Genomic DNA, 72089 nt, shown 5'->3' on the forward strand with positions numbered 1-72089 from the left:
AAACATATGATCGATGACAACTTTCAGCGGATCAAGTCCTATCTTTATATATGCACCAATATAAATTCTCTTTCGGTTCGCTTCTGATGGCTAAATGAACGCAAATGAACGTTGACACTAGCTGTCAAATTTTATGAATTAAAAATTACCTTTACTTGACCACATTGAATGAACCACCTTTAAAAATTTATTTCCAATGACATTCCTTCAAAAATATGAGACATCACCTTTTCTAGAAGAATGTCGTCTGCGAGATATGGAAGAATGTCGTCTGCTACGGATGAAGGGCAGACGACAGTGTTTGAATGATATATTCCCACGTCTGGTGAAGATCAGAACTGAAAACATTTGAAGGACCATCTCGTCTGCAATAGCTACTGCTTGAAGACCCTCGTTCAGACGCATCCAGACGCCCTAACTTCCTCTGATAGGGAGAATGATGCATAGTTGACATTCACAATACCTCACTTCTGCCAAATAAGAAAGTATTTTTGTACAAGCAGCGTTATTTGTAATGTTTAATATTTGCCGAGAAACCTTTGTCAATGATTGAAGCGTCTCTGTATTGTAACATGGAGTTGGACGTTTTCCTTACACAGCTACAAAAAGGTTTTTTGATATAAAGCACACAGCCGAGAGCATATGTGTACGCCGCCAGGCTACTATTATCACAAGCAAGTGTTGAAAGTGTCTGTGACCAGTGTCCTTTGCTGCAAAAGAAAATTTAGAACTCTGCTGCAATACTCAAGCTAATTAAATTTCCATGATGAAGAAAGTTTCATTTTTCATTTTTTGGGAGTAATACATTTGACAAATCCTCAGATTATGGAGCAGAAAGATTTCGCGGTGTGGTTTAGGAGTCCTTGAACTGAAAGATTCTTTGTAGATGACACGTCAAATTTCACCAGTTGAATAGCTATCCAGTGTTATCATTTCCTTACAAAACCGAGTCTTTTGGCCCGTTTGCTGCTTCATGTGTCTAACTTGTTCACACCCCTCTTCAAGTTCCCTGCCCCCAATTAGTAAGGGCCCGAGCATCCCCTTCAGCCGTCAGACTCTTATTACTTTCTGAGAAGGGCAATAAATAGGTTAAAGTGTGTAAACATACGGAACAAACTAATGTAGACATTCACTAATCTGTTGCTGGTAAAGAACTTGCTTGTAAGGATAGGGACCTCGGGTCTATAGGAAATCCTTTATAGATGTGCTTTGCATGTATACACTGTTCTGCAATTTCACAAAAGTAAATAAAATAAACGTGCTAATTTTGACTTGCCGTTGGCAATAGCGTGACAATTGGATGTGGCAAACATTAATTTTGTCAAATTGGATTGACAGAATATTTTCTATAAGTAATGACACAACAGTCATAAAAGAGAGCTTGATAGGAACGCACTTGTTCAGACGATGCCAGGATGTTCTGAGTGCAATTGCTTGATTATTAACAAAAAGTATTGATAACTTTCAGGATAATTGTAAGGAACGATAATTCGTGTAAATTAATATATTATTTTGTAAATATGGAACTATGTATTTTCAAAATTGCTTGTACCTTATCACTATTTTACAAACTATTTCAGTAACATAAAATAATGGAATAGAAGTTGAAAATACTTTCAAAATCCATATTACTCTGGTCACGTTTAAAAATTCCAACGATATATATAATCATAGGGTATGACTTGGGTATCAAAATGACCCATTAGGTTAAAGATGAAAGTTGATTTTGTACAATGAAAACAGACAAGGCTTTGGACTTATAGAGCACAAGTAGAATGCAATGAAAAACACATGCGTTATGTTTGTTTTCAATTACATGTTTTATGTAAAAATATAAGGAAATGTGAGCCTCAAAACTCTTCGCGAATCCATATGAAATCTCTGCTAATATGATGATGGGTGATTGTCAGCCTAAATGCAATGTGGTACAGGAATATAGGCATTATGAAACGTGAATGGTTCACAACAAGCAGGATATATTGAAGCAAGTTCAAACCTTTCATTTAACCCATTCAGTATCTATATCATCAGTTTGAGAATATTTAAAAAATATTAGCGTCACATAATATTCCACATGAAAATGACTGAGATGAATTTAGATAAGTTTGTGAGCTAACTTTTATGTGTGATTACAGATGTATGACTTTATAACCTTCTGTTCATTCATTTACAAAACTAATATTGCGATGTAAATATTAAACCATTCCATAGCCTGCTGGTGGTTTAAGAGCAATTCTTCAATCACAAATATTCATAGATTTGTCATCAGGTCATGTGTTTAGTTAAAGCCATAAAATGGATCTTGATATGTATAGCAGATGAACAGAATGTTATCATTACAAACGCAAGCAATATCCAAATATGAACTTAACAATCCAATTCTATTTCTCATGTAAATAACCAAGTATCGGTTACCTCAATCGATTACCTGTTTTCGTTTCCACGCACCTGTGACACATATATGAAGGCAATATCTTAGAGCTAGACATACGCTGTTCTGCAGGGATAACAATTGATTTCTCGGGATATTTCCTCTCCTTTCCGATTGTTTATTATCAAAGTTCGAAGCAATTCCAGTGAATTGTTAATGAAAATGGGTTAAGTACACTGTATGTTTTACCAAGGCTTCGGGATGTGTTTGGATAGGTCTGTCAAGTGAAATGCCATTCATTTTGATAGTTCGCTCAGTGACAATGTATTGATATTTACGTTAGTGTGTATTAACCTTTTTCACATATCTATAAAGACTTCCATCAGCCTTACTGGATTTTGCCAAACAAATTGAAGACATATCTTAGCTATATTCATTCTTACAGCGTTAATTTCATAAAAACAAGGTAGGCAATGTGTTACAATAGTATTTATTGATATTACCATCAATATAATCCGTCGTGATGTAATTTCGCACATTATTCGTTTCATGTCTATAAATAATAATTTTGGCATTTTCGAAGTAGTATATCACGAGCACCCGGAAGAACGTGTTGCGGAATATTTGATCATAGAAAGGAAACTGTCGGATGTTGGAGATACGGTATTCTGATAAAAGGACAAGTGTAAGTGTTCCGGTTTGTTTGAAAATTGTTGATATTAACCTTCACATGAACCAGGAAGTGGGAAGCGAGTTTACAAACCTACACCCAAATACGTGTAAAACAAACGATATACATGGAACAGGCTTGTTTCAATATGCAGACATATATACTTAAGCTGCGAAATGTGTCATGATGAAGCCATATTATCTCAGTCCCTGGGCAGCTGCAGATCGTTCTGTGCTAGTTTGAATTTCTGCAAATACTCTTCATTCTGATTGATAGTGAATATATGGGCTGATTTTTTAATACCACCAACTCCGCTACCCTTTTTCGGTCTTTCTCTCTCTCTCCCTCACACATTTGTATATTATTCGTAAAGATAAAAGATAAAGTTTTGTTTAAAACCGACTTCACATATCATTCACGTCAATATCAATATCAGTGTAATCATACTGTCTTGATTTGTGTTGTGAGTGCTAATAAGCTGGTATCCCCCGCCGTGATATAGCCGGCGTAAATCCATATTTCTCTTTCTTTCTCTCTGTCTCTCTCTGTCTGTCTCTCGCTCTGTCTGTCTGTCTGTCTCTCTCTCTCTCACTCACACACACATATCTATTTTTTTCATTTACATAGAACATAAAGTTTAATTTAATTCAACTTCACATATCATTCATGTCACGTCAATAAAACTTTTTCAAATACATGCAAGGGGACATCACCCACACCAATAATTCGTTTAATCGGGATTTTAATCGAAATTTTGCCACATGGTCTTTTGTCTTAATAGGCCAGTTAGGATATAATGAAACCACGTTTCCAGTAAAATCATTTCAGTTAAAAACTCCAGTTTCACAACTCACTGAGGCGGAGCATGCATATGTCATATGTTTATTCATGAATGTTACCACAGCATTCGTCCAGATAGAGGAGGTTCCGCTTTACGCTATTTCATAATGAAAAGGGATAAATTAATAATTCTTGAAACTTCCACAGGTGAATAACAGTAATATGCATCAAATAAAAACATACTCCCTTATGACGACTGATATGGGCCACGGAGCATGCGCAGAATGATCAAACGTGGACTAACAACATTAGAATGTCAGATGTGGAATTTGATACACATATCGGTATCTCCATTATCAAGCATTATTCAACTTCTGTTAGAGAATAATCCAAGAAATATAGTTTCCTTGAAGAATAAAGCATAAATGTCTTTTTGAAGATTTGTAGAAGGAATCTCAGATGGTAGTCAATTAAAGTAAAATTACAACAGTGGCAAACTTCAAAGGAACTGTTTCCATTTTTCTCAGCTTCTTCGTAATTAATTGTTTAGTGATCATAAAGGTATTTATTGAAGTTATTATATTTTTTGAAGGAAAAGGCATGTTTTCTTTAAGTCGCGCTGAATTATAATTTGATATTAGAAAGTGGCATTTCGCGTACCTTATGATGTGCATGAAGAGGATTGTGTATTGCACGGAGATTTCCCATGCCTATTATCCATAATTATATGTACGAGGATTAATCCGAACATGTTTTGTATCGTACAAAGCCAACATTTTTTCTGAAAGAAAACTTTTCGATCAAATCTCTCACATTAACATCCGTAGTTGTACATTCGTTATAGGCAAATAACGTGATGATGAAATCGAAGCGCCTCCATTCTAATAGCGTCATTGTAACCGGCTTGTCTGTAAACATGCCAAATGAAAATCTTTGCTCTTGAAACCCATTTCCTAGCGCATGGGCCGCATAAACAGAAGACAAGGAGATGGAAGGCTGACGGAAGAATGACCCACATTTTACTTGTTGGTACCCCCCGTGAAGCCAGGTGACAAAGAAGGGACACAGACATTAATTAGGCGATTCAGGTGAGAATGAAAACTGGGCGTTTCAGGGGGTGGAGCTGCAATGTTCCATTTGCCTGATCCGCTTTAATTAGATCTTAACGCTGGGGGCTATCAAGCAAGAGAAAGGCTGGACTCTGTCGAGTTTCCGCGTGCTAATTACGTTCCCGAAGATGAAAGCGAAAAAAGTTTTAGCTTTCGGAGTGTGTTCGAGGCAGACCCATCTTGACTACTAGTGAAGAGGATTTCTTGAGATGGCGAGAAGATCCAAACCGCAAACATCTTAAAGAGATCAAATCGCACCATCCCTTTAAAACCAAGCAGTGTAGATGACCGTGTGTTTCTACATACCGCCGCCATACACAACGTAATGTATTTAAACCCTGATTAAAAAATTCTTCATTTCCAATACATTTTCTCCTTTTTTAAACTTCACTGCGTGGCGTTGACAAGTTTTAAGGCGCACTAATTGACTCGTGCGGTGCGGGTAAATTTGGTGTATGCTGAAGTTACAGTTCCCACTTTAAACTCCCGAGGCTCTGTACTGGGTATGGTGTCGCTCCCAATAGCGCGTTATGAGGGCATTGTCCAGGGCGAAACAGCACAAGAAATGAATTGAAAGACCCGGGCAAAGTAACTCGATTTCCCGCAAGCCGTAGCCGGAGCACAAAGGCCACGGAAGAATCACTTTTCCTTGAATCTTTTTCGAGATGTGCGATGAATTGGGTCCCCCTTGCGTTTATCATCTGTTCTCGTATTTGTGTTGGCAGTTCGATAATATGAAATAGGCTACAGTGCTTTCTAGAACGTAGATGCAACGGGCGTCTTTAATGAACCTCGCGAAGGAATAATGGTCTTTTCTTTGCCATATGAAAGGCTAAATCCGCTCTCATAACTCGCGATCGAAGAAGGCCCCTGTAGTCTTGCCAGTCTGAGCATACGGCTGTAATTGCCGGAATACTGTAGAAGATACGGACATGATTTCGTCATTCTAAGTCCCTTTTAAGCCAGTTTCGGGCCTATTTCTACCAAACCCTCTGTCTTAGTGGGTTTGCCCATCTCGACAACGTCCCCTGGATCAATGGGAGTCGATGATGTTGCAGACGCGGCAAGGAGGAGTAAACGTTACGCAGGACGAAGCCACTAGCTTCAACACCCTGAAAAAGTAAGGCTCTAACATTTACTTCTGTCGTGTCCGTGTGTCTTGTGTCCGTGTCGTGTACAAGTGATGACGTCAGACAATCCCATTTTACCCAGCACTCCTGGCCAAAACTTTTTCGTGCAAGACCCAGTTGAAATACGGAATCGCGATGTTGTTATCGTTCCCTGTGGTCTTCTAATGAGGACGGCGTTGGTATTGTTTGGGATTACTATTAAAACATCAGTAATGAAAGGGATAAAATTACTGCATCTTTGTGTCGTATCATCATTGTGCGTGTCTAAATCTGACCTTCACTGCAATAAATAAATTATTTTCATCTATTAGAAATTAACGTGTTAAAGCTATTAGCTGCTAAAGTTGCTAAGTATTTGTAGACTTACTGGCATTCAAACAAAATCTCTGCATTATTAAACATTTTTTCTATTCTGGAACCGATGCCTTGAAGCTTCAGAAGGACAAATATTTCAGTGTAATTACCTAAGTATGGCAACGGGAGAATCGATTGATTAGGCTTTGAAGGTACTTTCGATTGGTAAATCATAATGACCTTTGAGTTTTAAAAAAGTAACTAAAAACAGAAATTATTGTAATAAGTCCAGTTATCACTGTCTTGCAATTGATCAATAATTGAGTAACCTAAATTCAAGTTTAAATGAATGATATAAATACTTATTAATATATAAATTCAAGGGTGATCTTGCAGTAATTATTTGAAAATAGTGTAATATTTAATCAATCGATCTATCAGAAGATAATAATGAAATTTATGAAATTCTATTTTATTTTATTTACTAAAATATCATATATTGATCAGGATTCATTTGAGCGAATTAGTGATAATATTATCATAAATTCCCATTTCGTATAATGTTGCAGCCAAATACTTTTGTATTAACTTTTAATGAAATGTAAAATTCTAAGTAAATATTTACACCCTGTTTTTCGAGCAACAACAACTTTGTTCTTGGTAGAAGATAAATTAAATTTGTGACGCAATATTAATGGCAAGGAAAATCGCTTGAACTTTGTTGACAGAAAAGCTCGGCAAATCCCTAGCTGCCCTAATTAATCAGGTTAGAAAATAGCCGGCCTTTAGTGGCAGTAGTAGGCAAATGGAAGCATGTTTGTCTATCTTTACCTACTGGATTTCTCGTTACATTGACACATACTCTGAGCAAGCACCAAGCTCTGTGTAAACTCCTTTGTTTGATTACAAAGGTGTCAAACGCTAATACGTCATGACTTCAACTCCGCTACAAAGATCCCGCAAAAATATATATTGTCCTACTTTGAAGTCAGTAATTAATATTATTTGGAAACATTCAAAGTCTCTGTATTTAACAAAAAATCATTTTGAGAGAATTTTATTAGACTTACATAGTATATGTTTCGTGTATTTCATAAATTTAAAATTTAAAAATATATATTCATCAGATGATGTTTAACGTGACTTCAAGTTAATACTAAAAATATGTTACATTTCAGAATGAAATCGTTTTCCTTTTTTCTTATTTGGATACTGAAAGGTATTAATCTTAGGGGCATTGTTGTGTTATTTGAAACATAGAAGTATAAAGGTTTGTAAATGTCATTTAGTTTAAATTTATTAAGACACTTACAACATAAAATTGCAAATTGTTATACTAAATCCTGCTTATTCGAAAACTTATTTCAATCTTAAAATTTCATAAAGTTCATATGCACGAGATTTACAACAAAATGTTTCTTTCATGCATTACCCGGAGCGCGCGCTATCACCCAATAAAATTAATAAAAGTAAAATTTGAAGGCCCCATGAGGTAAATGGCGCCATTTGAACATTCTATGACAATATGAAAGTGAGTACATTGAAGGTTCTATCCTGCTCTCGGTGTTTGATCCTTAGATTAATAGCACGTCATGCAACCGCGAGACTCCGTTCAGGATCAGTAACTCTGTAGTGTAATATACGTTAACATGTTCATAGAAAGTTTTATAAAATAGGCAGTTTTATAGTTGAAATATGATAAAAACTCACTTGGCGCAGTGATGCTATACAACATCTCCCCAAGCGATTCAAGCAGAGACAATTTAAAGAATATTTGCTGAGAAATGAAAAGATGAATTGTTATCAGAAATTTTATAGTTACCTCTGTGGCTTGTAAAAAAGTTAGGGTACATTTTGGTTATGTTTTGTGTGGTAAGTGAATTATATGACGCGAAGCTGGGTATTTTTTATTTGAATATTTGTGTGTAAGGAACATGTATGTAAATTTGTTAATTCAGCATTTCGTATTCTGGTAATTTTGGTTTTGTTTTGGCTAGCTTTAACGCCTTTTGGAAGTGCAAGCTCTTGTTAATATATTGTAAATATGTGTATATTCCTACAGTACCGCGTATTATGCTTAAAACGACGCATGAACGTTGCATATTCAGATATAACATTTTCCTGAAATACACAGCTGATATAAAAATGAGAAGATACTGTTTCATATATTAAATGTTTACTGTACATGGCTTCAAGTTTATGTTTCATATACAAACATGCATACAATTTGTTAGAATTTATTGACAAGCGCGCTTTGGTGTTGAACATACACATGAAAAGTATGTACATTTTCATATAAATTCAAAGATGGTGACAGATTCAAGGCAAGTGTTAAATATCTCCCAAAGCTATCGGCAAAATGATGAATATTCATTTAATATATGCCATTCATAGAAAACACAAGTATGGAGGTGTTTCTTTGAAACATGTTTATATTTCATCAATACTATTTGAAAACATATCTGGTAGCTTTAATATCAACGGAATATTTTACATAAATTCTTCTCAGACTTATCCAGCATAATATGTTTGATTTTGAAAATATTAATTGAACCATTATAAATTATTTCATGTCATTTTCCTGTCGTTATGATGAAACTAGAAATATTTATTAATATGTTTTTCCGTACTTCAAATTTCAGGGAAAACAATTAGATACAACATGCGTGCACGAATAATCACTCCGTTAAAACTCTTGCTAAAGTTATCATGAGATTTAAATGAATAATGAGTGTACATATTTTTGAATATTTACTAAACATACACTAATGGGGAGAGGGATGTTGCGGGGGGTTGTTGTAAAATTGATGGGGGACAGGGTATACAGCAGACAGTCACACTGGCAGAGGTTCCCTGCAGACATTTTTTATATTATTTCTGATATCACAGGGCTCTTTTTTATATACAACCGAAGCTGAAAATCCCTTCATTGATAGCTGTAAATTTGACCTTGTCGTTGCTGGTTTAATGACCCATCGAAACAATGTAATAAAACCCGGATTCAGGGAATCCAGATCTCACCCTCCGCGAAGAGAAGCTGCCCAAACTGCCCCGACATCGAACCCTATTCGTTAGAGGCTATCCCTTTAAGTAAGGCACACGATAAAACACTATCGTATTTCCCAACACAGATATATACAAACGTTTTACAAGGGGGTGCAATTTGACCTTAAGAATTTTATTCTTCGCCGATTAGTTTATTTTGTAAAACCGTGAAACTGATAGCACCAGACAAGCGTTCGTTTCTTTACAAGATGAAAAATCTCTCCCCCAAAGTCCTCACCCAGAATGGCATTACTCCCTCGCTGTTCAACTTGGCTTATAGAGCGGTATCAGGTTTCAGAACAATTGAAAATCGCCATTGTAGAGATTTCAACAGTATCCATAATAGCGGAGGATGGGACGACAGCTTCGAGCCCAACTGCCTATAGAGAGACTCGCATAAGCTTTTCAAGACATCACGATGTGCTCTTTGAAATACTGTTGCCTAATACACTCTTTCTTCGGGGATAATAAAAGTCACGGCGATGATTAGATATGAAAATGATGGCGTGTTTACAAACTACAGAAGTCTACAAAGGCACGTAAACTCGGATCTTACGAGTTACATAACATGTGTTTATGTTATGTTTGATTTAAATACAGAATTATACACTTTATTGAAACCTTTGATATGTATTCAAAACCGATATATCAGTGTTTAAAGTTGAAGAAAAATAAATTTATTTGTACAGAATAAACAGTTGCGTATTGCATTTATCTCGGATATTTTACATATGTTCTTGTATAAATTTATCTGTAAATAACAAAACAAGATTATGAAATCAGTAAATAAACATATCATTTGAGAAAAATGAAAGATATAATTGTAGTTTTATTAATACATAACTGAGTTTTTTGTGTTTTTAAAAAATATATTTACCTGATATCCACGACATTGTATACATGAGACTTAAGTCAATCTACGTCTGTTTACACATAAGTACTCACTACACATTAAAACGTTTTGAAAAGGAATGAAAACTGTACGTCTCTACCCGTCTCTAAGGTGTAAACCAGCAATGATGTCACGAGAGTATACCGGATGAAGGATAGAAGATAAATCATATATTTTAAAAACATTTATTAAGACATTAAGCCCTTAAGTTCTAAAAAGGAATGACAACTCTACGTCTCTACCCGTCTCAAAGGTGTAAACCAGATATGATTTCACGAGAGGATTCAGGATAAAAGATAAATCATATATTTTGAAAACATTTATTAAGACATTAAGTCCTCTTAGACACAAGGCAATACTTGTACAGACCCTGAAAGTAAGCACACGGTTTTAATAAAGATTTCGCTAAAATGCTTATTGGAAAACAGTAAATCGTACTATCTGAAATTTAGCCTCTAATTATCGGGCATTTATATGGAAATCATCAGATCTGAATGTCTCACAATTAAATTCGTGATTTCGAGGGCAGAAAAGTTGTAGAAAGTGGCAATTCCCATGCACACATGACAAGCTGTGATAGACGATCTAATAATATCAGCTGAACCTGTCAATGATGAATATTTAAACCCAGAATATTAGACATGATGAGATTTTACTATCTTTATTCTCCAATCGTGTAATTGATTATGAACGACTCGTGGGTTTTCAGCGTGATAACATTCGCAAAGAAGAACTTTGAAGTCAGTGCCACACACGTATATATTGTAACGGGAGGTAAATTATCATTGATGTACTTATTGAAATGTGATGATGGATATATCTATAAATGTAACATACTATTTTCAGTTTGTATACTTTTGTTTTGACTGAAAATGTTGAAAATACCATACCAACTTTTTAAAATTCAAATACTACTTAAATGCGTTTATTTATTTTTGAATTAGGATAAACGTTCAATCGGTCGTAGTGCAGTTTTGTTGTGTTTCATTTTAAGCATTACTTTCATCCAAGATATGAAAGAAATGACGTCACGTTTTGTCAAATGGTATATGTATATCAAATGAAGACACGTTTCAGTATAGCTCAAACACTGTTTACCTTCATGACAGAATGTCATTAAATATAATATTTCACGATAGAATTCATATCAGAATGAAATTCATTAATTAACCAAGCACTTAGAAGAGTTGACAAGCTGTGATAAATGATAATTTCATAAACGATAATTCAAGACAACCACAAACCATGTATGCACACGAATTCCCCCTATACGCATTAAATATGACTCTGTAGTAATAACAAACAAACAATCATGCAAGGCTATCATTTACAGATTTCCCCCTCAAACAATGAAATCGGGGAATTTTTGCAGTAATAGTGTGACCACAAATTGAAATGTCAAAGACTATCAGCGATACTATGAGATGATAATAGACACGATTTTCGCCATATGACGATCATTTATTTCCACGGATTGAGTAAACGCTATTGTAACTACCTGCGGGAACATCTTTGACTGGGATCGTAAACTCAATCTTATCATAATTGTCGATCTAGAAGCTAGCGGTTCGGAAACCCGACTACGGCTGAACGTGCTTTGTGTCGTGAGGGTACAGCTTCTTTTGTTGCACGGTATCATAGCTATCAGATTTAAGCCAGATCGCTGGACCCTGGAAGAAACCCATAGTGTTTCTTAGTGTTCCGTTTAACGAATGTCAGAGCATATTTGAATCATTAGGAACTTTTTCTTGTGGAATTTTATCCCTGTAAATTCATTTGACTGACAAATATTTTGATAACGTGTTAGAGTGTGTGTAAAGACGGGTTGTGTCATTTGAAACACAGAATAAAGTCTCTGCTTGATGCAGAACCGTTGTATATACAAGGATGTATACATTAAAACGCTTCATTTTGTAAATACATGATACATCTACGCGATTTGCAGTGAAGTGTTAGGCTTCCTATTGATCTCATATAAACAAAAATAATATACAACATGTTGACATTTTTCATCTCTTTGTAAACTGATGATGTTGAAGATAAGTTGTTGACAGAATCCACAGAAATAAACACCCTATGCATTCGACTGTTGTCATAAAATGCACTTGACATTTATATCATGGTCCACCTTAATGCATCTTATTTTGAATATATGTTGAACTTTTAAAAAACATTTGCATTTTTCATACTAAATAATTCATCTGCTGTTTATTTAAACAAATACACCCAAACTATTTCGGCAACAAAAACTGTGCTAACAGACAGAGAAAAGGATAAAAGTCGTCATTCATTGACAAACAAAATGACAAACTGGACCCCTGCAGGGTTTATGTACCCCATATTACAAAGGGCATTATTATGATTCATAATCATATTATGAATGGATCATGTTTATAACAAGGGGTGCCACACCGTAACTTATCATAATTACAAACCATATTTATATACTGAAACACTGGTCACACTGATTTGGATGCTATTATAAAAATATACAAAGGAAAAAAGATTGGGGACAGTTTTTATATTAGAAATATGTAGCAAATTGACATGTGTTTAGAATATGAAGGTATAGATGAAATTGTTAAGAAACGTATTTATTTGAAGAGAGAGTCTTTATTGGTTTTGCTTTATGAAAAGTATACATAAAAATAATTGATGTGGAGAAAATATGGGTGTTAGACGATATGCTCCTGAAGCAAATGTCATTCGAGACAATGGGTGATTGGTATGGTGGAGGTAACTGTTTGTGCCCAAACATTCATGTGCCCCAATTGTGCCGACAACAACTGCAGTTCTTAGTGTAAACAGACACGGTTGTAGAAGAGGTTGACCTTCTCTTGCAGCTATCTGCATTATTTCCCCCAGTACCATAGTAAACCGAGCGCCTGTATAACAAATGAGAGGTATTCGTGAAAAGGCAATTTTGCAAGGCTTTCATACTAAAACGACTGACTCTTTTCTGAGGGATTGAATCCCGTGTAGAACATAGTACAGGCATTTCTGAGGTAAATGTTGCCGATTCAAAGCTGACCAAACAAACAGACACATTTGGGTTGGAGTGTGATATAGCAGTAAACGGCCATCGAGTAAGACGGTTTGAGATAATTCCTCAGTCAACACGGCCATGTTGCAAGAAGAAGCAGATGGATACGTTACTGTTACAAACGATGCAGCCTCTGGCTCATGTGTCCTAGAACGCACGTGCATGACGAGCGGATGGATTTAGTGAGTGAGTCGTCCCCACCCCTCCTCTCTCACATGTCTTTTTCCACGTAGAGATTGTAACAGACTTGGTGTAAGTGACCGCCTTGTGTGGCGTGGTCGGGCCGAAGTGTAATAATGCTAATTGGAGAGTATTGTTTCGTCAGAGAGACAAGATGTTTAGCCGTAGCGTTCACCGAGGAAAATGGCCGTCTAGCACGTTTTCTCCGCGCCTAGACACCCCTCCGGACGGCAGAGAAAATTACATTTGTCCGAGTTTACAAAACTGGCTCGAGGCAGATGTACCGCTTTCTAGCAAGAGGACGTGAGAGTAGAGAGAAAGACGGTAATCCCCTAGTCTTTGTCATTCCGGCATTGCAACTTTCTAAAGACAAACACTTTTCCACGCAATTAGGGCTCGAGACACTAGGACCAATACCCTGGGGCGAGCCAAAAAGAAGAAAAGCCCAATTCGTGATTTGAGAGCTACAAAAACAGGCCTGATCGTAACGATTTTAACACGTGGCGAATACTCATCGAAATTGACAATATTATTGTCATGCCTGTCCAAAAATCTTGCCGCAAGAATATTTGTACACCCAAAATATTATTACAAGAGAAAATGTCTTAAATGATATTTAGCATGGTGATGAGTGACACTAGGGTTGATGTCGAATGGCGTGTCGGTACCGGTATCATCAAAGAAGGGTGCAATTTAAACATGTAATTGACTCTCTGAGCAATGTACACGAAACGCTGATTATAACTGCTACAGTAACAACATTGGGAAAAGACAACGTCTTTTTGTTTGTTGAATTACGTCACAACGGCCAAGAGAAAGGTCTCTGTCTTGTTCTATTTCGGGATAACAATGAGATTGGTTTGGAGTTTGCCACCTCATGCAGTCCTGGAACTGTTTATTGGTATTAGCGGATACTGTAAACATGGGAACTGTTGTTGTAATGTCAATGCCAACTGCAAAACTTACACCAAAACTGAAATAATTGTAACATTACGAAAATGCACGTCACCAACAAAATATGATATATAACGTTGTGATTCGATTCCAAGAAACCTAATCCTGTTTAAAAGATGATCAAATCCCACGAATCACCACGGGTCATTAAGGATGGTGACGATTCGTCTTAATAGTCCAATGTGCGTCAAAATGTTAAATTCACCAGCAAACGTGTGTCTTAGAGGGGGTTTGGCTCTTTGGCCAATCTATCACTTGTCAACCCTTGGCTTTTGAAAGTCTTCTCCCCCAGATCCGCGTTTCCTTGCGCTTCAGCTCACTGTTTTAGCCCGTCGTATAGGGCTTGCTCAAGACTTCACATCAAACGCCTAGATATGTTATAACTAAAACATAAAGAGCTGTCGGTCCCTGTTCTACCCCGTGTCAAATGAATGAAGGTCATTGGGGTGTGCAGAGGCTTTTGTTGTCGCTGATCCTCAATTCCGATCCGACTTGCTGTCTCACGACGGGGTAGTGATTAAACCAAATTCTTCAGCTACCCGAAATCCGTTTCCATGGTGACTGCGACGAAGCGTCACAGCAAGTGTCAGAGTAAGACCCTCCCAGCATGCCTCCCCCCAATTCACCAATGTTTGCGTCTCATGAATTCGTCATAATTTTCCTCTGACATGTTTTTAATGTCTTCCTGCTGTGTGCTGGGTTCTTCTCTCTGGACCCCCGCGAACGATCGCTTAAGATCGCATTGTAAAGATTCGCCCCATCTTATTGGTTTTCTATATCGCTAATTGGTTTTCATATATGGTAAATGTGTTTGCAAATACTTTATTCATTCCAAGGCTGGGCACGGTGTTTCATGATACGCCGAATTATAGAAGAGACACGTATTAATCGCAGGGTTCTAATCCTCTCGTGAAATAATTGCAATAACATCATCCGTATCGACGAAGGTTTCTGAAATGGTTACACCTTCATCACGATAAGACCAAGTGTGAAATAGGACTCGTGATACAGACCACGGTGTCACAAGAGGAATATTATTTCCTAGTTTTCACTGAATGGTTTTTCACGTCCCTTTAAACAATTTTTCAGCGTTTGATTTTCCTTGTTGAAATTGAGTATTGTTGAATAGCCCATCTGCATGTGGTACGATACTTTTTTTTATTATGTTGATCATATTTAATGTTCTGACCCCGTCAGTATTTCACAGATGCGATAAGAAACGTTTGTGTCAACTTTTCATACTTCGGATCAGATTGTCTAATTCATATACTTTCATTTACAATTTTTGAATGTAGAAAAACGCATACATGTGCGAGGGCATAAAGTAGCTTTCAGTTATATAACAAACCTATTTCAGTACCATAATCCCAGAAATGTAACAGCTATTGTTTTTTTTATCAGATACCAGTTTCTGTCCTTTGTAAAAGAAATATAAATGAATACGTGAACGCTTCAAACGTAACGTACCTTATGCTAAAGAGAATTTTGTCAACAAATGTCCAATATAAGATTAAAACAAATATCAGTGTCTAGTACCCGAATGTTTGTACTCGGAATTCATTTAAAAGTGTTGATATATGTGTGAAATCTTCTCAGTATTATCCTCAAGCAGGTTCAAAAGAAAATCAAAGATGTTAGAACGTTTACATGTATAGAGGCAGTGTGTGTTTCATACCATTATAGCTTTGTTGTAACAAATTATGACAGTAAATTGGACACAAAGCAACAGTTTGTCCTTCACATCTCATGGTTAAAGTACCAGAGTGTATAGTTGTGGCATACGTTATACCTAATCAATGGGCATCCGAACGCACTGTATAAATTACTCTGATGTATTTAATACTAGCTTCAAAGACCTTTCGATTTTTCGTTATCAATATATGAAGACTAGGTTAGAACACCATATGTGCCAACGTCTGTGCACAATATTTCTTCATTTTATGAAGGTAACAATGGGAGAATGTAAAAGTCGATTTCTCATCAACAGCTTTTGCTAAGGGACTCTATAGACATCGCTCATTTGGTTAGACGACAAATGTTATATTATCAACACAAGCGATAAGAAAAGTGTCAGCTTATTCATTTGTTTCGTTATTTCTTCAATAATACTGTCAAACACTCAATTTTTAATCAATCATTTAATTTGTCACTGACATAAACAGTTATAATCCTTATAGTATTACATTTTCTGGTATTGAAGCTTATTAGAGAACTTTACACGATGTCTATTGCAAGAATAATTTACACATATCCAACGAGAATACCTTTTTGTGTTTGATGACATGTTATCATAAACGCTTTACAGATTGTTATTTATGATGTCCTTGGTATATGCTAATATACATCGGTGAAGATGAAAGTTAATACAGCTGCTACAACGTTTATGCATATTTGTTAAGATATAGTTGTTTTTGTATTATGTCAGTGCAAAAATGTAAAAAACCAACATATTTTCAGATATGGGAAACATTGATATGCTGAATGCATGTAGTTGTATCAAGTGTCTATATGCATATTCATGGATTTTCTCACATATTAATAATTACCTCATTTCCTTCTTACCGTATGTGCATTGCATTTAATGATGCTAATTATGCTCGTATGCTAGTACCTATGTACTGGTATGTTTGTATAATATACTATTCAAAATAAGTTTAAGAACTCCAAATCGTTTGCTATGACTAAAGTACAGTTAATCAGTCGTGGCATGAAGCCATCGGGTGTTCTTGAACTTAATTTGAGCAGTATATTTCGACGATTCGTCATCATTTATTGGAGTTCAAGTCATGTATTTACATCTGCACAGAGTATGAAATACTACAAAGGAAGGCTGTATTTTATTTTCCTTCTAAACTTTAGCACAAGAGGTTTAGTACAAGAAACTGTTTGGAAGTCATTTTAGGAGACAATATACATTGTCTAGGCGTAACATTCGTTAATGTACGTAATGATATGAACCATAGTTCTACTGGTAATGGTACTGTTTTTACCAACTGCCCAAAAGGAATTTACATGGTCTTCATATAACATATGTGCAAAGTATAGACAAACTACTCAAACAATCTCAGGTCGTCTAAGAAACATGATAGACACATAATTTTATCAGCACAAGCGATTATATACATAAATGAAAAAAGAACTTTGCATATTGTAAATCCATTTAACGGTTATGATTTACAACAGAAAAAATATTTTCAGACAATGTCTATAAATGGAAAGTTTTCAATGGTATCTGTTTAGAGTTTGTCTTGAAAATATGTTTCCTAATAGCAATGAATGGTTGACTGTATATGAATGATTAACCGTTGTCTGTGTCAATGATAGTCGGTATTTCAACTATAGCTATCCAGGAGCCAACCGTCTTCTGAGACCTTGGTCAGGAATCGAGAACACGATTACAACAGCTGAAATCGGAATAACTTCGTGCATTGCCAAGGCAGTGATATTATCTGAGCCCAAGACAACATAAAAACTTCTTTCAATAGAACATGCATTCATGGCGGTATTAGCACCAAATAATTCGTATTCATATGTGAGTTTGACAAAACAAGTCTATATTCCTGTATTAATAGTTCATGTACTTCATTAGTCTTCTGGAATTCCACACTCTTAACGGTTATTCTTTCTGTAGACTTTGTGCCCGAATGATATGTTGAAAAAATATTTGAATTAAAGATCCCAGGCTAATAAGATTGCCATGATGTTCAAACAAGCATGAAATATTAATGTCACAATTTCGAAATATGTTTTATTAGCTTTGAAGATGTTTCAAAGGTGTTTCATTTGTGGTGATGAAGCTGATTTCAGAAGGATAATGAGTATAATGAAATTTCATGTATTTGATATTAACCTATGCAAAAACATTATAGAAAAGTATCCCTACAGCTTTCATCGCCAGTGATCAGAAACGATGAAAAGGCCAACTTGCAACACACAAGCGTGCACTTCTCTTCACATTACAAGTCGTGACTTATTACTGTACATTAAGAATGAATAGCCAAGAAATCATCATTTTATGATCAAAAGCCGGCATGAAGATCTGAAAAACCGCAATTGCTATTATTCTAAAACTGCGCGAACCAGTTTGAATAAACCATATAGCCATTGCCATTGTTGTCAATTAAGCATTCCAATAAATGAAATTTCGAATGTAAAAATACATACTTTTGTATCCATACAAATTCTGCTTTTTTCATCATAAAAATTTAAATGTTGCAGGGAAAGATAAATACATAATTTTTAATAATATGACAGACGTTTGTATGACTGAAAAGAAACAGTGGCTCAGGTAACAACGAACAAACGAACGAACGGTTACCTGTTGTAAATATTTGAATAGAAGCGACTAAACCCTTTCCACATCCGTAACAAGTTTTAGATATACATGGTATTTAATGCTGTATAACATACATTATATGTGTATTTAATTGCTAGTTATTAGTTATTGTAGTGTTTAATTGTGAAGGACAGATTGCCATGTTTCTACAACGAGAAACACATAAAGCAACATGTTCTCTTCATGTATATTTTCCATAGTTGACATTACTTATATTAAAGAGATGAAAGCTAAGCGTGTGTATTTCATGTACATTTCAATGTGTGTGAGGACATTCAGGTTGAAGTAAATATAAGTTCCATGTCTTTTTTCATGTATAAACCCCAGGTTTGTGAGAATGTCATTTTAGAAGAAAGCACAGATACGTTACATGTCTTTGCGTGTATCTTGTTCAATGCTTGTATCAATATGCTTTTTTGAAGAAAATATAAATAAGTTACATGTTTGTTTCATGTACATTGTTCATACAAGATGGAAGGTCCAAGAGAAACTTGTGTATAAGTATCCCATAAGTAACCATTGAGTGGCGTGTATATTCCATGTATACTTTCGATGTTATTGATGATAATTATGTCCAGGGACATGGATAATGACACACAGTGGATGCATTCATGTATAATCTCCATATCCAAGAAAGCCTGTATCGCCTGTAGAATGTGTACACTTGCACATTCTACATACATTTTCCAATTGTGACAATCATTTTGACCAAAAGAATACAAATCATTCAAAGTAAGAATACATATTTGAAAATATTAAACATAACATTTATTATAAGATATAATACTTTGTTATTATAGGACTGCTACATTATTTATAACAGAGCACAGTGACATTTGGATTGATACATCATATGAAGAATGAAGATAATTTTATGGATATACAACTTCTGTGAAAGACTTTTATAGTGCTGGAAGATTCATTGTGACATTTAAACTGATATACCCCAGTACTGTTTAATCCGTCAAGCAACAAACAATATCCAAACTATATAAACTTTTAATTTGTATCAGTTATATAGCTGATAGGTAAGAACATAGCTGCTAGAACGATATGCTTCTCCATCAGCACAAATAATTCCTCATGGAAATTGTTTTCAAACTGATACAAAAACTCTCTCTTTAGGTGTTTGTGACTAGTTGTGTTTTTTTCGTGGCGAAACCAGCCATATGAGGATTTATTGCCACGCATCAATTTATGCCGAGCCTCCGTTAGCGATAATTACTATAGAATGACGCCTGGAGCTGGTAGGAATCAATGCCGACCGGTATAATTATCGCACTAGGTATTGTTGTTTCTTCTCATAACTCTTTGATTTATTATAGGCATTTTAACCCCCTCTACTCTCCCGTCTCAATCGCAATGATTTAGATATTTTTGATACTTTCTATTGTGTGTAAATCATGCCCGTTGAAATTTAAATTTCACGCTAAACTTATTTCTGTAAATGTCCCTTGCGAAAAATGTTTATTTTTACATCTTGCAAACGAGATTATTCCGACAGAGAAATCGTTAGCGCTTAATGTCTTAACATCAACAATTGTTTCTAATTTGTCTGTTGAACAAGTTTTGCAAACTCAAATAGAACACTGGGATAGCAGTGGTAGAGGAAATAGATAAGTGCAACTGCATTAGTGGATGTGATTCGTTGTTATTGCTTGCACTCTTATTCGAGGTTCAGTGTTGACTGATCTGGTAAAGCTCCGTCTTTGCCCTGTCATGTACGTATGCGATTAGTATTTACCTCTTAAATGATTTCTCACAATAGTTGAGAATAATAGAAAATTTGATGATCATTTTTCTCATGCTTATATCTGAAATATATGATATCATTTATCATGTGTTTGGATATAAGCCTTGCCATCAGGTATAATTATAGACATGGATCCCATATATTCACATGGTTACATATTTGAGGAAGTATAAACTGGCATTGCACATATACATTTGAAATATGCATCTATGATTTTAATCTGTGACATTTACATGCACATACACATGGTTGGTGTTTAACATTAGTATGAAATGTTGTCAAAACAGAATGACGTTTTGACTCGAGAGTTGCATATTGTACAGTTTAAAAGTGTACATGGGGTTTAATTTGTTCAACTATCAACTGCATTCTAGATATGACTTGCAACGGGGTTTAACCGTTAATAGCAAATATTACCAAACCGAGAATCAGTATCCTTTGTAAACAAACATAAATAAGAGAAACTGAGGAATATAAGGAATCTGAGTACTAATGTGCTCTCTAATGAACAAACACTGTCTAAGATTAGTTCACATAACGGACTGTACTTTTCTATTTACTTACTAAACGTCTAAGGGTGTAAGTTGTGTGTTGGATGTCACGTATAATTTTGAACAGAGTATCATTGTAAATATTTATGATATTTGTAATAAAAATGATTTTTTTTGTTTCAGAGTGCGAGAATCCCCCCGGAAAAGATATTCTGCAAAGTGTAAACAAAGCGGTAATTACTGAAAGTGGTTTGTATGGTAGACTGTGTGGAGCGACAACAGTGAAGTCACTGAAATAGCACTGCATGTGTGTATACATGTCATTAAATATACAACGGTAAATCGTAATAAAACATCATGCGTTAGCATAAGTTTTAGCTTTTATTTGAAACTGACGTTTCGCTATATCATTATTTGTAATGTATGGTTTGGGAAATAAATGCTATGAATTCTAATGCTCTTATCTTGATTTGCACTTAAGGATTTGTTACATATTTGTTAACAGTTTGCGAACACTAAAGATGTTCCTTTTGAAGGCAAATTGATCACGCTGGTAAACAATTCTGTGATCAAATGTGACTACTGAAGAAGTGTCATTATTGTCGGTGACTTTAAGTAGTTCTCGAAAGGGAAAGAGACGATAGATTTATTTGAAAAGCCTGTTTGGAAAGGTAGGTTAAATCAAGTAAACTCACACACACAACAACAATCAAACATACATACAATGAGTGTACATCTGAAGGCTGTAATGGACCTGGGAGATTATACCCTTGCTATATTTCGCATTCCGCCCACAACAGATCTGAACATTATATGGCTTTTGTATCGGAATATGTCACGTTTGATGAACAGTATTGGTGAAGACCCACATGAAATTTTACAAATTTAATTCGAAACTTTTTAATTGTTTATTCACATCCAGCTGTGAGGTTAGTACAGAAGTATGGACAATCGTTTAGTATCACATTATCATCTATTTACTTGTTGATGAAGATAAAGATTTTGAATGATTTGCCCATGTAATTTTATCTTTGATGTTAATTCACGAAGGTATTGTCAATAACTTTTATATATCATTAGACTGATATTATTAGTTGGACTCGTAAGATGTACTGAAGCACTACATAATTATGATACGATGCACACACGTTTTATTAGTGTTAGGAATATTGAACTCTCATTACGTCTATAAGTCTAAGATGCAGGTGTATTGAAATAATAAAAGGTTATGATCGGATGCATGAATATATTGTTTCTATCAAGGGAAACTGAAATGCTTATTCTGAAATGAAATGTGTATTGAACCCTGTCAAAGTGGTAGATATCAGATGCATATATATGCCCATAACACGTATGTACATAACATGATCCGCAAGTACAGACATGTAGATCAATGTAAAATAGCACGGAGACTGAGAAGATGTTACCATTTATCGGTGCAGACATGTTTAAACATGGTGCCACTACTTTTGAGACAGTTTGTTCTTGCAATAATCTCTTAAATAGAAGCGACAAAACCCTTTCCACATCCATAAGAAATCTCTTCTAAAAGCAGACTCGTTTGTACAATTGTGACTATATCATGAGAACGTGCGTTAAAATGATGAGCAAAAATGCCAGCTAAATGAAAGTATATATATATATATATGTTATGTGGTGTCTAAAATGAAATATAAATGTAATATTTGTTCAATGGCAGTGTTTTTTACACTGGTACCACATGTTTTCTACATTTAATTTGCAATATTTCGGCGACTGTTTTCAGTAACGTTTAGATATTGTTTGTAATGTTGGAGTCAAATCCGATTTTCAAGTGTATACTTTTAATGTTCTCCTCATATCATTCTCTAATGTGTTTTTATTTGGAAATATTTTCAGAAGTAGACGCCAACAAACCGTAGCCATAATCAACGCTTCTGTTGATGCATGATGTCTGGTTACCGTTTTACCATAACATACTGCTTATGTTATATAACTTAGATACGTGGAACATTTACATCACTTCCTCTGGTCATGTGTGTATTTAATAACTCAAAGCAATGTTAGTTTATGATAATAATAAAAATGTCAAAAATAGAAGCGATAATAACAACTCAAATGATGATGATGATTCATAACATACCTTGAAAATCTCAATAATACTAGTGATAATAACAACTCAAATGATGATGATAATGATGATTAGTATGATGATTATGATAATGCTGAGTTTGTTGCTGCTGATTATGAAGATGATAATGATGATGATGGTGGTGGTAATGATGATGATGATGTGATGATGATGGTGATGGTGATGATGATGATGATGTGATGATGATGATGATGATGATGATGATGATGATGTGATGATGATGGTGATGATGATGATGTGATGATGATGATGATGATGATGATGATGATGATGATGATGATGATGATGATGATTCATAACATACCTTGAAATGTGTGTGTGACCTGACAAGAGGTTACATGTATTAAATCATAATTATTCATATGATCCGCAACACTGACATCAGCGAGATTTAGTCCATAACTGAAACACGAAATATATGGTTTTCAAAAACCGCTTGGTCAGTGTTTTTCAGACAGGATTTATTATGATGTCCGAGCTTCAAATGCTAAGTCTGCGGCTTCGGCATATCGTGACATTTATCATAAAACATTGAATATCAGACAAACAGCAATTTGTAAAATCGAGTATGTGTCAAAAGAGTGAAATGGATGATAGCCATTGAAAGCATTGCTGACAGGACGTCAGCCATAATGGAATGAGGTCACAGGGGTCGACTTCAAACATAACCTTGACCTTGCTGGTTGTCAAAATTCGGACAATATTTTGGTGAGAAATTACGTTTAAATATTCCGTTGAGCTCACTCGTCAAATTCCATTAAAACACGACTTGGGGCGTTAGCAAACATGGGGAAAAATTCTCTTTTAATTATGCCCCAATTTCTTTATACATCCCTGGGTACTCAAGGAGTCCTTAGGGTAAGAACGTCAAACACATGTCTTTTGACGAAAATAGTGAGGGTGGAGGAAGAGGTACCCCCCGTGAGAAGCCCCAGATGCGACAACGTTGAGGGAGGGGTGTCCCCCTAGGTAGTTTGCTTTTCAATGAGTTTAATTACAATGTATTACATTAAAATGTCATTTATAGGAGACGTCTACACAAAACAAGGGAGAACGTTTCTAAAACCTGCACGTGAAGGGTCCTTGATGGTGATAAAAACCTAACGCCAAATAATGAGTTGTGTGTGTGGTGGTTTTAAATTTAGACAAAGAGTCGTTACATAAAGGTCTTTGTATGAAACGGATGCATGAAAACAGAGAATGATTCCCAGTAATCACTTTCATATGAAAAGTAAAAACAATTTAAATGGTGGGTTCATATCTCACAATTGGAACATACTGTTTTGGCTTCAATGAAATTTTATACAACTTTGTTTTTAAGTTTTTCGTTTGAAGTTTCACCAGAAAGCACGAATCATAATCATTGGTAGTTATAGAAAAGATCAAGTATAAAAACGTTCGTCCAAAGTAACATAAACATTTCGATGTATAATGTTACCTATATACATATACTGTTGGTACAGTTAGAATACTGTTGACTATCTTTCACAGATTTCTTGTAACTTTGAAAATTGTTTTTGCGCTTTTTATTTACCCAATTTGGCCTTCGTTTGTGCACTGTGATGCATAACTGAATTATGAACTTAACCGTTTCCAATTATAGCATTTCCAGCTGTGTACAAATTACGTTTTAATACACAACGTTACAGAATGAAACTAAAAAAAGATGTCAAGAGAAAACCCATGAGTGCCTACATTTGAGAGTTTCCAGATAACAGGCTAATTATTATTTCTGTAACAACATTTTAATAGAAAACATGAACGCTACGCATTATTAATATTCTTCTTGAGTACGATATTTGATATAATGTTTCCGCGATCATAAAAGTTCTTGACCTGCATGATTGACCTATTAATTACAATTTTGAAAATCCTTCCGCGAAGTTACACTATTTCTAATAATCTTGAGATATCGAAAAATATTACCACGAGGATTAATAACGTAGAATTATTGAACTTTGTAATATTGAAATTAATATGATATCCAAGCAGCATCTACGACGAAAGCTTCCGAGACATTATTCCTCGTGTGACGTCCAAATATAAAATACTTAAGTTTCCTATGAGGAGAAAATCTGAAAATCTGTTCTTGGGAAATTTCAAAACCCGTCGCCCTGATTGCTTCACAAGTGACTACTTAAGCGAGAAAAATGAGATAATTATGTGAAAACCCCTCTTTCTAGTCTCCCCATCACTGCTTGAGGAATATCCCCCCATCGTGCCAGCGTCTTCTACTTGTGGGAAGAGAGAGTGATCGAATTTCATTGGCTATTGTGTCCTTCAAGGTCGGTGTTTACGATACATCAGCAGCTTTGGAAGATCGGGCCTGCCACTCTCAGACAGACCTGATCGAAACAAGACAAGTTTCAGTTCTAGAGGGAGAATGGAGGCTCCCGGTTAAAGAAAAAAGAGATTTCGTCAAGAGGCTTGCGGGTGCGAGGTGCCGACTCTTCACTTGGGGAGAAAGAGCCTCCCCACTCTTTTAGTTGTCACTAACACAGGTGATACAGGGCATGTTGAAGATGACTCAAATCAGGAAAGAAATGGTTTGAGAATGTATCCGTTATTCATCCGCTGAAGTTAGTGTCTTTGGTTAAAAGTTTATTTGACTTGATTTTGTTTGGTATTGCTTAGGTAAATTAGGATTTCGTTTGACACTAGTCTCAATTGATATGACTCACGATGAGGTCTGTAACTGAGCTTAAATACAAAATATTCGATTGTCACGAAGTATGTTGGGTCGATTTTTATTTTTAGTGAAATTTAAGACAGCGATACATATCAAGTATCAATTTGGAGAGAGAGAGAAAGAGAGGAGGGAGGGAGAGATAGTGAGAAAAATAAGAGAGAGCGAGAGAGCGAAAAAGGTAGTAAATCAGCCCATATATTCACTATCAGAGAGAGAGAGAGAGAGAGAGAGAGAGAGAGAGAGAGAGAGAGAGAGAGAGAGAGAGATATGGATTTACCCCGGTGTTTGGCAATATCACAGCGGGGGATAACGGCTTATTAGCATTCACAATACATATCAAGACATTGTGGTTACATTGATATTGACATTGTAAGGGTTATTTGTTACACCTCGTAAGAACACAGATACACACTGAAGCTAAAACGCGATTTATCCGACCTCCTCTTAATGTAATTAATGTAAAAAAGAGAGAATTAAGAGACGGGTTCACTTTAATCGTAAGTGAAACTGCACTTCATCAGGGAAGAAGCAGTTGGGGAGAATTTAATCATAGTGATACTCTTAACAGGTGCGTTCGCACAGGCGAGTTTTTCAATTCTCTAAGCTCTAATAAATTTCAGTGAAGTTCTTACAATTCATTTCAATCGAATTAAATGTACATAAAACACGTGTGACAATCTAAACCACTACAATGGACAAAGTGTTTTATTCCATTATAAGTCCATTCATATTAATGATTTGCGAACATTATGCTACAAATATAAAACGAATTGTGTTGATAAAGTTATAAAAACCTGGACGCCCCTTTTCGTTACATTACTTCGTGTACAGAAACAATGGCCACTCCTTTCAAACCAACATGGAGAACTCGTTCACACTCTTGGTTAGTGACTCGATCTTTGTTCGGAGGCAGTAGACATGAACAAATTTCACGGACTAAAAATATATACTGTTTGCACGACTTTTAATCTATTTGGAAGGAAGTCGGCCATGTTTAGAAAATGGTCTACTTTACCAGAACCCTATCACACCCTAGCACCTCCGCCTCGCGCATTGTTTTAGTGCATCAACCGGAACTGGTATGTTTTGTTACGCGCATTACGTCAGACGGGCAACATGGGTCGTCAGTTGATGGAAAACAGGGCGGTTTTCCTCTTAGCGGTGGAATTTAAAGGCGAGATATAGCTGTACATCGCCACCAAAGCTTTGCTAATCGTCATTATCCCTGTGCGATAACTTGGAAAAGGGACATTAAATTCGTATAATATTTTAATAGAAACATCGCCCCTGAAAGGGCAACAAGTACAGGGCAATGTACATAGACGGAATAAACCCGACAAGACGTGGATACCATTTACACACGGTACAACCAGAATTGAAAAAAACCTTGCCTTGGGAAATGATGTTTTTTGTCTGTCTACTGAGACAAACCTGTCACTAAAGGCGTGATGCGAGGTTCAAATATGTTATAAATAAACCAAAAAGCTGGAATCAATATCAAACGAAGGAAGGTAGCTGAATTGAGGTGGAAAGGAGATATTTAGTGACAAGTCGGTAGGGTTTAGTCACACTCGAGAGATTCGTTATACTGCTCGCTCACAAAGAGAATAATACATAGTGGTTTAACGGTTCCAGGATTCCGTGGCCATACAGTGTTAATCTTTTTATAGAGCTTTTTTTATCGGCTTAGTGAACGTAAATGTAATTGTTTCAGTTTTTATAAATAAAATAAATAATGTCTTTAATATTGATACGACTGTCTTTCATCATGTATTGTGTTCTTGTTGCAGAAGGGCGATGGGGTCACGCGGAAGGCCTGGGTTATATTCCCCAAATGGTCTCAAATGGTCTCTACAATGTCTAAAACACATATCTGATGTCCCCGACCGTGATCCTATTGGGATCGGCGATAAACTGAACTCACCCGCTCACGCTTACATTGTCCGTTAGCTCCGTGCAGTGTTTTTATGTGACGTTTGACCAAAAAACATGTTTATTCTTCATTGTGTTAATTGTCAAAATATATCTGGCTCAAAGAACTGACAAACGCTGTGTAGAATTTACAAAGTTTATCACTATACTTTCTTTTTCATAAAATATTACTGTACTGATGATAAAACTATTTAGATAAACACAGGTGTTCACCATAGGGACTAGACAAGATTTTGGACCACGAAATATTTTTCAAATGTGTTAGTGAGTGAGTGAGTGAGTGAGTGAGTTAGTTGGGTTTAACAATGCATTAATGAGAGAGTGAGTTTAGCTTTGCGCCGCTTTTAGCAATATTCCAGCAATATCTCGGCAGGGGACACCAGAAATGGGCTTCACACATTGTACCCATGTGTGGAATCGAACCCGGGGCCTTCGGCGTGACGAGCGAACGCTTTAACCACTAAGCTACCCTACCGCCCATGACAATGCTTTAACACGCAATGCTTTGACCGGCATTGCGTGTTAGGAAATATTTGTGAATGTTGTTGGCCTTGGATCTTTACTACTTTTTGCTGACAAACCTGGATCCACACAAATCACTGAGATTCGAACCCACCCAAGGGACGCAACTCTGCACAGCACCTCTTAGACGAAAGAGCCAAACCTAGTCTCAGAGTGGTACCACGTCGACCATGCGCAGTATACATCACACGACACAACATGTGACAATGACAGTGAAGAACGATTCCATGCATGCCGCACAAACACGTTGTCAAATACTTGTATTACAGAATCTGAAAAGAGGCCAAAACAAACGTGTCTATTAAGTGAGTGAATATATTTTTTAGTCGTTTACACACTAGCTGAAATAGTAGAGACCCATGAAATATATTTTTCAAAAAGTTATATTTGGATTATAAAAGTCGTAGATATTACATAGTTAAAAGAAATTAAAAGGTGTCACGTTGTTTTGAGAACGGAGTACGTAAGAACTCACTTTAAATGTACCATTAGTTCGAGTGCCATGATATGACAAGAAGGGGCAGTGGGGTAGCTTAAAGGTTAAAGCGTTTGCTCGTCATGCCGAGGACCCGGGTTCGATTCTCCATATGGGTAACTCTGTGAAGCCTGTTTCTGGTGTCCCAACAAGAAAGCACTTTGCTTGAATATTGCTAAAAGCGCCGTAAAACTGAACTCACTCACTATCACCAGAAACTGTGTACCTGATGACAAAGTTCTATTGTATTACTCGTCCCCACGAAGCGACCTCAGCACTAACACTATCACAGGACTATTTAAAAAAATTAACAACTGCAGTCATAAATATAAAGGAAGGCTATATTTATTCTTGGTGGTGGCTGGGATTACAAAAATACATCTGTTTGTGAAAATACTGGATAACAGTTATCTGTCCTCAGTGTTTTGGAAACCCCCTCAGCGTCTACTTGGGAAGCCGGGGGTTCTGACAACAATGTTTGTTTCCTTGTAGATAAAAATGGCAAGCTGTGAAGTGCTGTCTGAAATAATATTTTCTCTAAAAAGGTCCAATCCCCGGAATATGAAATAGTCGGTCTGAAAGATCGCCTTCTGATACGGAGCCCAGATTTGCATCTGAGAGACTGGGCCCCGTTCTATAAGTGATTCTGTCAGGAAGGTGAGGTGAGGTGAAATTGGGTTTAACGTCGTTCTTGAGAATATTTCGCTCATATGACGACGTGCATGCGTGTGTATGTGTATGTGCGGCTGCTTATACTAGCCCAGACTTAAGCTGGTTTTATAGTGCTAGCCCACTGAGATACCATGCCTCAGTGAAGCATGAATACCCCGCTCAGACACATTATACTGACTCTGAGCCAACCAGTCCTTGATGGACCCATTAATGCCGAGCGCCAGGCAGGGACCAACAAGACCATAGTTTAACGTCAGGGATCGAACCCGCGACCTTCCGCTCTCCGGGCGGACGCTCTAGCCACTACACCACGGAGGCGGTCCTGTCAGCATGTCAATCGAACCTCCAAATCTGCCTTCCAGTCCATTCAACCATACCATTTTTCTTTCTTGTTGTGATGGTATAGCTCTAAAACAGGTCTAGATTTTCCAAAATTTTACTATCCATTTGGTTTTTAGTTTAATTTAAATGTGGTTATTTGTTCCTTTGCAATTTATATATGTTTAGATAATATGGGCCAGAGTAACCATAACATTGGCGGTCGTTGAGTTTAGGTGAATTTGTCGAACACGCTGTTGGTAATTGTTTACGACACCTCTTGGAAGTGATCAAGACACCGCCTTCGTAGTGTAATGGTTAGAGCGTCCGCCCGGGGAGCGGAAGGTCGTGGGTTCGATCCCCGACCGCGTCATACCCAAAGACGTTAAAATATGGTACTTGTTGGTCCTTGCCTGGCGCTCGGCATTAATGGGTACAACAAGGACTGGTCGGCTCGGAGTCAGTATAATGTGTCTGAGTGGGGTATTCATGCTTCACTGCGGCATGGTATCTCAGTGGGCTAGCACTATAAAACCAGCTTAAGTCTAGGCTAGTACAAGCAGCCGCACATACACGTACCCACGCATGCACGTCGTCATATAAGCGAAATATTCTCAAAAACGACGTAAAACCCAATTTCACCTCACCTCACCTCACCGAACACCTGGTGTCATCCCTATACACTGGAAGTGATTCGTGAGCTTAGCTCTTGAAATCGTCGGCCTGTTTCTCTCCATGTGATACAGACATTCACAAAAATGGGACGACCCTCAGCCGATGGTATTTTGAATCATATACTTGCTTCTGAGTATGTGTCTTAGTGAGTGCCTGAGTGAGGTATAAAACTTTTACCATAATTGAAATCACACAACGAAACTATGATGCCATCTCAATGTGAAATTTAAGATATGTCTTAGGCTTAAACGACTCTTAAAACCATCGAGCTCAAATATGGAGTTTACAAATAATTCGGATAAATCCGGCACTCAAACCCACATTCTGACGCATCTAAGAGAAGCAAATCTGCCTACATTGTGATACAGACATTTGGTCATCCATGCCTCCTACGGAAACAAGACGGTAGTATGTAAGAATATATTTTGCAAAAATTGTTAAAATCTAAAGTTTTAAAATAAAACAAGACTAAATGATGCTTTTCCTTCTGCGCATTAAGCTCTCTTAACGCGGAAATATTTTCATGCCATCGTACAATGTGATATTCATCGATCATATCTCTCATTGAACAAAGATTATTCTCAGAAAATGATAAACGGGAAAATATATTTGTGTCAAGTTATAAAATAATATTCAAATTGATAAGTTTGTTGAAATAAGATGTACACATTCAAACCTAGATTCCTTCAGTGCGTATTCGTGTACTACTAAAGCATAATATGATGCTTTTACAAGCTGCCATTGGAAGTGTATATGGATTATAAATATGAATATATGAAATCTATACAGTTTATGCTTCTCTGCGGGCACATTTATTTCGAATGTGAATTTTGATAGATTTATTTATTACAGAAAATTCATTTATTGTAACCTTGAACCTTTTGATACAGAGCCGCATATTAAACGCTTCCAGCTTAAACAACGTGTGAAAGAGCGCGACGGTTCACTGGACCGGCATTGAAATGGCGCAGATGGATTGGCCAAACTGATGAAATAGAGCTTTTTGTTAAATATGAGTTATGAAACGGACAACAGCTGTTGGAGATCAATAAGAGGGAATATGCACGTAAACAGCGGTATATATACAGGTTTCGATATTATAAAAATGTTGGTAAGAAATAGAGGTTTTCAAAATCATGTGTGTAGCTGTGTAGAGTTGAGTCGTTTGGACGTGCCAGAAAGTGTCGAATCCCAGATTTGGTGAGTTTAGGTTTTGTAGGTTTGTCAGTACAAACCGTGCTCGTTGTTTTTTTGAGAATGGAAAACGTATACCTGAGGAGACGTGATATGATTCAAACACTGTTTAGTGAGTGAGTGAGTTAGTGAGTGAGTGAGTATGGTTTGGTGCCTCTTTTAGCAATATTCCAGCAATATCACGGTGGGGGACACCAGATATGGGTTTCACACATTGTACCCATGTGTGGAATCGAACCCGGGTCTTTGGCGTGACGAGCGAACGCTTTAACCATTGGGCTACCCTACCGCCCCACAAACACTGTTGAAAGCAGGGTTAAACTAATCTCCCTCACTAACAAACTGAAAGCAAAGTGGTCCTGGTATGGAAGCCCGCTAACTAGCTTTACTTAGCTGAGAGCTTCAGTAGATGATGAGTTCGAATCCCAGAATGGTTCTGATTATGACTGTGGGTCTGCCCATCCCTGTGATCGAGGGTGTTGAATTAAACACCACTATTCCATGTCACCCAAAGTTAAGCTGACATTTCCTGGTTTAGCTGAAATAGACCTCAATCCTTCTATCATGAGCTGTCTAAAATAGTGTTGACACCAGATATGCACAGAAAGATTACTGTATAGTTCCTCACCTTTGGGGGGCGGAGGGGTAGCCTAGTGGTTAAAGCGTTGGCTCGTCACGCCGAAGACCCGGGTTCGAATCCCCACATGGGTACAATGTGTGAAGCCCATTTCTGGTGACCCCCGCCGTGATGTTGCTGGAATATTGCTAAAAGCGGCGTAAAACCAAACTAAGTCAGTCAGTCAGTCCTCACCTTTGGCACCCGTTACAAACATGAGGCAAGTCCAAGCCAAATTATCACTTAAAAAACAAGGGGACACATTGTACAAATCAAATAGGGAATTGCACGGGACACATTGTACACGTCAAATAGGGAATTGTACGGGACATATTGCACAAATCAAATAGGGAATTGCACGGGAGACATTGTACACGTCAAATAGGGAATTGTACGGGACATATTGCACAAGTCAAAAAGGGAATTGCACGAGATATATTATACAAATCAAATAGGGAATTGTACGGGACATATTGTACACGTCAAATAGGGAATTGCACGGGACATATACAAATCAAACAGGGTATTGTACGAGACATCTTGTACAAATCAAATAGGGAATTGCACGGGACACATTGTACAAGTCAAATAGGGAATTGCACGGGACACATTGTAAAAATCAGATAGGGAATTGTACGGGACACATTGTACAAGTCAAATAGGGAATTGCACGGGACACATTGTACAAGTCAAATAGGGAATTGCACGGGACACATTGTAAAAATCAGATAGGGGATTGCACGGGGACATATTGTACATGTCAAATAGGGAATTGCACGGGTACCTCAATTTGGAAATGTTCTTCATGCGACTACCACTGTGATTACACCATGTGTTCATAAAAAGATAACTCCATCTTTGGCACTTTTCACAAACATGATGCAAGTGCAACTGATCACTTAAAACAGTTTTGTCAAGGCGTCAAATGTTCTTCTGGTATTATGTTTTGACCTATTTACTGAGACCTAATGTTGGAACATGCATTCAACAACTTCTGAGCTATAGTCGGTTGACGTCCATCGGAAAAGCTTCGAAAAGACCCATCCTAGATGACATCTGAAATGGCATGTAGCCACAACAGGACTGGGCAGCTGAAATATTGGACATGAATTTAAAGTTGGCTATTGGAGAGTTGAAGTAATTACTATTTGTCATTCAGTCTAGTCATACAGGATCGGGTGGTCAGGCTCGCTGACTTGTTTGACACATTCCAATTACGTAGGTCGATGCTCATGTTGTTGATCACTGGATTGTCTGGTAAAGACTCGATTATTAACATTCCGCCGCCATATAGCTGGAATATTGCTGAATGTGGCGTTTAACAACAATCAAACAAGCATACAGTCTTGTGGACAGTGTTTGTCTGAAACATAAGCACAGATCGTAATATGAAAAATTGCGATGGACAAGAATACAGACATCTCAAATGCGAACACCTTTATGCGAACACCTGGAGGCATTGAGATAGAGATGATGGAAGAGTATGACATGCTGGCATTCTTTCTTGGTGCCAATAACAATTATATTTATGAAATAACATGGCATTTTACTATTACAGAATTCTCAAAGTATTTGTATAGACTAAAACATATCTTCAATCGCCTGTGGTAATAATCTAGCCAATACCTGATTGTAAATAACCTGTATATATTTTGGGAAATGTTCCCATATTCTATGTATGTACATTTATTATATAATATATATGTGTGTGTGTATGTTTGTTGAGTATTTGTTAATTATATAACCATGATGTTTTGAGGATCTTCGGACCTATCTGGAGGAAATAAAGACATTCATTCATTCATTCATTCAAGACATGAATGTGCGGAGGTGCTAGCTGAGATATGCATGCGTAATGAATGGCGTATGCAGGGTTTCATAAATGAAGGAAGGCATGTGTGCGTACAACGTTGTAATGGCAAATATGCAATTTACGAGACATATTTACGAAGTCGTAAGTCAAGGCATTCGTCCGCTACAAATGAGGTGTACACGATACGAGTCAACTTACGATTTCGAAAATGGGGTACAAATGCGATGTTACGTATGCTTACGAATTCGTAAACGAGGGTAAAACATACGACGTCACAATACGAATATGCTACGTGTGTAGCTGACGTTACGTGTTGGTTTAAACATATTTCATTCAGATCAGAAATGAAAAAGATTGGCAAACAAGCCTAACTGGCTTATATTAATGCCGCTCCATAATAAATGTACAGGTTCACATTTATATACTCAACAACAAAAAGTTGAGACCCCCCAATTGTCAATAGTAAAATATTTAATAGTCCATATCATGATTCATATAATTCATATAATATTGAAATTCGTATTTAATATTCATGCCAATAATGGTTGTTCTTTAACATTTTGTTGAGTAATATATTTGTTGAGTTATTTACATAGTGTTGTACATAATAATTATAACAAGCCTTGAAAACAAGAACAAGTTTTCTCTGAATGATAACAAGCTTGGTTGTTAACAAATTACCTTAGTTTTGTTTCGTGGCCAGTTGATACACACAAGAAAATAATAGAAACTACAAATCTTTTATGAATCATATCGTGTTGATGTAAGAATGAATCCATGGACTGACTGTAGAATATCCATATTCGTCTGATGTGATACTGAGTTATCACCATTAAGCACATCCCGCAGGGAGAAACCTTTCACATAGAAATATGACGTTACGTTTTCGACGTAATACTATGACGTCGTGGTTGCTGGGATATTTATGACGTCGTGGAGGTTAGATACACATACGGCGTCATAAACAAAGGTTCCAGCTCACACATATTAAAAATGTTGATCTTTTCGTTGAACTCTGTGGACATGACCGTGACACAGGTCCAAGGTCACGTGTAAGGTCACAGTGAAGGCCGTCATCACAGTATTTGCAAACCCGTGGCGCCATGAACAGACTGACGATGCGATGACAACTACCGTGTCGTATTCCTGGAATAACAACGGTAATATTTTTCATGAAAATAGTGCAACATTTCACAACAAGGCTATGCTACAGGGAAGAGGTATCCACACGTGTGTCATTGTCAGCCATGATGCTGTGTCGAAAAGAACTAGTATAACATTTACTTGAAACACCAATCAACTCATATTCAGAGAACGGTAATTATACCAGCAAATGTGTGCTAATGATTTGGAATTAATTGCAAAATGGAAGGTTTCGTTTTCAAAATTAACAAAATTTGTCAGATAAAAAGAAACTTCAGACGAAAATATTACGTTGTGGAACTTAAGCGTGTTTTACTATGCAATAAATCTCTTTATCACAAGTTGAGATAGATTAGGGGGGATTCCGGTCTTGGAGAAAACTGACACCTCGATATTGGGGTCTGCACGTGCCACACACGTTCGGTCAGCACGTGCGTCAATCACAGCCTTCCTAAGTGTCGTCTGCGGCAAGCGGTAAATGGCGGGAAATGATGCCCGGCCCACCAATGGCCAGGATGGTTTTGGTTTAGTTCCTCAAGGTGATGGCAATTACTCTAATGGTATCTGAGTCAGCCGAGATCCTCGTTCCCAACTTTGCTAACTCCGAGCGAATGTGACAGCATTGTAAACATCGACTGACATCGCGACATCCGCCATTGACGCTTCGTTTCTTGATGGATTCCATTTTGCAGACTTTCCCCGGCGTAGTTTTAATCGGAACTCACGCTCCAGCGAACAATTTTTCCCGTCTCTTAACACGCGTGTGACTGGACGATTGGTAAACGCGAGTAATGCCCTTTTAATCGGATTACTGTGTTAGATTGCAGAGTCCGCTCGCCCCAGTGCTAATTGTCATTGTTTTAATGGAATTTCCAATCAACTTGAAACGTACTCCGGCTTAAGCAGCTAGCGTCTTTCCTGTGATGTGTCGTGACGTCAGCCGAGAGCGCCCTCTGTTGGCAAGATGTTCGCTTCCTCCTATATGTCGACTGTCGTCACTTCATTGTTTCAGATCTCACACTGCGGGGAATTATTCCCGAGCGAAATGTCCAGAAAAAACACGTCGTATTTTCCTAGTCCTTCTCATCTCTGAAAAACAAACACGGCCGGCTACAGAGCAAAGACTCAGATCCGCTTTGCACTGCCCAGGGAGTGATTGCATTGCAATTAATATGCTATTGTTTTAATGGATAAACATAAATCCGTTGTCTTTATCTAATTACAAAGGAATATCGCTGCTCTTTGTGTTATGTGATGTTTTCTCACCAGTCCAGATTTCTAACGTTTTATTTGCTGCCATTATGCCGTATTTGCTAATCCGTTGGGATCCTGACAGCAGAAGCAGGCGGCACATCCTAAACCTATAAACTTGCTTTAAGTCGTTCACTTCAGCCAGTTTTGGATCTTTTCCATAAAGCATTTTGTGAGTACTCTAATGTTTAAAATGAAAACCCAAAATACAACATTCGCGTAAAATTCATTTTACTTTACACATGTATAATATAAAAACTATATATTCTAAAATACGGAACTTTCTTCAGTTCTTCAAGAAAAACAATGTACCAGGAGTGAAACTTGACCTTCAAGTCTCTAACGAGTTCCATTCTTTGAGGAACTAGGATCCTGTGCTGTTGGTTCCAATCGTAGACTCGTCTTTGGTTTGTCAACAATATACCAGAATATGACAAACGGTGAGACTGGCCAGACTGTATGCAGAATAGTGAACCAATTTATATGCAATTAAACATCCAAAAGAAACGGCCTTTACCTTGCATAGTTTTTTATGCCACGTACAGGAGTGAGTGAGTGAGTGAGTTTAGTTTTACGCCGCACTCAGCAATATTCCAGCTATATGGCGGCGGTCTGTAAATAATCGAGTCTGGACCAGACAATCCAGTGATCAACAGCATGAGCATCGACCTACGCAATTGTGAACCGATGACATGTGTCAACCAAGTCAGCGAGCCTGACCACCCGATTCCGTTAGTCGCCTCTTACGACAAGCATGGGTTACTGAAGGTTCATTCTAACCTGGACATTCACGAGTGCCACGTACAGGATATGCCACGTCCTGGAACCAGGGTCTTTCTTACGATGAGAAACTATGCTGATTTAAATAACATTATCATCACGTCTTGAGAAAGTTTAAGAAAGAGTATCATATATATTTCCCCGGGAAGAGACGAAATATAACTTCGTGGTTTGGGGTATGTCGCATACTTGGGTCAAATTAAGCTTGTATATGTATACATCGATACATCCGACACTTTCTCTCAGTTTCGAACAATGTGAAGCGACCAGCGTCAAGTTTGTAACATGTTCCGATCTATGCTTAATGTGTTGGACGTAGTCACAGTGTCAGAAAAGATTAAGTATACCCTTGAAAACTGGATTGGACCAAAATATTACAAGCGTCATCAAAACATTTATTGGACTGAAAACAGTCGCCGATACACTCTCTCAGGACGTTCAGGGATCATATCGAACTAGTACTCGTGGTATTTGATCGGAAAGATTACGCACGTAATTTGCATACATCATCGACAACTCTGAAAATCTCTTTGTTGTTTTTGTAGACGCACGGGTGTTATAGTGTCACGCTTGAGGAAAGGAAACTTGTCGCGATGTGTTGTCTCCAAGTGAGAGAGTGGTGCTGGCAGACAAGGAAATCTCATCGAAAATTTATTTCAATATCGACGTAAGGGAATCATGAACGGTGATCGTCACCGTTGGAAAATACACCCAAGTAAATGCCTTCTCGCGCGTGAAATGGAACTTTATGAATAAACAATGACAATTCCACTCACGAACAATGTTAGAAAATATTATTTGTAATTTTTATCCTAGGTAACAGAGTAAAGAATTCTATAGGGAGAAGCTGCACAAACGCAACCTAGTTTAGACCGGCGTGCAGTTTACAATCGAGAGATATGGCGGCCCCTTGACACAACACCGCCATCTATAATGTACAAGGCTCCCAGGGGAGACGACTCCAACACTGTGAGGCGGTTAACAGCGAAGGCAATATGCATACGTTGTTGTCTCATAAGACGAAAATCTCTAGTTTTTTGTGATTTGACAGCAAGTCATATTATTCGCCTCAACTGATCTTTTACGTAACGTTTAATCCGTGAAAATCCACTGTTTGGGAACAATGTTCCGTTTACACAAAGCTATGGCTTTTCCGGTATGGCAAATAATTTGGAAATCGTCATGTCAGATAAATAACAGCGACAAAAATATTTCCATGGTGATAAGAAGTCTCTGTCGATTGTTCGATTCCGAATTTATCATAAGTATGTGTTCATGAATCCCAATCAGATCGAGATGACGCTAGGGGATTGTGCAAAGGTGAGCGTATCCTGCCCGACCGGTGTCACCGGTCTTAAACACATGCAAAGGCAAGGCAAATCTAAAGGCTTAACGACTTTTGAAGCATTTGGATGAAATATAACGTTAAAGGCACTTACTTATACTTTGAAAAGGATATCAAGCACATTCCCAGGAGAGTCTGACGAAAGACTGTTAACGATACCGTTCAAGTAAGCCTTAACACCAGAAATAATGCGTTGCTGGATTTAGTTCAGACAGATGCATAACTTTTTACGGTGCATTTGTGAATGCACGATTTCCCAACTATGAAAGGTTATATTTACTAGTTACCTAAGATGCAAAAAACACACTAAGTCGATTTTCAGTACAACTTTAATTCACCCGACAGTACATGCTAAAATGAATTACAAAAGGTGAAAATAATATACGAAAACGTGTGTTCTTTCTGTGAGGATAAACCTGAGAATAGAAAATACTACTTTGTTTCCTGTGAGCATGTGATGAAGTGCTCAAACGACCTGACTGTATATTAAAAGTCTATTTGATAAAAATGCTTTTGCAGTGTTTTTGGGAACTGAAACTGACCATAATGTTTTTGCATGCTATTATCCGCAGAGAAAATATCTATCTATCTATATATATATACTCATGCCAATAATGGTTGTCACCCCCCTGCCCACCCTAACCCCACACACACCTCACACCCCCACCCCACACCCTCTCCAATTAAAAAAAATTGAAGGGGGTGACAACCATTATTGGCATGAGTATATATGCATTTCTAGTATTAGACGTGTTCTAAAAACTGATTAAAGATATTGTTCAAATGGAACACTTTTGCATGGAAAATGGTCAAGGGAATTGCTAAAAACATCTTCAAATCTAATGAAACATATTTCGAAATTGTGACATGAATATTTAATGCTTGTTTGAACATCATAGCAATCTTATTAGCTTGAGATCTTTAATTCTGAACGATCAAATATTTTCCCACCAGAATGTCTACAGAAAGAATAACCGTTAAGAGTGTGGAATTCCAGAAGACTAATGAAGTACATGAAGTATTAATTCAAGAATATAGACTTGTTTTGTCGAAGCTCACACATGAATACGAATTATTTTGTGCTATATAACCCCGTCATGAATGCCTATTCTATTGAAAGAAGTTTTATGTTGTCTAGGGCTCACATGATATCACTGCCTTGGCAATGCGTGCAGTTATTACGATTTCTGTTTTTGGAATCGTGTTCTCGATTCCTGACCAATGCCTCAGAAGACGGTCTGCTCCTGGATAGCTATAGTTGAAATACCGACCATCACTGACACAGATAACGGTTAACTATTCATATGATGCGTCATTGCTAGTATGAAACATATATGAAGACAAACTCGATGACATTCTTACAAGCCTTCGATTTATAGAAATTGCCTGAAAATAGTCATTTTTGTTGCAGCTTATAACCGTTAAACCCATATAATGCATGGTTGTTTTTATATGCAGTTACATTCTAGCTCCAACTAATAAGATACCTTGTTCATGTGTCAAGAAGTATGAAGATGTTCAAAGTATCAGCTGTGTTCTGCACGGCTGTATCCCATCACACATTTATTCTGACAATGTACTTGAAAAAAGTATGCCTGAACATGTATAAATGTAACGTTCCACTGAAATGAATGAAGAAAAGGAAATCAGTTGTTCACACTGCATGTGATACAAGCGGACCCGTGAAGGTCCGGGTTAGAATATTGGTCTTCAGTAACCCATGTTGGTCGTAAGAGGCGACTAACGGGATCAGGTGGTCAGGCTCGCTGACTTGGTTGACACATGTCATCGGTTCCCCATTGCGTAGATCGATGCTCATGCTGTTGATCACTGGATTGTCTGGTCCAGACTCGATTATTTACAGACCGCCGCCATATAGCTGGAATATTGCTGAGTGCGGCGTAAAACTAAACTCACACACTCAGTGATACAAACGAGAATTGGGAAGTGCATTTGGAAATGTCCTTCACAGGTCTGCCATTGATGTTTTGAAAGCGTTACTAGCGTCTACATGGTATTGTAGTAGGTAAATGGTTATGGGAAGGCAACAGTTCGATGTCCTTAAAGAGTCAGTCTCACGAAGTGCACACATCCAACAATTCGATGTCCTTAAACAGTTAGTCTCATGAACTGCACACATTCAACAATTCGATGTCCCTAAAGGGTCAGTCTCATGAACTGCACACATCCAACAATTCGATGTCCTTAAAGAGTCAGTTTCACGAACCGTACACATCCAACAACTCGATGTCCTTAAAGAGTCAGTCTCATGAACTGCACACATCCAACAGTTCGATGTCCTTAAAGAGTCAGTCTCATGAACTGCACACATCCAACAATTCGATGTCCTTAAAGGGTCAGTCTCACGAACTGCACACATCCAACAATTCGATGTCCTTAAAGAGTCAGTTTCACGAACTGCACACATCCAACAATTCGATGTCCTTAAAGAGTCAGTCTCACGAACTGCACACATCCAACAATTCGATGTCCTTATAGCGTCAGTCTCACGAACTGCACACATCCAACAATTCGATGTCCTTAAAGTGTCAGTCTCACGAACTGCACACATCCAACAATTCGATGTCCTCAAAGAGTCAGTTTCACGAACCGTACACATCCAACAATTCGATGTCCTTATAGTGTCAGTTTCACGAACTGCACACATCCAACAGTTCGATGTCCTTAAACAGTTAGTCTCATGAACTGCACACATACAATTCGATGTCCTTAAAGGGTCAGTCTCATGAACTGCACACATACAACAATTCGATGTCCTTAAAGGGTCAGTCTCACGAACTACATAGACTCATGAACTGTAGACATCCATCCCCCGTCTCGTGTTTGACCATATCGTTTGAATTAACATTTGACCGTGTTTTGCACTCCTTGCATCCATTCTGGGCAAATATATTGAAGGGGGTGACAACCATTATTGGCATGAGTATATTTTGATAAAGTTACTATGTATTGCAATAGAACTGGTATGGATTGCAATAGAGCTTCTATGTACTGCATTAGAGCTACTATGTATTGCAATACAGCTGCTACGGATTCCAATAGAGTAACTGTATACTGAATTAGAGCTACTATGTATTGCAATAGACCTACCATACATTGCAATAGAGCAGCTATGGATTGCAATATACCTTCTATAAACTCCATTAGAGCTACTATGGGTTGCAACAGAGCTTCTGTATACTGTATTAGAGCTGCTATGGATTGCAATAGAGTTTCTGTATACTGCATTAGAGCTACTTTGTATTGCAATAAATTTTTTATATACTGCATTAGAGCTACTATGTACTGTAATAGAGTTACTATACATTGCAATAGAGCTTCTATATACTGCATTAGAGCTACTATGTACTGTAATAGAGCTGCTATATATTGCAATAGAGCTTCTATATAACTGCATTAGAGCTACTATGTACTGTAATAGAGCTGCTATATATTGCAATAGAGCTTCTATATGACTGCATTAGAACTACTATGTACTGTAATAGAGCTACTATACATTGCAATAGAGCTTCTATATACTGCATTAGAGCTACTATGTACCGTAATAGAGCTACTATACATTGCAATAGAGCTTCTATATGCTGCATTAGAGCTACTATGTACTGTAATAGAGCTACTATATATTGCAATAGAGCTTCTATATAACTGCATTAGAGCTACTATGTACTGTAATAGAGCTACTATACATTGCAATAGAGCTTCTACATACTGCATTAGGGCTACTATGTACCGTAATAGAGCTACTATACATTGCAATAGAGCTTCTATATACTGTATTAGAGCTACCATGTACTGTAATAGAGCTACTATACATTGCAATAGAGCTTCTATATACTGCATTAGCGCTACTATGTACTGTAATAAAGCTACTATACATTGCAATAGAGCTTCTATATTCTGCATTAGAAGTACTATGTACTGTAATAGAGCTACTATACATTGCAATAGAGCTTCTATATACTGCATTAGAGCTACTATGTACTGTAATAGAGCTACTATACATTGCAATAGAGCTTCTATATACTGCATTAGCGCTACTATGTACTGTAATAGAGCTACTATACATTGCAATAGAGCTTCTATATACTGCATTAGAGCTACTATGTACTGTAATAGAGCTACTATACATTGCAATAGAGCTTCTATATACTGCATTAGAGCTACTATGTACTGTAATAGAGCTACTATACATTGCAATAGAGCTTCTATATACTGCATTAGAGCTACTATGTACTGTAATAGAGCTACTATATATTGCAATAGAGCTTTTATATACTGCCTTAGAGCTACTATGTACTGTAATAGAGCTACTATACATTGCAATAGAGCTACGACTACACAAGATACAACATTGCAGTCTTACTGTCACAATATAAGTACAACCATTGCAAGGGTATTGCCATATTTTGATGCGTGCCTCGACTACTATACCGCGAACATTTCTTTTAATTATTCATCATGACAACGGCGTTACAAGCCCATTGTCATGAACACAATGAAGAGATTAATGCGTGAGCGTTTAGCCTCAAGGTGTAGATAAAAAAACACCACGAACGTTCCGAAACATTGTGTGCCGAAACTAAACAACATTCTGTTTCCAGTGTGTGTGTTTAGATAGAAACCTAGTAGACAGTGGAAAATATATTTTTATATACTTTGTATTAAAATAGTATTTGGGATTAAAGCGATTGCAACAAAATTTAAACCCCGAAGTACTGTTTTCCTGCGAACTTTGTATTTCAAGTAACATCTTCGTGTACTGCACGTGTTCTAAGATTAAAGATATATTTCCATCAGGTTATTCGTAAAATTTACTTGATTCGGCCCTCGTACAAACCAAAAGCCTCACAACGATACTGATATAGCGGGACTTACATACTTGGTAACTGGTTAAGTTGGCTGCAGAATCATTTTTTTCAACTTGCAACGACACGAAGGTTTAAAGTACACACAGCCATAAATACATCAGAGAGTATATCAGCTGATTCATACATTCTTTGCCGTAACGATCAACATTACATAGCAAATGCTTACAGTATTATATTTATGACAAGTCGAGCGTAGTGGTTGAGACGAATTTAAATTTACGAGATTTTAAATCCACAATAAATATGAAGGAAAAAGGAAATGGAAAAATGATTGCTCGTTTGACAATATTTTTTCTAACTTATAGTTCCACATTATGAAAGGCGAGTCAGGGTTTTTGTCATCGACGCCTTAGCATTTCGTCTGGATAATGGCAAAGTCTAAGTGTGGTTCCCACACAAAGCTGCATTCTTCTCTTTCATTTCTCAAATCCATGGCATGTTAACAGAGGGAGAAAAGTCCTTTCTAATATGTTTGGTTTATTAGATATTAATATGAGAATGTAGTCACCTCTACACATCGGGAAAGCAGGATATTGTCGGTACAGTCTAATAAAGACCTCGTACAAGCCGAGAGGTGTCTAAACCATCGGAATCGCCCCTCTTTGATATCAAATCAAATAAAAAACTGTCACTACTCTAATCCGTGAAAAATTACTTGACAGGGGCTGACACAGGTGGATATAAATCGTGTGGACAAACACAAGCAACAATGGTCTTTTACAATTCAAATACACATTTTCCGCTTCGTAGGCTCTGATGGGTTGACATTCAAATGGAGATATTGGAAATGACCCGAGGTCGAATTTGGGACATTTGATGGAAGGGATTCAAACACGGCTCCTTGCCTAACCCATAGCTTTAAATGTGCCACCTGATTTTAATATCTCCAGGAATTTCATTACCGTAGATGTATGGTAATGTTTAGATATTAATATTTCTGTGATGTTTATTGCTTCTGTTTTGGCTTTGATGTGGAAGTATAATGTTAGTAATATTGGCCGAAATGTTATGATTTTACTAATATGTAGATCAACATCGTTTGTGACCCATTCCATATGTTTCATATTGATCAGAAAGCAGGTCTTATTGTATCAGCTGTACGATAAAACAATGATGAAAACATGTGGCTGTACATACATTTAACATCACAATATCATTCTGTGAAACAACGACTTGAAAATGCCGTACTAGAGGCAAACAAATCTATGTAATCAAATGGCTTTGAAATCACCTCCCAAAATAGGAAATATGATCACATAGTTTAAACAGAGACAGATTCTACAGACAAGTTTTTCCAATAGCTTCAATAATGGTCACATCTGCGGGCATTTCGGGAACCTCATGTAAGTCCTGAATATTTTAAGAGATGCACATGTTTGGTAAGATGACTGTTTGCGGTCATAGAGTGGTACAGGTATTGTTACTATTGTTTATATGTTCCTGTGTATATACCCGGTACTGTTCGTGTATATGTTCTCATGTATATACTCGTTACTGTTTGTGTATATGTTCTCATGTATATACCCGTTACTGTTCGTGTATATGTTCTCATGTATATACCGTTACTGTTTGTGTATATGTTCTCATGTATATACTCGTTACTGTTTGTGTATATGTTCCTGTGTATATACTCGTTACTGTTTGTCTATATGTTCCTGTGTATGTACTCGTTACTGTTTGTGTATATGTTCCTGTGTATATACTCGTTACTGTTTGTGTATATGTTCTCCTGTATATGTATACCCGTTACTGTTTGTGTATATGTTCTCATGTATATACCCGTTACTGTTTGTGTATATGTTCTCATGTATATACTCGTTACTGTTTGTGTATATGTTCTCATGTATATGTTCTGTTTGTGTATATATACCCGTTACTGTTTGTGTATATGTTCCTCATGTATATACTCGTTACTGTTTGTATGTTCCTATGTATATACCCGGTACTGTTCGTGTATATGTTCTCATGTATATACCCGGTACTGTTTGTGTATATGTTCTCATGTATATACCCGTTACTGTTTGTGTATATGTTCTCATGTATATATACTGTTTGTGTATATGTTCTCATGTATATACCCGTTACTGTTTGTGTATATGTTCTCATGTATATGTACCCGTTACTGTTTGTGTATATGTTCTCATGTATATATACGTTACTGTTTGTGTATATGTTCCTCATGTATATACCCGTTACTGTTCGTGTATATGTTCTCATGTATATACTCGTTACTGTTTGTTATGTTCTCATGTATATGTTCTGTTTGTGTATATGTTCTCATGTATATACTCGTTACTGTTTGTGTATATGTTCTCATGTATATACTCGTTACTGTTTGTGTATATACTCGTTACTGTTTGTGTATATGTTCTCATGTATATACTCGTTACTGTTTGTGTATATGTTCTCATGTCCTGTATATGTTCTCATATATATACCCGTTACTGTTTGTGTATATGTTCTCATGTATATACCCGTTACTGTTTGTGTATATGTTCCTGTGTATATACCCGTGTATATGTTCTCATTATATACTGTTACTGTTTGTGTATATGTTCTGTGTATATACCCGTTACTGTTTGTGTATATGTTCCTCATGTATATACTCGTTACTGTTTGTGTATATGTTCCGTTACTGTTTGTTTGTGTATATGTTCCTGTGTATATACTCGTTACTGTTTGTGTATATGTTCCTGTGTATATACCCGTTACTGTTTGTGTATATGTTCTCATGTATATACTCGTTACTGTTTGTGTATATGTTCTCATGTATATACTCGTTACTGTTTGTGTATATGTTCTCATGTATATACTCGTTACTGTTTGTGTATATGTTCTCATGTATATACTCGTTACTGTTTGTGTATATGTTCCTGTGTATATACCCGTTACTGTTTGTGTATATGTTCCTGTGTATATACCCGTTACTGTTTGTGTATATGTTCCTGTGTATATACTCGTTACTGTTTGTGTATATGTTCCTGTGTATATACTCGTTACTGTTTGTGTATATGTTCCTGTGTATATACTCGTTACTGTTTGTGTATATGTTCCTGTGTATATACTCGTTACTGTTTGTGTATATGTTCTCATGTATATACTCGTTACTGTTTGTGTATATGTTCTCATGTATATACTCGTTACTGTTTGTGTATATGTTCTCATGTATATACTCGTTACTGTTTGTCTATATGTTCCTGTGTATGTACCCGTTACTGTTTGTGTATATATTCCTGTTTATATACCCGTTACTGTTTGTGTATATGTTCCTGTTTATATACCCGTTACTGTTTGTGTATATGTTCCTGTGTATATACCCGTTACTGTTCGTGTATATGTTCCTGTGTATGTACCCGTTACTGTTTGTGTATATATTCCTGTTTATAAACTCGTTACTGTTTGTGTATATGTTCCTGTTTATATACCTGTTACTGTTTGTGTATATGTTCCTGTTTATGTACCCGTTACTTAGTTCCTGTGTATATACCCGTTGCTGTTGTGTATATGTTCCAGTGAATGTACCCGTTACTGTTTGTGTATATATTCCTGTGTATATACCCGTTACTGTTTGTGCATATGTTCCTGTTTATGTACCCGTTACACTGAGTGTATATGTTCCAATATACATATGATTGTTCATTTAATGTTTTCTCAACATGGACCCATGCTCTCGAATGTGAATAGAGATATGAAATAAAATAACGCTTGAGAAAAGTCTTCAGAATCGGTACGATGTGGACTTTAAAAACAGACATACTCGACTATGGCTTGATCAACGAGGTGGTTAGGTGGAAAAAAAATGTGGATTAACGTCGCTTTGATTTCAGTTAATATCCCTGGATGTCTGCTGAGGATAGATCAACATCCACAATCACGGCAAATTGTAGATTTATCAGCGGATCCTGTTCAGGTTGAAAAGCTCAACTCTCTGCCGGCTGGTCTGCTTGTGCTCATGTTCAGTTTGTTTTATAGTTGACGGGAAGGAAGGTAAACTGTGGGGCAAAGAACGTATTTTTATAATTGAAAATATACTCATGCCAATAATGGTTGTCATCCCCTTCAATTTTTTAATTGGAGAGGAGATGTGGGGTGGGTGTGTGAGGTGTGTGGGGGGTTGGGGTGGGCAGGGTGGTGACAACCATTATTGGCATGAGTATAGAAAGAACTTTTGTTCAATTTGACTTAAATACAAGCGGTTGTGTATTATGTTATTAAACAAATATTCAAAGTTCTAAATGGAAATATGTCCAAAATATATTGAACCACGAGGAAATATTATTTGAGTGCCGACTATGAGCCAGTACATTTTGTGGATACTTTCCCGCTAACGTAAGGTATAGTTTGAGAGCTCAGGTGTTATTTGCGTCTTTATATTTGATGGGGGCTGAAATAATAAGAAAAAGAAACAAGGCATGTTATTTCAATAGTGTTTTATAAGGGTATCATTGTTGTTGTGTTTCGGCTACTGTTTTAAACTAGCAACGGCTCAATAAGTGTAGAAAGTACCTGACAGTGTTCCCAATTGCGCAGAAATATAGTTTCCAGACTCGATTATTTACAGCTATAGTTGGAGCAGTCGGGCTAGCTAAACTCACTCCTCCCACTCACTCAAAAACTAGTTACTAGCCCACAAGATAATTCACTAGCCCGAAATTTGACAGTAGAAACTAACCAAAAGAATACAAAAATAGTTGAGAATAAAATATTGACGGCATGACACGGGTTTCATCACTAAGCTGCTAATATGATGAACAGTTTTATCAGGCCATAACGATTTAAAAGTGTATTATAACTAAACACGTCGGAGAGAGTGATATACAAATGTATTTACAAAATGACCCCATGACTGTGGAGATTTACTGGCCCGACAGAATTTTTACTAGCCATGGGCTAGCGGGCCAGTGCCTATTCGCACACTGAGTGTGAGACCAAATCCAATTTTCCAGTAAACACTTTCGTTTTTTCAACCGGGTTATGTTTGGTTCTTTAACGTCGTCAGTAACCCATGCTCGTCGTAAGAGGCGACTAACGGGATCGGGTGGTCAGGCTCGCTGACTTGGTTGACACATGTCATCGGTTCCCAGTTGCGCAGATCGATGCTCATGCTATTAATCACTGGACTGTCTGGTCCAGACTCGATTATTTACAGACCGCCGCCATATAGCTGGATATTGCTGAGTGCGGCGTAAAACTAAACTCACTCACTCACTCTTTAACGTCGCACCCAGCACTTTTGGTGGCGGCATATACATACTCGAGTCTGGACAACCCGTTTCTAGTGATTGATATAATGAGCAATAATGACAGGTTAGGATGACATGAAAACAAGCCTCACTTTCCCCGATCCATGAAGTGGACCTTTACGACCAGTAAAGGCTGCTGAGGTTGTATTCCTACCCGGAAAAGGCTGCTAAGGTTGTATTCCTACCCGGAATAACTTTCAGGGAGCTACCCGTGTTATAGAGTGATCTTCAAGCTGTATGGGGTAACGCAGCTATTTTAAAGATCAATGAATGCTATGTGCCGCAAAAAGAATCGTGGCCAGAAAGCCAGTGATTGAAAGCATGAGCTCCCAGCCAGACTACGACGATACCAAAACCAAACAATGCGATCCCTATTTATTCTCAAGCATAAGGCTACAGAGACCCATTCCGTCATAGGTTCATACACCTGAACTATGAATGGGTAAGCTGTATTTTACGTCGCAATATGTTGGACAATATGCATGCAATATAACAGCAGTAGTGGACTTCACACCTGTATGATCGGGAATCGAACCGGGCCTTTGGCATAACGATCGAACCAGTCGGCTACCCAACCGCAAAAGCTGTGGTATAAATGGTGTAATTACATCACTCGAGGTAATGAAAACTCTGTGAAACACTTCCTCCTCCGTTTCATTCCACAGTTTACATATCTAACATTCTATACACACGCACTTACTCGTAGGACAACAAAACACCTATTTATGATTGCCCCAGTGCGTAATTCTGATTTATCACACCCACGTAAACAAGGTAGGTACATGTAGCAACATGTAATAAACTTTATAAGAGAAAACAACAATGTAGCAAGCTCTTGTTACAGATGTGTGTCATTGCCAAAGCCATTATGTTACTCTACGGTGCCCGCATTGTTAGATGAAAGCCCCGCAGTTAGTGGCGTAATGTGACGTAATGTAATGAATTACGTCACGTGATACCATTTCGTATTGAAAACACATTATGACGAAATTCATGACTGGAGTGCCAGTCATTTCTATAATTGAGCCGCACTCGGAGGAGAGGCTAGCCGAATTTGTAGGGCACTAAACAGAATCGAATTTGGCATTGGAATCTGAAGTGCCCTATCCCTGTAGGTTCACTGAGGGAAGCCATTAACTCAATAACATCGCTCATGCCATTATACCTGAACCGACCGGACATGACGTAATGTACCTCGTTATAGCCAATCAAAATAAAGTTAATTTTATCTGCTGGGCGGTGTTGCGTAAGACTTTTCATTGGTGGACAGAGCTCATTTACGTAACTACTTCCGCTTGGGTTCAATTGCGACTCACTTACGACAACCGATAAAAGTACTTCCCCGCAGACACATTATGGGCTTCTCTTCGGTCAAGCGGTAATTGTGTTATGTGCTTAACTTGAATTTAACTTCTTTGATCGATTTAAGAGATGTGGAGTTAACATGCAAAGGATGTGACCTTACAAATACCCACGCTGATTGAAACAGAATCACGAACTGCAGGAGTAAAGTGTTGTTAGCTTATTGTATATTTTTAAATCTTCGTGTTGCGCTAAGGGTTCAAAGTAACATTGTTGGTACATGTGTATGCTGGTGCACCCCTCATGCGTTCTTGTACCCTGTAACCGTTTATGAAGAGTGAGTGAGTGAGTTGGTTAATACGCGGATTTTAGCAATATTCCAGCAATATCACGGCTGTGGGCACCAGAAATGGGCTTCACACATTGTACCGATCTTTAACCACTGGGTTACCACACCGCCCCCGTTTATGAAGTAGGATACCGAAAATTCCATAACCGTTTATGACTATAGGCAGAGTTTCGAGTATGCCATGTTTACTGGACTGTGTCCATCCATTGCGCCAGAACGGTTTGAGGAAACCAATTGACCGTAAACAGATGGATCATAAATATAAACTGCCAACGCTCAGGAACAATACCCGATCGGCGTCATTCACTCGATCGCTTCAGAAAACCAAACATTCTTAATCCAAGGTGACCACTTTGGGGATTCGAGGTTAGAATAGATCCTTAGTAACCTATGTCTCCCGAGAGAGGATACACGTGAAGATCCGGGTTAGAATGATCTTCGGCAGCCCATGCTTGTCGTAAGAGGCGACTGACGGGATCGGGTGGTCAGGTTCGCTGACTTGGTTGACACATGTCATCGTATCCCAATTTGCGTAGATCGATGCTCATGGTTGATCACTGGATTGATCACTGGATGGTCTGATCCAGACTCGATTATTTTCAGACCGCTGGAATATAGCTGGAATATTGCTGAGTGCGGCGTACAACTAAACTCACTCACTCAGTCACTCCCGAGAGAGGCGACCAAATGGATTGGGTGGCCAGGCTGGATGGTTGATTGAGTGTCTTCCTGTCCAGACGTAGTGTGTTCACATATCAACCACTGGTTTGCCTGGTCCAGGTTTGATTATGTGGGGAATATTGTTTGTGGCTATAAACTACATAGAAATAATTCCAAGTAATAAACGGAACAAAATGAGTTACGCAATGTAACAAAATCCTGAAAACAATAAATTGAAAATATTTAAAAGGGCGGTGGGGTAGCCTAGTGGTTAGGCATCATCATCATCATCATCATCATCATCATCATCATCCTCATCATCTGTCAAATGTGTCATCAATGAAGAACAACGTTCAGTAGGTCGACACAGCATGACAGACTGGTTGTATCATCCATATACCTCCATAGTGGCCATTCAATCAACATTTAAATCGTATTTTGTAATTTGTATGGACTTGTAACAATGAACATATCATAATCATGTTTTTGGTCACGTATCGAGTGTTTAACGCGTGGGGATTCCAGAAACGACAGTACCCAGCACTCATGCTTGTAAAAGTCGACAAAAAAAGAATCAGATGGCTAAAATAGCTGACTTGCAATCGTCAGATTGTGCATGATGGTACCGTCCACCGGGGATAGACCAATGGTGAGCGTAATTCAATTATTTTCGAGCTATGATATTGCTCGAATATTTGAGTACACCCATTTCAAAATTTTCTCAAAATTGTCTGAAGTATCGAAATATCTCACTATCTCAATAATTCGAATATTTACGAGCTGGGATATTGGCGGAATATTCGAGTACACCATTTTCAAATTTCCAAAAAATCGTAAATGTCCAAAATCTTAATGCATCACGATTCTTAAAATCATCACATGTTCGTCCACACTGAGATAAAGTGTCATAGTTATATGCGAGTGCCTATTACCACCCTTGCTTATAAAGCCGTCGCCTACCGGTGCTCTCACGGCGGCTTGACAATGGCAGCCGGCTTTGTAGTTAACTAGTCGTTATTTTCAATATTCTCCCCTCACCCTCTGAAGCGCCATCTTATCGCCCTAATGTATCGCCTGGTTGTGGTCGCGTCTAGGGCATCAGCAAAAGCAATCTTCTGGAGAACATATGCTACCTTCAATCTGGTGCTAATCAGACTCGGGCTTATCAAGCCTTTAATCTAGTCGATCTACCACTGGGGCACATCCACCCAGAATTATAAGTCAATTATACCCTGGCCAGAAAATTCAGGAAGTTGGTAATTTTTTTAGATGGACTTGTGTCGGTTATTGTTGGGTCTTGTAAGAGCAAGATCAAAGTGAAGCCTTTCTGAAGTGTGTTCAAGACAAACTGTACGCGAACCGTACGCAAACTGTACGCGAACTGTACGTAGATGTACGGTGAAGTACAAGTCATACGATAATCTTGGAAGCAGGAGGCAGATGCTGGAAGGTTAGGAATAAGTGTTCCGGTAAAACAAAACAACCCCAAACACCCATAAAAAAGAACAAAGAAGACGAACAGAAACACCGAAACAAATTTAGGTAAAAGACACAAAAACAAACAACAAAAACAACAACAAAAAGCCCGAAAGAACAACAAAAACCTAGAGATGTCAGTAACTTTCTGTTGGGAAAATATGTTTTGGGCTTTGCCAAAATGTGTGTGGCTCCTCCCTTCAAGGAATAGCCAAATATATATTCTGTCTACAATAAATCTCCAAGCCCCCCCCATCTCTATCGTATATTCCCCAGGTGTAATATGTTTTAAAATATCGCCAGTATGTATCCTATCTATTGTGAACGTCCCTAATTTTGTTTGTCGGTCTGGTTTGATTTTTTCATTAAAATCTTTAAAGGTTTCGTGGATGAAAAAAATGTTGTTTCAGTCTCAGTGTGTTTCATGATTTGCCTCAATTGTTATGTAGACAGGATGCGGTTAAGTGGGGTCCGGGCTGGATGCAGGACTTTGGGTGCTGGTAATGTAATATCGTACGTAATATGTCTTCACAAAACAGAAAGTCGATTGGTGGCCGAGTGGTTAAAGTGTTAGGTCGGCATAGCAAAGATCGGTGTTCGATTCTCTGAATGGGCACAACGTGTGGATCCAGGATTGGATAATATCTTTTGTGATGTCGCTGAAATTTACCAAAATAAAACAAGAGCATAGCTTGAATGTGCTTTCATACAGAACATATATATCCACTTATTGCTGATCCATCGCTGTCAACTAATGGTGCTTGGTTTACTTTCCAATAAACAAAGTGCCAGGCATTATTGTTATTATTTAAATCTTGTAAAATAATTCTGCAAAAATGCAAAGACAACCAAGGAACACTGTATGACATACATGTCGTTTTAAGGAAAGTCCGCATAACCCAGAGATCAGTGACGCCGTACTTAGCCTTCCTGTGATATAAATTCCAGTTCGGGGCAATGTGGTGGTCTAGTGGTTAAAGCGTTTGCTCGTCACACCGAAGACGCAGGTTCGATTCCCCACATGTACAATGTGTGAAGCCCATTTCTGGTGTCCCACGCTGTGATATTGCTGGAATATTTCTAAAAGCGGCGTAAAATCCAACTCACTCACTCACCTAAATTCCAGTTCTGATAATGTTTGTCATCACCATACCCGTGGTACCGTTCCAATATGGTAAACTTCTCAGACCTGCATCAGTTGGAACCATAATATAACACGCCATGATGTAACTCAGTTGCTCCGTATGGGGGTGACTCTTTGAGTGAGTGAGTTTAGTTTTACGCCACACTCAGCAATATTCCAGCTATATGGCGGCGGTCTGTAAATAATCGAGTCTGGACCAGACAGTCCAGTGATCAACAGCATGAGCATCGATCTGCGCAATTGGGAACCGATGACATGTGTCAACCAAGCCAACGAGCCTGACCACCCGATCCCGTTAGTCGCCTCTTACGACAAGCATGGGTTACTGAAGATCAATATTCTAACCGGATCTTCACGGGTATGGTGACTCTTTGAAACACATCTACTCAACTCCAAAATTTATAGAAGGTTTATCCGGGTGTGTATCAGTAAAATATCCTCAAACAAGAACCATATTCAATTTATTCAGAACAGCTCATATAGCACTCAAAATCAAACGTACAGAAACTTTAATACCTGTTAGGAGTTGTCTTAAATCGTTATTTAAGTTGGTTTGCGGTTTGATGATATTAAGCTTCCTCTTATTCTGACTAAGCGATTAATCCTGAAATGCATAGACCCAAAACACCCCCGAAAGAATAACACGACACCTAACATGAATTGATATCCCAATCGGCTTTGTTTCAGGGGAGGTTCAAGATCTAATCCATCTCAAAGCTGGCCATATTATCCAAGTTCTCGCAATATCTCGACAACGCGACGAGAGCTGGGTCGCAGAGAACTCACAAATTGCCCATAATTTAAAGAAGAATTCAAGAGAAATGAAAGTAAATGCAATAACGCTGGCTGGCTACGGGATGGTCAAGGGTCGAGTCTAACCTGCTTTACTCGTGCAATCAACACGCAAAATTCTATTTACTACTTTTTCTCCCTCGCGATTGCATTAGACTTCGCCAATTACGCTTTAATCTGTTTCTTTTGACAGCTCGGGCCGGCTCTCGCGATTTCTCTCGGGAGTTTGCGAGAAACTGATTCCGAGTTAGGATCAGAAAAAGACACATAACGAAGTTGGTTACTAGGCGGGGAGCACACGCTTGGTGAAATAATTTGCTCGTGTTAAAACTATTCCCCTCCCGTTCGAAGCCCAGGGGAACCCCAACAATTAATTGCACGTCAGGAACATGGCTTGGGCTCTATGCGAGGGATTTGTGGATCGGACGAGAGCCAGCTCTAGATCTCGCGTAGTGTTACGGGATTTGGCGATAAAGAGAGAGATTAGGGGATCCTTTAAAACAGTCGCAGTGTTTAAACGGACGACGCACGCATGTCATTAATCAGTTGAGCATTTTGGGAAATGGGTCCATACTTTGGATTTGTCTGTTGGTGCAGACATGGTTTTAAATCAAGCAATATGGTGAAGTGTTGAAATTAATTTCTACTTGGTTTAAAAATTGTTTTGCAGAAATTCTGCCACTCCACAGTGCTGGAAACACGGAGGTGAATTAAGTCTTTATATCCTTGGCGTTTACATCTAAAATAGACCAGAGCTCGGGTAAACCAAATAGAATTCTCAGAGAAGCAAACGCACGATCCTTGGTTCTGACGTCAGAATGAATCAATGTCTGGAAGACAGAGCTCAGTCAGTTCTCACGAGGACGAGTGCGATGCGCCGCCTACAGTACGTGGTTAAAACGTTAGCTTGCTACACGCTTCAGGGCCGGGTTCGGTTCTCGATACATTCCCTGTGAGAAAACCGTGTCTGTTATTCCTTGCAACAGTACGGCGTAAAACCCAATTCACTCGCACAGTTGCAGGAAGATAAAGGATAGGGCTTGCTAGATGGTCAATGTATGAAATCACGAAAAAGACTTGGGGCGGATCAGGTCGAACTCTCTCTCTCTAACGAAAGAGGGCGAGTCGCAAGTCGCCTCAATCGCTGCTATACGCAAATCAGTACACATGATCCTAATGTTGATGACCATCCTTGGCAGATATTTAAATACCATGTTTGGCTGATGTTAAGAGAAGATGTTACACCATATTGCCCAGAATATACAACCTGAATTGACAGACTTTAATGACAATCTTTGACAGACGTTTGATGATAATTCTCTGAGATACATGACTTGAAGATATCAAAGGGGCATATTTGACAGAAATTAATCGTTTTCACAATTATTACCAAATGATGCTTGATACACATAATCGGGTCATATTTGACACACTATACAATGGCTGGCTATACATGACTACATATACCCACTATACCATCAGGTATCTTGGTCATGTGTTCAGGATCTGTCTACCCATTAAGATTCGGAATAGAATCGGTCTTCAGCAAACCAAGCTTGTTGTAAATGGGGACGAGAGGGATCGGGAGGTGAGGCTCTCCGACTTTGAAGCATGTCCCCATTGAGAGGATTGATTCTCATAATATCAATCATTGTATTTTCTGGTCAAGACTAGACTATTCACCGACCTCAGAGTCTTTATATAGCTGGAGTATTGTTTGGTGCGAAGTTATACAAGCGAACAAAACAAAGAACAAAACAAAAAACAAACAAGCACAGACATGCACATAATAACAGCTGTCAAGGGCACTGTAGGCTAAAAAATATAAACCTTTTCCATGTCCAGTTTTTATTAAATAAAATCCATGTGACTGCTGCCCCTTCTTAAGCCTTTATGCCACGGCAGCCTAAATGTGAGGAAGCAAGGACTTCGCTTCAGAAGGAAAGATAATTTTCCTTTGGGGTGTATAAGTCTAAGCTCAAAATCTTTCCTTGTCAAAACGTCAGCTGGCAATCAGTTTAAATCATTCCATTCCGGAATTTGTCAAACGGTCACCACGTCAAATACAAACACGTTGAAATGGCCAAAATGGAATCTGACAGCAAAATAACTTTGACGCTAGCATATTGGAAGACCCAATTGCACGTTAATCATGTCTAATACCCGAATGCCCCAACCTTTGGCCTCAGATTGCCCCAAAACCTCTGTTCGTGGAGCCATTCCGTCCACCATCGTTCATGTGACTCCTATTTTCGCCCCCTCTGAGCTTTGTCGTGACTTGAGCTGTTTAATGCTGATGCACTTATGAGCGGCTTTCGTCTGGGAATCCCTAGGGGCATTGGAATTGAAAGTCGCAGACTCGAGCAATATTCTTCCTCATTGAAGAAAATAGTTCCACTGATTAATATCACCAAACACAACATGGTCTTCTCAAATCACGGCTCGATTATGAAGGATCAGAGACCAGTCGAACAAAAGCCGGTTGCTAATCAGCTTCCAGATTTCTGATTAGAAAGTCGGGCGGGAAAAGAAGCGAGATTTGTCGACGGCTAGAGGGAGCTGAATATGTTTATCTTAACAACTTCGCCACAACGTCTTCTTGTGGCCAAATATGATGCTTTTTCCCTTAAGGAGAGACCGTAGATAAAATGGAGCACAACTATTTATTCTAATGATTTGATAGCATCCACACGCGGTCCCATCCCCCGGAGCCGGTCCCAGTGGAAACTGCAATTTAATTTTCAATATCGTTTTCAAAGGCCTCCTATTCTTCCGAGCAAATATACAACGGGTGCACCTTAAACTGGTCTCAGGGATCTGCCCATGACGACCTCCTTGCGCTAATGTCGTACATACATTTGCATGAAACTTGCGTTTTTCTGAGGAACCGAAATTAATTAGGCGATTCAACCGCGGAGAGGGTTCCAATCTCACTAAATCAAATCCTACGTCGAAACCGAAACGAGAAACAAGAGAAAGTACGCCTTGGTGTACCGTTCAATCAGAAGAGTATTGATTTTGTATCGAAGTCTGATTTCGTATTGAGAAACGGAATGAAAATCACACACATCACACAAGCACTAATTTGATATGATCAGTGTTGTTTTGTAATCCGAAGCCAAATTATAGGTTTCCAAAACACGCTAAGCTAAACACAAGCACCGTTCGACGTCTGCTATGCTGCAGTCGTCCGTCGTCGCCACATCGTGTAAGTAGTGATTACGGACAATTTTGGTTTCTTAAGGTAAACATTGCACCACTGGAACAAATCAAACACACAGAAATCGTCCCTAAAGCTATAACTAACACCGTATGTTTCGAAACGCAATCAGTGAATTTGTAAAGATGTCTTTTGAGATGTTTTGTCGATCTTGTCGGAACGTGTCATTACGTTTTAATCGAATGTCTTCGAGCAATGGCTACATGAATATCTTTAACTGTTTCTCCCAACACGCGCGTTATAATGAAGGATGTGACAAGGGTGTTATTTTTGGTTCTCTTTATTAAGTTTCTGCCCCAAAGAATATCCCCTAAGTCACCACCAAGACATCTTTTTGTTTTCAGCATGTGATAGAAATTTATACAGCCTGATTTTAAACCCTTTCATCCAGGTTCCTCATTTTCGCCTTCCTAAACAGTTCTATGGATAAAGGAGTCTGGGTGTAACGTGCATTCATGGTAAAACAAGCATGAAATTGACATAAAATGCATGCAATACAAAACAAACATGACATTAACATGAAATCCAAGCATTTATAGAATTATTATAAAACTCACATGGAATACGTGCCTTTTAAAAACAAAAATGACATGAAATCCACATTTGTATAAAAGGAAGGAATATTTATCCTCTCTTCCCAAAACAGATTGCATAAATTGCTCTGTAAGGAATACAGCACACACCACGTGTACACTGAAAACAAAATCATAGATGGGCAATCATAGTGAGTGAGTGAGTGAGTATCAAGCGATATCACAGTATATCAGCATAACGTTTGAAGATGCAACGTGGGCACAAGAAACTTGGTTTAACGTTTATGATTATCGACCTTGGCGACGTTTTTGTGTGTTCCTGCGTATGTGTGCTTGTGCACGTGCGTGTGTCTTCTGTTTCGTATGACGAAACAGTCCAAACGTATGTCGGGGTAAGAGTGCTACTACTATGAGACACTATGCCACAGATTTATATGAATATCCAGTCACGCTATCCTGATTCCGAGCCGGAGAGGCCTTCTTCTCTCCACGGAGCGGTGGGGTAGCCTAGTGGTTAAAGCGTTGGCTCGTCACGCCGAAGACCCGGGTTCGATTCCCCACATGGGCACAATGTGTGAAGCCCATTTCTGGTGTCCCCCGCCGTGATATTGCTGGAATATTGCTAAAAGCGGCGTAAAACTAAACTCAGTCAGTCAGTATTTTATCCACTTAATCCCGAACGCCAGGCAGGGTAACAACACGTTCCATATTTTAACACTTTTTTATGACTCGGCGGGGATCGAACCACCGAACTTACGCTTTCAAGACACTTGCCCTATCAACGTAGGCGGTCTGGTATGGCATGTACGGACTGACTGAGCTTGGTTTTACGCCGCTTTTAGCAATATTCCAGCAACACCACGGCGGGGGACACCAGAAATGGGTTATGTGGGGACTCGAACCCGGGTCCTCGGTACGATGAGCCAACGCTTTAACCATTAGGCTACCCCACCGCCCCGGTATGGCATGTAAGTGATGCAGATATCAAAGGCTCACCTAAGATAAACAACAACAACAACACCAACATCAACAACAACAACAACAACAACAACAACAACGTCATTCCTCTAATCCGAGATAACTAGTAAAGTATGATAATGAATAAAAAAAATATTCTTCTAAATAAATTAGAATTATAAACACAAGTTAAAAAGATCATTTAATATTTATTTTGTGCCATCATCATTGCACGAATGCAATGAGAATTCTCTTTTACATCTATTATTGGATTTGCAAACCTTGAATAAATCGCGAACAAAAACCGGTTAAACATCAAAGGTATATCCGCTAGGATGCTCACAGAAACATCTTGCTGTTTAAATTAAATTCAACAACATAAGAAAACTAATTTGTGGTTTGGAAACAATGTCGTTACTAAAACTTCATATCCTGCCAAAATTTAACGATTCCATTTTTCATACTGCTTCAAATTGGACTACAAAAACACATGGTTTAATTAAACACAAAATGGTGCGATTTTCTTGCCCGAAATCCCCTTGAGGGCCCGTGAATCGGGACAAAAAACAAGTGTTAAACACCGAACTTAATTGAAATGCACAAGCTGGTAACTGGGAGACAGTTTTCCCATGTCATTTCCGTCGAGATCTTGTCAATTTCAGGTGTTCTCAAAACTCAGCTCGGGTAATTTCCGGATCGTGGCAACATGGGGCGGAGCGGGGACCTCTTCCGTGTTAATTAGGGCTGTGTTTTGGAGCTGCTGGCCAAGTCTCGTCTCCAGTGGCACGAGATCTCGCCGTCGCAAGAGTGGACAGCGTGCTGCTAATTGGGGCTAGTAATTGTCCGTAGGTCGAACTCTGCCAAGCACCTGAAATAAAATGCCAAAGGTCAAAACACGGGTAGAATGGAGGGTGACGCGAATCAAATTAATGCCATCTTTCGACATGGAGTTTTCTATTTATTCAGCATTGTCTGTTTCCAGCGTGTCTATTTAATGATTTAAATGTATCTCTGTCATTTCAGTGAATGCGTTAGTTTAGGCCTTTATCAATAGTTACAGCATAGGAATAACAAATGTACGTTATTGCTCAAATGTTCCTTTTGGTGAATGGGGATCTAATGTAAATCTTTGATTATTTGCGTCCTAAAGATAAGCCATAACTAAACCTTGAATTTCGGCTACATATTTATGTTTGCCATAGTTGCAATCCTGTCTCTGTGCAATCGCATTCCGGGTGCATGAGTCGTTGATGATGCTGTCACTCACTAAGTCCCTCATTCAATGAGTCAGTCAGTCAGCCTCTCCCTCATTCACTGAGTCACTCAGTCAGTCAGCCTCTCCCTCATTCTTCGAGTCAGTCAGTCAGTCAGCATCTCCCTCATTCACCGAGTCAGTCAGTCAGTCAGCCGCTCCCTCATTCACTGAGTCAGTCAGTCAGTCAGTCAGCCTCTCCCTCATTCACTGAGTCAGTCAGTCAGTCTCTCCCTCATTCACTGTAGTCAGTCAGTCAGTCTCTCCCTCATTCACTGGGTCAGTCAGTCAGTCAGCCTCTCCCTCATTCACTGAGTCAGTCAGTCAGTCAGTCAGCCTCCCCTCATTCACTGAGTCAGTCAGTCAGCCTCTCCCTCATTCACTGAGTCAGTCAGTCAGTCAGTCTCTCCCTCATTCAGTGAGTCAGTCAGTCAGCCTCTCCCACTCATTCACTGAGAGTCACTCAGTCATTCACTGGAGTCAGTCAGTCAGTCTCTCCCTCATTCACTGGGTCAGTCAGTCAGTCAGCCTCTCCCTCATTCACTGAGTCAGTCAGTCAGCCTCTCCCTCATTCACTGAGTCAGTCAGTCAGTCAGTCAGTCAGTCAGCCTCCCCCTCATTCACTGAGTCAGTGAGTCAGCCTCTCCCTCATTCACTGAGTCAGTCAGTCAGTCTCTCCCTCATTCAGTGAGTCAGTCAGTCAGTCTCTCCCTCATTCACTGGGTCAGTCAGTCAGTCAGCCGCTCCCTCATTCACCGAGTCAGTCAGTCAGTCAGTCAGCCTCTCCCTCATTCACTGAGTCAGTCAGTCAGTCAGCCTCTCCCTCATTCACTGGGTCAGTCAGTCAGTCAGTCAGCCTCTCCCTCATTCACTGAGTCAGTCAGTCAGTCAGTCTCTCCCTCATTCACTGAGTCAGTCAGTCAGCCTCTCCCTCATTCACTGAGTCAGTGAGTCAGCCTCATTCACTGGAGTCAGTCAGTCAGCCTCTCCCTCATTCACTGGTCGTCAGTCAGTCAGCTCTTCCTCATTCATTGGAGTCATTCACCGAGTCACTCAGTCAGTCAGTCAGTCAGTCAGCCTCTCCCTCATTCACTGAGTCAGTGAGTCAGCCAGCTCTCCTCATTCACTGAGTCAGTGAGTCAGTCTCTCCCTCATTCACTGAGTCAGTCAGTCAGTCTCTCCCTCATTCACTAAGTCAGAAAGTCAGTCAGTCAGTCTCTCCCTCATTCACTGAGTCAGTCAGTCAGTCACTCCCTCATTCACTGAATTCAGTCAGTCAGCCTCTCCCACTGAGTCAGTCAGTCAGTCAGTCTCTCCCTCATTCACTGGGTCAGTCAGTCAGTCAGTCAGCCTCTCCCTCATTCACTGAGTCAGTCAGTCAGTCAGCCTCTCCCTCATTCACTGAATCAGTCAGTCAGCCTCTCCCTCATTCAGTGAGTCAGTCAGTCAACCTCTCCCTCATGTCTACTTCCATCGGCTTAACGTCCACAAGATTTCCGTTACTTGTCACGGAATACATTTATCCAAGTTATATAATTCAATAGAAGCAGGTGAATAAGCTGGATATGTAGCCGAACTGAACACTGCTGTACTGTGGACATGTCAGGTCATAGTGAGAAGAACATGGATGTGGTGCTTACAAAGCAAGGCTAATAATCAGTGCGAATTTGGTGTCCCGGACTCCTGGCACACCTAAGGGACGCAACTAGGTACTACAGCCAGCACAACCTGTAAAAAGCCCATTAGTGTAGACATAACTAGACTGCGCTACGTACAATGCTATACATAAGTTACCACTAGACTACAAGAAAAACATTACTGAAGAGACGAAGCCGCTAGACAGCACTACCTACTCCACTATCGTGTGGACACTTATGCAGCTAGATTGCATTACCGTTAATACTACATTGGAGATACGATCAGACTTCACAATCTACAATACCATGGAGGAAACACTACCACACTGCATATACTACAATACCATAGCAGAGACACAACCAGACTACACAACCTACAATACCATGGAGGAAACACTACCATACTGAATATACTACAATACCATAGCAGAGACACAACCAGACTACACAACCTACAAAACCATAAAAGACACGACCAGACTGCACAGCATACAATTCCATCGAAGAGACAAGACCAGATTGCAATCTTACAATACCATAAAAGAAACACTACAAGATTGCAGTCCTACAGTACCATAAAAGAAACACTACCAGATTGCAATCCTACAATACCATAAAAGAAACACTACCAGATTGCAATCCTACAATACCATAAAAGGAACACTACTAGATTGCAATCCTACAGTACCATAAAAGAAACACTACAAGATTGCAATCCTACAATACCATAAAAGAAACACTACCAGATTGCAATCCTACAGTACCATAAAAGAAACACTACCAGATTGCACATCCTACATCCATAAACACCAGACTACAACCTACCATAAAAGAAACACTACCAGACTGCACAACCTACAATATTAAAGAAAATACCAGACGGTATTACACATATTATGAAAACACCAGCAAAGAGCCACTTGACAACACTGCTGCCATGACGCCATTAAACTGCTGTACCAACACCAGCAGACAGGACTACCAACAACTCCAGCAGACAGGACTACCAACAACACCAGCAGACAGGACTACCTACAACACCAGCAGACAGGACTACCTACAACACCAGCAGACAGGACTACCTACAACACCAGCAGACAGGACTACCTACAACACCAGCAGACAGGACTACCTACAACACCAGCAGGGACTACCTACAACACCAGCAGACAGGACTACCTACAACACCAGCAGACAGGACTACCTACAACACCAGCAGACAGGACTACCTACAACACCCTACAGACCAGGACTACCTACAACACCAGCAGACAGGACTACCTACAACACCAGCAGACAGGACTACCTACAACACCAGCAGACAGGACTACCTACAACACCAGCAGACAGGACTACCTACAACACCAGCAGACAGGACTACCTACAACACCAGCAGACAGGACTACCTACAACACCAGCAGACAGGACTACCTACAACACCAGCAGACAGGACTACCTACAACACCAGCAGACAGGACTACCTACAACAGCAACACAGACAGGACTACCTACAACACCAGCAGACAGGACTACCTACAACACCAGCAGACAGGACTACCTACAACACCAGCAGACAGGACTACCTACAACACCAGCAGACAGGACTACCTACAACACCAGCAGACAGGACTACCTACAACACCAGCAGACAGGACTACCACACAACACCAGCAGACAGGACTACCTACAACACCAGCAGACAGGACTACCTACAACACCAGCAGACAGGACTACCTACAACACCAGCTAGACAGGACTACCTACAACACCAGCAGACAGGACTACCTACAACACCAGCAGACAGGACTACCCTACAGCAGACAGGACTACCTACACACCACACCAGCAGACAGGACTACCTACAACCAGCAGACAGGACTACCTACAACACCAGCAGCAGACAGGACTACCTACACCAGCCCTAGCAGACAGGACTACCTACAACACCAGCAGACAGGACTACCTACAACACCAGCAGACAGGACTACCTACAACACCAGCAGACAGGACTACCTACAACACCAGCAGACAGGACTACCTACAACACCAGCAGACAGGACTACCAACAACACCAGCAGACAGGACTACCTACAACACCAGCAGACATGACTACCTACAACACTACAGAGTCTTCACAGTACTAATGATACGGTGATGTCAGAACACAGTGTTATATTCCTATAATAAAGAAAAATCTGCCATTTGGACTTCTGTTCATGTTTGGCCCAAAAATAGCGAAACACGCAACTTAAAAATCAAAACCGCCCCTGGCTCATACACATCTATTTTGTGGATGGTTGTTCTGATAATGATGAATATGAGAAAAGAACTCGGTGTCCTAATTGTCCCTCCAAAATGGCGATTTAAGGCCAAACTACGAGATATGCAAATTGGTTTTGTTGTGCGGCTCATCTTCGTTCTTCAACGAACTTGACAATAATTACTCTCGAAACCTCAACGAACCCTTGAAGTAGAGAGTGTTAACACTTTTCTTGTAACATAAAGTGTTGCAGGGCAGGGAGACAAACGCGGATCGCTTGCCCTGTCAAGATGGCTATCGGACAAGGCTACATTTACTGCCGAACCACTCAAGGCTCTGTTTGCACAGAACAGGAGCCCAGTCCCTTTCAATTAAACTAATCATAGGAGAAATTAGACTTATCCGTCTTTGGGAAGCACGGTTTTCAGAACCAGCAAGCAGATATCGACAGCATTCGAGAAACGTGCCTTCACCATCAGCAGGCGCGAGCTGGATGGGTTTTGGAACCTTGAAAATCTCGGCGACGTGTGTCTCAAAGGAATTACCCAAAATGCAACTGTAAAAATCAAACATTTGCTGAGAAATTTAGCTCGTGCATCGCTCGTGTACCACGTGCTGGGACATGCGCACACGCCGGTGTAGATTGAGCTGGCTGTCAACGTCAATCACTGTAATGGGATGGATTGGCCTAAAAAGCGCGGGAAAATCTCAGCGAGGCAGACGATGTTGAAATCTTCATCGATTTTCGATGTGAAAAATATTGAGAAATTATTCTCAAGAAATAAGACCCGGAAAACATAATTGGATTCCATGCTTGCAGCTTGTAACAAAACGAAAGGTGTAGAAATTGAAGACTGCATTAGTGACAAGGCGAGCGTAAGACCAAGATCAGACAACTCTACAGTATACTGACTGAGAAGGCTTGGGGCGTCTGATCCGAGGTAATCGTATTAGAAAACAAGGATTTAGGCGGACTTAGACCCGAGTTCAAATCCGTACACAAGTTACCATTAGCAAATAAACAATCATCATAATGCATTAACAGTGCCTGCGTTCGATTTTGCATCCCTCGTTCCTGAAAATGAATTCCTTCTAGCGCTGATGAAACAAGAAGCGGAGAAGAATAAAACAGAGAAGAGTAAAACGGAGAAGAGTAAAACGGAGAAGAGTAAAACCATGTCTTCCGATTTGGATTAGTTTCATCTGCGCGTGATACAGAGCCTCTCATACGAGTAAGTGAGTGATTTAGTGTATGAGTGTGTGAGTCGAGATTTACACCGTCTTTTTGCATCAGTATCCCAGCCATTTCACGGGGTCTCATTGTAATGGACTCTACGCTGAAATCTATGAGTAAAATAGACCCGTAAAGTGACATTTTAAAAGTTTATTTTTCTTTCACACTGGCCTACAATATCTAATTTATGACCCATTATCAATATCCCACTGTGGAGCAATAATCCAATTCACTACGATGTCATAACGCAGGATGTCTAGGTCACGTGACCATAATAAAGATGGCGAATGTCCTTTCATCAAAAGCCACGAGCTCTCCGAGTTTTGCCATCCGACGATACAATCACTGTGAAGATAATGAACCCGGCTTTCGAGACAAATAAAATCTAAAGATCATTTCAAAGCTCAATGTACTAAAAGTGATGTTTTATTATATTATTTCATCCTAAGTTTTTGTGTGCCTCGTACGCCCATTGATACCCCTATTCAACACAAGCACTTTCACTTTCCTTCAAGACGATCATATTGTCTGAGAGCTCTTTCAAAAGCAAAACCATGTTGACTGAAAATGGGTCTTTTTCACAAAGCCAATGAAAAGCCCCTACAATATGCTACTGATAGCCGTCTTTGCTTGTAAAAACAAGAAATTGGGCCCTCGTAAAACGCTGCATCCTTCGGTCGATAGCGACATTGCAGAGAGGCTGTTCCAAGCGGAGCATATTGCTTGAAATTGGCGCTTCATTTAAGCTATTGCCTGGGCTATAACTTTAACCTCTAGATCATCAATACCGAAATACAGCACTCCGGCTAATTTGAGGTCGTCCCATGATAGCCTATAACTCCGTGGTTCCATTATCGTATTGGGCCACGAGGCTCGTAGCGAACGCAGAGACATTGCACGTTACACCCATTCCGCTATTTGACAAGTTGGAAGGAAGATGGAGGATTTTCAAGTTTGATTGAAATATAAAAATAAAACTGTTCGCATAAAATGAGCGATATTCTTTTGGGGTGCAACTGGCACTGGCTGTCATATGGAGGGGTTCACTCGGTATATGTATGGGTGTTTCTGCAGTTTAACAACGATTCTAGAGTATTAACAGATTTCCTGAAATATCTTCATCGAGAAATTTGTTTCCAAACCCACGTTTATGTATTTTAAGATTAAAAGAGTTATAGGAATACCACTGTTTCAAATTGTATGTGATAACATTCTACGAAAATAAACATTCTACGACATTCTTTATAAAATGAGTGTTACAGTTCGTATTATGATTCTTTGAACGGTGAGCCGTTAAGATAGGCTGGAGAGAGTGAGTGAGGTGGATTTACTTCCGCGTTGACCAGTATGCCATACCTATTTGAAAGTGTCGGCTGACAAGCCTGTACTGGCGTAGGTACGGTGTTTGACGTTTAACAAGCAGCCAGACAGTCAGATAGACAGTCAGACAGACTTTATTGACACAAACCATGAAGAACCCTGGTCTTACTTGGTCACATTTCACAATTATCATTTATCAAGTTTTGAGGGTTGACGTCTAGATAATTCTTAAACTGTTGTTTCTTAGCTGAAATGATTAATAAATATACTTGACTAGGAGCCTTTGTGTTGTAGTAGTTGGGGTTTAAATCAACATTATAAAATTGAACACTTCGGTGAAACCCTCTGGTACGGGCACTGACAAACGAAGGATATTTATCAGGGAGAACTGAGTTTCGCAGCAAACGATCATCGGATCCTGGTACGATCAAGGGGCGTAACTCTGTATAACGATTTCCAGCAACAGGCTGTCCGTGGTCCTTCTTTTCAAAGCTTTACAGCGTTCATTTGGACTTAAATTTGGCCCCAAAAGGTATTGATATGTTTGAGATTATGTATTCGCATGCCCTTAACCATAGAGGCTGTGGGGTAGCCCAATTGGTGAATATTGTTGGCCTTTACTACTTTTGGCTGACAAATCTGAATCCACACAAATCACTGAGATTCGAACCCGCGATCAAATAGTTTGGAGCGCCTAAGGGACGCAACTCTGCACAGCACCTACAGCACCTTAGACGAATGAGCCACAAATAGTCTCAAAGTTGCACCACGTCGACCATGCGCAGTATGCATCACACGACACAACATGAGACAATGACTGTGAAGAACGATGCCATGACGCACAAACACATTGTCAAATACTTGCATTTCAGGATCTGAAAGAGGCTAAAACAAACGTATCTAGTGAGTGAGTGAATATATGTTTTAGTCGTTTATCCCCAAGACGAAATAGTAGAGACCCATGAAATACATTTTTCAAAAAGTATATATATTTGGAATATAAAAGTCGTAGATATTACATAGTTAAAAGAAATTAAAAGGTGTCACGTGTTTTGAGAACGGAGTAAGTAAGAACTCACTTTAAATGTACCATTAGTTCGAGTACCATGTTATGACAAGAAGGGGCGGTGGGGTAGCTTAAAGGTTAAAGCGTTTGCTCGTCACGCCGAAGACCTGGGTTCGATTCCTCACATGGGTACAATGTGTGCAGCCCATTTCTCGTGTCCCCCGTCGTGATATTGCTGGAATATTGCTAAAGGCGGCGTGAAACCATACTTACTCACACACTTAACCGCATTTAACTTCTGTAAATACGTTAAAGTTAATTATGTGGTTAATGAAAGTTCTCATTACCTAATTAGAAGAAAAGATGTTTGAAGGAACACATATAAAAGTGCTGCTTTCTCTTGTCACAATCTGCAAAGATGGCTTTAGGCAACACGTCCACAAATGGCTAGATAGCGAGAGAAAACCCACCAAAATAAACAAACCTTAACGCTAACATTTCCTAAATAAATCCCAGGTACCATTAAAATTGTAATTTAGCAGTTAGTTTGCTCCTCGGGTATTTTTAGCCGTAAACTGTTATTGACAAGTCACATGACATGCGTGTTGACGTGCAATCGACACCTCTTGCTTAGCATGATAATAGACTGTTGACATATTATAATGACGTCTTATCATTGACAGTGTATATCACACAGAGGTGCATCGTGATGTCATCGCTATAGCTAAACTCTTGTCTGTCCTTAAAGCTTCATAACAGCTGACCTAGTTTCCAACAAACAATGCTAAATCCCGTTAATATGGGTGTTGCCGTTTAAGTGAAGTCTTTCATATCAACAAAAGTCTGGACGAACGAACGAATCGTTCTTATGGTGTAGTGTAATTGTACCTACTGTGTAAGACAGCCGTGACGATCACATGCTATGTTCAGACACACCCAAACACGCTTATACTGGAAACACAGGTGAACTGTGGGTGTGGTTGTGGATGTGGATGCAGATGTGGACATGGTGACGGTGCTGATGTTGGTGGCGATGTTGATGTGCATGTAGGTGTTGCTGTTGATGTCGATGTTGTGGGTGTAGGTGTTGATGTTGATGCAGGTGCTGGTATGGTGTTGTGTTGGTAGTGGTGTTGTGTCAGTGTTGGTGTTGATGTTGATGCAGGTGTTGGTATGGTGTTGTTGGTGTTGGTAGTGGTGTTGGTAGTGGTGTTGTGTCAGTGTTGGTGTTGATGTTGATGCAGGTGTCGGTATGGTGTTGTAGGTGTTGGTGTTGTGTTGGTAGTGGTGTTGTGTCAGTGTTGGTGTTGATGTTGATGCAGGTGTTGGTATGGTGTTGTTGTTGGTGTTGTGTTGGTAGTGGTGTTGTGTCAGTGTTGGTGTTGATGTTGGTGCAGGTGTTGGTATGGTGTTGTTGGTGTTGGTGTTGTGTTGGTAGTGGTGTTGTGTCAGTGTTGGTGTTCATGTTGATGCAGGTGTTGGTATGGTGTTGTTGGTGTTGGTAGTGGTGTTGGTAGTGATGTTGTGTCAGTGTTTGTGTTGATGTTGATGCAGGTGTTGGTATGGTGTTGTTGGTGTTGGTGTTGTGTTGGTAGTGGTGTTGTGTCAGTGTTGGTGTTGATGCAGGTGTTGGTATGGTCGTGTTGGTGTTGTGTTGGTAGGGATGTTGTGTCAGTTTTGGTGTTGGTAGTGGTGTTGATGTCGATGATGGTGTTGGTGTTGGTAGTGGTAGTGGTGTTGATGTTGGTATTGATGGTGGTGTTGGTATTGTTGTTGGTGTTTGTGATGGTGTTGGTGTAGATGATGGTGTTGACGTTGGTGTTGGTAGTGGTGTTGGTAGTGATGTTGTGTCAGTGTTGGTGTTGGTAGTGTTTGTGTTGCTGTTGATCTAGATGTTCGTGCTGGATTTGGTTTTAGTTTTGGGTTTGATGTTGGTGTTGATGCTGATGTAGTTGTATTTGTTGTTGACGATACGGTGATTATTTTTTGCTCTGAAATAAGGATCTACGTGTGAACAAAGATAGATGTTGGCGTCCATGTAAACAAGCAGTAAACGTATTTACAGTAAACAAAGACGAGAAGGCCGAGGCCGAGATTCACAGAATATGTCATCCTAATACACATTACAAAAGCCTTTCCCTACAGAAAATAGAGAAAGATTATGACAGTCATATCATGAGTTCTAAGTTAAGAATTACTATAAAAAAGGTGACATGACCAAGGGTTCTCGCTGAGGGTAGCGCATCATGTCACAAACACATGCAAAGGAAAGTCAACCGTTCGTCTGAAAAGATCACAGGAACACGTGTTACATCTGAAATGGGAATTGATTATTTTCGCAGATGCGTCAAATTAATACAAGAACGCTGAAGAACGTTTTAAAAGCTTTACTGAAGCCTTACAAATTCAACTTTAAATCCCTCATCAACTAAGATGCAATCCAATTGTCAAAAGTAGATTTAATGACGCAGTTAACAACCAACACACAGACTTTGATAAATTATACATACACCCCATTCTATACATATCATAATAAGGCTACAATATTTACGAACGGATACTCGCTAATGGAACCGTACTGTGCTAGTAAACAATCAAATAACAACCAACCGACGAGGAGCATTGTTGACAAACGCATTTCAGGTTTTCGAAATTACCGAAGTCTATAGAATGTGACTCTTTATGTAACTCGTGTTAAAGCGTTATGACCATGTGAAATATGCTTCAGTCATTGTTTAATACACAGTGAGGTTGCAGCCTAATTTATTCATAAATTCAGAATAGCTGATACGGTTATTATTTTGATGGCATCAAATGAATCAATAATTCAGTATTCCAGTGGGGAAAATTACACCCGTAAAATACCCGTTTATAACTCTTGACCACATGCTAAGGGACTACTGGTGAATTATCATCAATTTTTCACATGCTCGGTTATTTTAAATTTCGTTAGTGTTGTCTTGTGGAACGTGTTTAAATATTCAGTGTCAACTGGAGGGAATGGAATTAATGTTGTTTTTTTCCACGCATCATTAATGTTTCTTTTTATTACGTCAGTCTGTGGGCGCAGTGATGATCAGGATGAGGGAAACCCTGGTAATCCGACACATGATGATGAATCAGTAGAGTACGTACACCTTGATATTACGGAGATTTTTTTTATCCGGAACACCTTTAGAGAAGTCCTGATTAACGTGGTTTATCTGTATCTGGTTATTAAATTTTGTTATTATCTGTGCTTGTAAGTATACATCGATATTTAATGTTGGCTGAAAATGAGTGAGTGAGTATAGTCTTACGCCGTTTTTAGCAATATTCCAGCGCCATTACGACGGGAAACGCCCAAAATATGCTTCACATATTGTATCCATGTGGTGAATCGAACCTGAGAAATCAAACCCGGGTCATCGGCGTGACGAGCGAACGCTTTAACCACTAGGCTACCCCACCGCCCTTGGCAAAATGAAACAAACAAAGTTTTAACAAAAAATGACAGAAACATGAAATGGTTATTCGATGGTGATGCCCATGTATTTGATGCAGGTATTGCAGCGTTGTTTGGGGAGTTACATTTGCAGTGGTTTGGCAACTGGTTTCAGCCTTGTAACGATTTCCTACTGTTTGTATTTTCATAAGTGTATAAATTTCTTTGAAGTTTATAAATAAGTTTAGAGTAGTTGCTCCTATCTGTGAGAACAGCGGTCTGTGAATTAGTGTAGACGGCAACTGTAAACCCCAGCTGTGTTTTATCAAATGTCAAGATTCTGAATGGAAAATATCTTCCGCATAGTTTTATTTTTAAATATAACATGATTCAAAACTTTAAAAACTATGTTATTTGCCTAATACAAAACTGTTGATGCGTATCCCATATACAATTACGCAGTCACAGAATGCGTGAGATAGAGAGAGAGAGAGAGAGAGAGAGAGAGAGGGGCTAGAGAGAGAGGAAGAGAGAGATAGGGAGCAGTGTCGCCAAATCAACTTTGCCGCTCAACTTTTGAGAGAGAGAACTTTACAATTACAGCTGTTTGGCGGCTATTTCATTAAATCAAACCATAACCAGACAATCTAGTGATTGATAGTAGCAGCATCGATCCAAGGCGTGGCGATTATCCACCCGATCGATCTGTTACAACGATCACCGGGTCCTGTGGGCCATTTTTACCACGCGCCCCCACGTGGGGAACCGTACATCAATCACATAACTT

Source organism: Haliotis rubra, unplaced genomic scaffold (genome assembly GCF_003918875.1).
Source record: "Haliotis rubra isolate DU_JTF1 unplaced genomic scaffold, ASM391887v1 Scf359, whole genome shotgun sequence".
Classification (NCBI taxonomy): Eukaryota; Metazoa; Mollusca; class Gastropoda; order Lepetellida; family Haliotidae; genus Haliotis; species Haliotis rubra.